The sequence below is a fragment of the Schistocerca gregaria genome, chromosome 4, assembly GCF_023897955.1.
Source record: "Schistocerca gregaria isolate iqSchGreg1 chromosome 4, iqSchGreg1.2, whole genome shotgun sequence".
Lineage (NCBI taxonomy): Eukaryota > Metazoa > Arthropoda > Insecta > Orthoptera > Acrididae > Schistocerca > Schistocerca gregaria.
The window spans coordinates 256698003-256770091 of record NC_064923.1 but is presented as its reverse complement, the minus strand read 5'-3'; positions in this window follow the sequence as shown (position 1 = coordinate 256770091).

Genomic DNA, 72089 nt, shown 5'->3' with positions numbered 1-72089 from the left:
ATGCGATTGGCATTGCAGAACATTTTAATTATCACATGGTGAGCTATTTCAACTTTTCGAGTGTTGAAGAGGATATACACTCCTGGAAATTGAAATAAGAACACCGTGAATTCATTGTCCAAGGAAGGGGAAACTTTATTGACACATTCCTGGGGTCAGATACATCACATGATCACACTGACAGAACCACAGGCACATAGACACAGGCAACAGAGCATGCACAATGTCGGCACTAGTACAGTGTGTATCCACCTTTCGCAGCAATGCAGGCTGCTATTCTCCCATGGAGACGATCGTAGAGATGCTGGATGTAGTCCTGTGGAACGGCTTGCCATGCCATTTCCACCTGGCGCCTCAGTTGGACCAGTGTTCGTGCTGGACGTGCAGACCGCGTGAGACGACGCTTCATCCAGTCCCAAACATGCTCAATGGGGGACGGATCCGGAGATCTTGCTGGCCAGGGTAGTTGACTTACACCTTCTAGAGCACGTTGGGTGGCACGGGATACATGCGGACGTGCATTGTCCTGTTGGAACAGCAAGTTCCCTTGCCGGTCTAGGAATGGTAGAACGATGGCTTCGATGACGGTTTCGATGTACCGTGCACTATTCAGTGTCCCCTCGACGATCACCAGAGGTGTACGGCCAGTGTAGGAGATCGCTCCCCACACCATGATGCCGGGTGTTGGCCCTGTGTGCCTCGGTCGTATGCAGTCCTGATTGTGGCGCTCACCTGCACGGCGCCAAACACGCATACGACCATCATTGGCACCAAGGCAGAAGCGACTCTCATCGCTGAAGACGACACGTCTCCATCCGTCCCTCCATTCACGCCTGTCGCGACACCACTGGAGGCGGGCTGCACGATGTTGGGGCGTGAGCGGAAGACGGCCTAACGGTGTGCGGGACCGTAGCCCAGCTTCATGGAGACGGTTGCGAATGGTCCTCGCCGATACCCCAGGAGCAACAGTGTCCCTAATTTTCTGGGAAGTGGCGGTGCGGTCCCCTACTGCACTGCGTAGGATCCTACGGTCTTGGCGTGCATCCGTGCGTCGCTGCGGTCCGGTCCCAGGTCGACGGGCATGTGCACCTTCCGCCGACCACTGGCGACAACATCGATGTACTGTGGAGACCTCACGCCCCACGTGTTGAGCAATTCGGCGGTACGTCCACGCGGCCTCCCGCATGCCCACTATACGCCCTCGCTCAAAGTCCGTCAACTGCACATACGGTTCACGTCCACGCTGTCGCGGCATGCTACCAGTGTTAAAGACTGCGCTGGAGCTTCGTATGCCACGGCAAACTGGCTGACACTGACGGCGGCGGTGCACAAATGCTGCGCAGCTAGCGCCATTCGACGGCCAACACCGCGGTTCCTGGTGTGTCCGCTGTGCCGTGCGTGTGATCATTGCTTGTACAGACCTCTCGCAGTGTCCGGAGCAAGTATGGTGGGTCTGACACACCGGTGTCAATGTGTTCTTTTTTCCATTTCCAGGAGTGTATTTTCGAGCTCTAAGTATCACATTACATACACTGAAGTGACAAAACTCATGGATTACCTCCAAATATCGCGTAGGACCTCCTTCTGCCCCCAACAAGTCAATTGAGCCACACTTCCTCTGTAGCTATTCATGATTACGAAAATGTTACCGGTGCAGGATTTTGTGTTCGAACTTACCACTCGATTATGTCCAATAAATGTTTGATGGGATACATGTCGGGCCATCTGGATGGCCAAATCATTCTCTCGAATCGTCCAGAATGATTGTTTGTGAATGGACAAAACGTTAATTACTACCATGCACAAAATGGGGGGATGGGATGGCCAGGTATACTACATTGCTCCATACAACAGCTATACGTATGTTGCTCTGGTAATGGAGGAGAGGAGTGTCTGGAGAATTGGCGACAGACTTTGAGCCCCTAGGTATTAGACTGATCCGTTTCCGCAGCTCGATAAGAGTTTGTACGAGGAAGCAACAGGGAAAAGAATGGAGGAATTATCTCCGAAAGATTCACATTCGCCTTGACTATAGGACTGAGCAAAATTGTCACGACGTTAAGGAAACTTCGTAATTTCCCGTGAGCAGCATCACAATCAAACAAATCTGTTACCTATGGATTGCTGAAATCAAAGTATTTCCCATATCGCCCGAAAACGTAATGGCAGAACAGGCCATACCTAAGGTTTCTTACAATTATAGACAATAGCTTATAGAAATGTATGAGAATTTCTGAAATTTGCAGTGAGTAAGAAGTCTGTATCGTATGTTACAGAGGCAGACAAATGCCCTATCTTGTACTCCTCCGCCCGCCCCTTTTCCATTCAGAGCACCTACGTGAGGGATCCTAATTACGAGGGCGCCCGTTTAATTCGGTTGAAGACACGGAGAAAATTCGCAAGCCTACATCCGAGCGTCGGTATGAGTTTTCTGGTTGCTACTTGTTGCGCAATAACAAACCGTCTGTCAGCTTGATCTGAACAATACGATAGGTTCGAAAGTTACATCAGTGTACCAGTAATAAGCGGTTGCATGATGCGTTCCGCGTAGATAGGAACGGAGAATGCTTCATCTACATATGCATGGTTACTCTGCAAATTACATTTAAGTGACTGACAGAGGGTTCATCGAACCAGCTTCACATTTCTCTATTATTCCAATCTCGTATAGCGCACGGAAAGAAAGAACACCTATATCTTTCCGTGCGAGCTCTGATTTCCCTTATTTTATCATGATGATCGTTTCTATCTGTGTAGGTCGGCGTCAACAAAATATTTTCGGATTCGGAGGAGAAAGTTGGTGATTGGAATTTTTTGAGAAGATTCCTCCGCAACGAGAAACGCCTTTGTTTTAATGATGTCAATCCAAAATCCTGCATCATTTCAGTGACATTCTCTCCCCAATTTCGTGACAGTACAAAACATGCTGCCCTTCTTTGAACTTTTTCGATTTACTCCATCAATTCTATCTCGTAAGGATCCCACACTGCGCAGCAGTATTCCAAAAGAGGACGGACAAGCGTAGCGTAGGCAGTCTCTAGTAGGTCTGTTACACTTTTTAAGTGTCCTGCCAGTAAAACGTAGTCTTTGGTTTGCCTTCCCCACAACATTTTCTATGTGTTGCTTCCAATTTAAGTTATTCGTAATTGTAATTACTAGGTATTTAGTTGAATTTACGGGCTTTAGATTTGACTGATATTTCGTGTAAGCGAAGGTTAACGGAGTCCTTTTAGCACTCATGTGGATGGCCTCACACTTTTTGTTATTTAGGATCAATTGCCAATTTTCGCACCATACAGACATCTTTTCTCAATCGCTTGGCAATCTTTTTTGATCTTCTGATGATTCTTCTAGTCGATAAACGACAGTGTCATCTGCAAACAACCTAAGACAGCTACTCAGATGTCTCCCAAATCGTTTGTATAAATAATGAACTGCAAAGGGCCTATAACTCTACCTTGGGCAACGTCAGAAACCACTTCTATTTCACTCGATGACTTTCTGTCAATTACTACGAACTGTGACCTCTCTGACAGGAAATCACGACTCCAGTCACATAAGCGAGACAATATTCCATAAGCACGCAATTTCACTACAAGCAGCATTTATGGTACAGTTTCAAAAGCCTCCCGGAAATCCAGAAATACGGAATCCATTTCAAATCCGTTGTCAATAGCACTCAACACTTCGTGTGCGCAAAGTGCTAGTTGTGTTTCACAAGAACGATGTTTTCTAAACCCGTGTTGACTGTGTGTCAATAGACCGTTTTCTTCGATGTAATTTATAATGTTCTAACACAATATGTGCTCCAAAATCCTGCTGCATATCGACGTTAGTGAGATGGGCCTGTAATTTAGTGGATTATTCCTACTATCTTTCTTGCTTTGCGGCTTCGCCGCGTGTCCTCTGCCTCTCGCGGGTGAACGAACATTTGGCCACGCTATCTGCTACTGATTTTCGCTAGAAATAAATATATGCTCGAATTACTAACTCTCTTACTTGTTAACATACTGCACGTCGGTTTTATTGTGTGCCACCCATAATAAATTCTACGGTAGGTAAGTATCATCACAATATTTTAATAAATATCATAATCGGCGCTCAATGTTCTACACACACCCCAAAGCCCACGATGTCAGACGCAGCAGAATGACTATTCATGCTACCCTTTTGTGCATACGCTCAATATCCCCTATTAGTTCTATATAGTATGGGGCCCACATTTTTGAGCTACGTTCTAGGATGAAATTCGAAAAGTATTTTCTAAACAATCTTCTCATAGACTGCTTAAATGTTCCCGGTAAGTCTGAAACTTGCCTTACCCACAAAGGAACCGATGTGATCATTCTGTTTCATACCCCTCCTCGTTCCTACAAGTTCACACCTACCCCGCCGTAAGTCGTTCTCCCTCACTCATTCAGCTCAACTCTTTGTCACTGCCTGTTTGTGTCTCTCTAACTCTCACAGCCACAGTTTCCTTCGTTCTATCCTACTACTTCTGTCTTCTCTCACTGTCACTGTCTCCCCCATACTCTCTTACTGCTACTATGAATATGTTCGGAAGCCAAAATTGTTGGAAAATTTTTAAAGGTGCTGAGGAAAGTAGAATGAAGCAGCTCCTAACCCCCTTTTTTGTGTTCCGATAGGAGCATTTTTCCTCTGGTTCCCTTCACGAGCCACAGCAGGGCAAATCACTCATATGAAAAGAACTTGTAAAATTTTGGTAGTTTACTTGCGTCAAATTGAACTATCGTAAAACAAAATTTTACACTTCATACCGTATTTTACATGCACAAAAATTTTTCATGTGCTTGAGTATTACAATGTGGGACTCTCAGAATCCTTCCATGAAAACTGAGCATTTTACAACATATTTTTTCGTGGTACATTACTTCATAACATAGCTTTTCGATTCACACCTCATTTTACGAGCTTATTTTACGTGTACGGGTTGGGTAACTTGGAACTTCTGTATCTCGGGAAAGGGTAAAGATCTCAAGAAAATTTTCCAGGTGCTTCGCGAACGAAATCTTAAAAGTATATCGTAAAAATTATACCCATTTGGTGTGCATAGCTGTCTTGGAATCAGCAGCTAGCTTTCCGTACCCAAAAACCGTGTTTCTGGGTGTATATCGATAACTGACAAAAACTTTTGAAAACGAGATGATGGAATTCAAGACACATTCCCAGAGACCATAATGGTACAATCTAAGCAATTCCATGTGGTTATTTATTATCTAGGTTTCTTCTCACACTGCATTTCACGTGCGTATTTTACGTGGACATTAAGGTAAATTTGAATTTTTATATCTCTGAAATGGGTAAAGAAATCAAGGAAATTTTCAAACCTATTCTATACCGGGATTTCAGGAACATATTGTAAAAATTTCAGCCATTTTATGTGCATAGGTATCTTGGAATCCGTGGCTCGGTTTCTAAGACGGTCCTAATGTTTTTTCCAAATGGTCCCCAGCCCAAGGGCTATCCAAACCACTGGACCCAGCCTTTTTGTCACCAACAGAACCCGAGATATGAGCCCCGAAAGAATTCCGTTTTCCTGCTTGACGTTTTGGAATCCGTACCGATGCTTTTGTTTCGATGACGAGTATTTTTAGAATCTAATCATTCTTTCGATACATACTCAATATCGAAAGAAAAGTACTTGTATCGAATCGATTTCACACGGGTACCCGAGTAGTGAGTGACCTACCATTCGCTTGCTCTATATCTACAGTTTCTCTTCCCCCGCTGCCCCTCGTCCGCAGGGCCTTGTTAATCCGTTCGTTGGGCACATTTTTTTGTTGTGATTAGCAATTGTGCATTTTGTGCTCCTTGTCAAAAGTTTCTCACCTTTTATTTTATAATGACGCTGCCGAAACCTAAATTATTGATATATTTTACTAAAATAAATGACACCATGGTAAAGGGCTAGGACTTTCTACTGAGACAGCTGAAGAGAAGGTAGCTACTCTATTGGATTCCAGATTTAAAAACCTGCATTTTAAAAATCCAATAGCATGCGGGTGAGCCATAAAACATTCGGAAGTGTGGTTTATGAGCAACAAAACTGCCCAAGGGTACTTCGTCTACAGTAACACAGGAACACCATATTGGAAACATTATAAACAGCTAGAATACGGCTGTAAAAAGAAAAAGCAAACACACCGAAATGAAGAGGTATCGCCGGCTGCTGTGGCCGAACGGTTATAGGCGCTTCTGTCCGGAACCGCACTGCTAATACGGTCGCAGCTTCGAATCCTGCCTCGGGCATGGATGTGTGTGTTGTCTTTAGGTTCGTTAGGTTTAAGTAGTTCTAAGTCTAGGGGACTGATGACCTCATGTGTTAAGTCCCATAGTGCTCAGAGCCATTTTGAAGAGGTATCTCTTTAATTGTCAGTTCCTGTAATACCTTTAAAAACAAACCCATATACAATTTTTCCGTGTGCTCACAAATAGGCACAAGAATATTTTATTTTTTTTATTTTCGAAAGCTGGTGCAGTTTATAGCAATCGCCCTTCTTGGGAAACCTTCTAAAATGTGACTCTTTTGTTTAATTACTATCCTTAATGAGGAAATAAAAGTATTTAATGTGGTTTATCAGACTACATAAAATAAACAACCACGTTAAATATCATATTTATTCAGCATCACTACATTTGCATAAAAAATTAAAGAAAACACCGATATGAGCAGGTATCGGCACTTTTGGAGTACCCTTATGAGTAGTACCGCAGGACGACTTGAATACTACTCATCTGAGTAGCTATCGATTCTTTGACGGTGTCGGGACATCCTTAGCTGTGCGAGCCAACGATGTTGAAAGGGCAAGTTCCACGTCACCACCTAGAGCCTATCCTTTGTTCGTCTTTATAATTAATTATTGTTAGCTGCTTTCTCCTGTTTCATTGGAATATTTTTATAAGGAAAAAAATAGAGTCTTTTGAATTGACGCCACGTCGGCGACTTGCGCGTCGATGGGGATGAAATGATTAGGATAAGAACAACACAACACCCAGTCCCTGAGCGGAGAAAATCTCCGACCCAGCTGGGAATCGTATCCGGGCCGTTAGGTATGACATTCCATCGCGCTGATCACTCAACTCGCAGCGCAGTAGAATTATAGAATTATGTATTATTAATATCTATCTTTGATTCTTTCTCTCTTTGGTGTAAAAAAGTGTTTCGTTGTTATGAAAGCAAGAGGAGCATCCTATTTATTTAAATTGGAGATACACCGAATATTATGGTGCCAAAAGCTCATTAATCCCAATGCTTCGGTTTCCCGAGGATTTGAGATCAACTTCTGTAGGTTCGAGAGCGACACTCGCCGAAATCCTCACTCTGCAATCTGTGTTGCTCCAGAGCACGATTCAGGTAGCCCAGACGCTTCTGAGATCACGTAACGACCGAATCTGCAGTTGATTTATAGACCAGCAGCTCACACCTTTTGGATCAAATCAGTACAGTCAGAAAGCTTCCTCCCAGAAATCTCAGCATTAATGGAGAATCTACCACTGCTCTATGGTTCAAAAATCAAAAATCTAAATCCATACTTACATTAAGGCCTACTGTGGCTAAAAGGTCGTCTGAAAAATTCAGAATTGACTACAGACGAGAATCATCCCTTCATCCTGGAAGGAAACAAAGAAATTGATCATGTATACGCATATTCGCTTATATTAGGTTGATGCATAAATTCGTAGTGTTGTTGTATTACATATTCGTATTCCAGTTGCTATGGGTTTATTTATCAACTGTCATTTTTTATTTGTAGTTCGTTGTTGCCATTTGAAATTACTTATTGGCGTTTTGTCATTTGGAGATACTGAGTGGAGTTGTGGAAGCTAGAAAATGGAGCGCCAAGTGGAGAAATCGCAACAAATGGTTCAAATGGCTCTAAGCACTATGGGACGTAACATCTGAGGTCATCAGTCCTCTAGACCTAGAACTACTTAAGCCTAACTAACCTAAGGACATCACACACATCCATGCCCGATGCAGGATTAGAACCTGCGACAGTAGCAGCCGCGTGGTTCCGGACTGTAGCGCCTAGAACCGGTCGACCACAGCTGCCGGAAAATCGCAAAACTTCCTACATATTCTACCGTTTGAGATAAATGAGGGGTAACAGCAGCGGAGGCAGCCGAAACATTTGCGCCGTGCGTGGGGATAATGCCACTTGACAGTACATGGTTTTACTCGTTCTCGTTTTAAGCAGGATCCTTTTGACGTTAATGACTCACCTCCTTCAGGAAGATCGTCCTGGTATGATGAAGATCGTTTAAACTTAATAATCCACAATGATCCATGTCAGTGTACTCGAGAACTGGCAAATATGATGAACTGTGATGATTTCACCATCGTGCGACATTTGCATGCAATAGGGAGGGTTCGAAGATCGGGTGTATGGGTACCGCATGCTCTAAGCCAAAATCATTCGTTATGAATTAGCTCGTGAATAACCCACTCCCTACAGATGCAGTAACGCCCACAACCCTTTTGAAGTCTCCGGAGTCGAGGACGTGGGGCATTTATTGACTACCGAGAGATATATCCACCATGAGCTCGTTACTGCTGCGACTGCAGATAAATTACTGTTGGTCATGCAAAGATTTGTTAGCGGAGAAGGCATCCGCATAGTATTTCCAGTAACAACCCTAAGACCTTTCAGACAGTTTACAGGAATCTCGTAACTTTTGACAGTCCGTACATCTGATCGAAGCAACTAGTGCATCCGGCAAAAAAGTATCACCTGGAAGTTAATCGCTCCACGTGCGGCTTGGTGGGAAAGCTGGAGGAAGAAAATAGTTTGTTCAGTAAAACAGTGCCTTCATATGGCACTCGGGCGTAGCAGCCTGGACGAGGAAAGATTTCAAACTGTTCTTGTAAGCATCGACGCCGCACTCACCTCGACACCTGTATCTCATAGTAATGACGAAGTGCACAGACCAACGCACTTCCTGGCAGATGGAATGCATAGCACTTTACTGAAAGGAGTCGAGATCTCAAAGTCAACTGACGTAGTAAAAGAATTCTAGTTCCTGTAGAAATGAACAGAAGACTTCTGGAATCGTTGGAGCAAAGGGTACTTACTGCTACTCAGTAGCTTTCAGAAAGTTCAGAATGTCGGTAGAAGCCAGAAGATTGGAATCGATGACATTGTCCTTCTTCAAGAAAATGTCTTGTCGCGACATATGTGGAAAAGGGCGAGGGTAAAGGACTGCCAAACTGCCAGGAAAGAGTTTGTCAAACTGTTATTCTCACAAATACAGAGCGAAGAGAGATTACAGAGCCAATCCAATTGGTTGTACCGTTGGAGATTGTCCGGTGTGGTGAGAATGTCGTGGCGCAGTATAATTATTTATTATAATACCTTTGTATGACTCTTTTTTCTTTTTGATATAAATAATTGTTGTTGCTGTTGTGAAAGAAAGAGACTTGTCTTACTTATTTAATTTGGAGCTTATATTTCTATTTTTAAAGAAAACCTGGACAGTATTTTATGATTGTGATGAAAAAGAAATTGTAACTCATTTTTTCCGAGTTACCTTCCTGCTCTAAAAAATTCTCTTTAAACCTGCTGATTGAAAAAAAAAAATTAGAGGGAGAACCATTATAGCTCCTCTGTTGTCGTCCGTGATTCTCGGTTGTCGCATCCCACTTCTCAGTTCTAGCATCTTGGTCCTCGTTTCTTGGTTCTTGGCTCCTGGTTTCGCATCTTGCTTTTGGCTTCTCGGTTCTCGTCTGTATAGTCGTTCCAGTTGACTAAAATAAACCAAAGTTTTCAGTTTTCAGATTTGTATTTCTACCACTTTGTGTCTGTTGTTTTTTATTACTGGGAAGTTCATGCATTCTTTCACTTGATAAACAAATTACAATAGTGAATTGAAATATCTATTAAAACATGCAACATATTTGCAACATAAAATAGTTACATGTACAAGACATCTCGTGGTCGACAGAACAGCTCGACTGCTTGTCACCATCCGCCCTTCTCCCCCCCCCCCCCCCCTCCAATTCCTAACGGTTCCAGTTACAGCCAGAGAAACGCTCACAGGCAACAGCTATTGTCAACCATAGCTCAAGGAAAGCTCGCAACTTCTTTGACACCGATTGTGAGCGCAGACACACACCCAGAGACTAACTACAGTGTTACTCTGAATCTACCGGCACCACTGTTAAAAATAGCTAAGAAGGATCCCAACTACTATTGCTATGTTGATACAAGGAGAAACACAGGATATAACATGCATTCGAATCCGCAAAATAAAAATTTCTCCGATGAGCTCAATCTGTTGCGTATTTATACTATGTGAGAGCTAATTCGGGACGTCGGTCCGTTAATAGCCGACATGTTTCAACCGAAAAGACCAGGAGAGGGACTTTCAGTGTGAGCTAGTATCTAGAAGGCGTCTCCCCTCACCATCACAAGGTCCTATGCCGAACATGAACAGAAACAGTCAGCATAAGCAGTGCCCGATGCGCGGTAACAATGCCATGGCTTCCCTTTACCGCAGACGACCTTTGGGCAGCAAAATGACGGCACAGCAGCTAACGACACAAATTGGCGAAGAGCCCACACAGTGTAACTAACTGAAATTACTCCAGGTAATGAATTAAGTCATGCTTCGCAGTCGGAAAATACCAGCCCGTCGTAGATAAGCCCCAGGCTATTGATCTCTCTGGGAGTGGGGGCAAAGCAAAACTACAATCATGTTTCATAAGATTTGACAAACAAAGATAACATCAATGATGATCTGTATCAGCACGAGTTAGATACAACAAATAATACCCAGGAAAAACAAGTACAAGTAATAATTAAGGTAAAAATGCCGTGTGGCTAGGGCCTCCCGGCGGGCAGACCGTTCGCCTGGTGCAAGTCCTTCGAATTGACGCCACGTCGGCGACTTGCGCGTCGATGGGGATGAAATGATTAGGATAAGAACAACACAACACCCAGTCCCTGAGCGGAGAAAATCTCCGACCCAGCTGGGAATCGTACCCGGGTCGTTAGGTATGACATTCCATCGCGCTGATCACTCAACTACCAGGGCGGACATAAAGGTGAAAGTATTTAATATTGACACACAGTTAAGTTTTGATGCAGATTCAACTACCATCCTAATCTCAAATGCATTTTTCTGTGAACTGAAAAAGAGAGGCAAATTCCCAACATTTCCTATCCAAAATTGCAAGGTGCAAACTGCTACAGGCAATAAGACTAAATTGGTTAAAAATCAGGCACTTATTCCATTACAAAATGAACATTTTACAGCGAAGTGCAATTATCTTATAATTGACAAACTTATAGTTAATTGTCTTATTGGAATGGACACGTTTAGAACATAGAAAACACAGATTGACATAGGTAATGGTAAATGCCACTTTTATATTAAGGATCAGATTTTTTCTATTCATTTAGTCAAAACACCTGATGAAAGTAACAAAAACAGACCAGAGTCAAATGTAATAGTAAAATATTCCTTTCCAACCGTATATTTCTCAAACAAATTTCATACTGAACAGGAAACAAACACTGAGGTTAGTTACGAATATGCAATGATGAGAACTTTCTAAGTTGTTATTTAAGTATGCAAATGTTTTCAGTAAGGAGCCAAGAGTAATCAAAGACTATGAATATAAATTTGAAGTCCTTTCACATGAAACATTTTGTGTAATATCATATCATATTCCATGGGCAAAACGAAAGGCAGAGGGAATTATACAACCTTCATTTCCACCCTATTGTAGTTATATTACCAGTAAGTAAACCAGATGGGTATGTAAGATTAGTTCTCGATGCTAGAGATATCAATAAGATTTTAGTACCATTACACTTAAGACCAGACAACTTGAACGAACAGCTTCCAAAGTTTTACAATACAAAATATTTCAATATACTCGATCTCAAGACATCTTACTGGTAAATAAAGCTTCACGAAGAAAGTCGAAAATACACAGCATTTTTTTGTGGTGGTAGAAGTTACAAATTCCGTGTTCCACCTTTTGGACTGAACATTAGTGCAGGCGTGTTTATATCTTAGCTGGACAAGATTTCAGGCTAATAGCCACACCCATTTGGTTAGAAAATATCACGCTGATTGAACAAATACTTCACTGATTTGCAGATTACGGAGTAACAGCCATTTTTAAAAAAGTCTAGTATTTTAGGGAGAAAGTCAAATTTTTAAGACATGTAGTGTCACAACAAGGTACATTACCTGATCCGAAAAAAAAAATTGATGCCCTACACAAATGTACAGCTCCAAGGAATAAAAAACAACTGAAAGCATATTTAGGACTACCATCCTTTTTTCGTAAAGTCGTATCACAGCAACAGATGAACAGTGATGCGTTACTCAACTTGTTACGAAAAAATAGCCCTTGGTTATGGGATGATAAGTGTCAGGAGGACTTTAATAACATTAAGCAGGCATTAGTCAATGAAAACATTCTTAGCCACCCTGACATGTCCAAGGATTTTTGTCTGTGCACAGATGTCTCATCTCAGGGGCTGGTGCCATGCTTGTTCCATATGTGAGAAGAAGAAGCTAAAGAAGAATCAAGGTTATCAGTTTTGCTAGTCGCACATTATCAGAATCGGAAAAATCTTACTCGGTGTCAGAATTGGAAAGTTTAGCTGTAATAAGGGCATTAAAAAAGTTTGAATATTTTTTGTGGGGTAAGAATACCAAAGTTTACTGTGACCATCAGTCACTGTCATTTCTTTTAACATGGAAACTATTGCACTGTATATTTGCTAGGTGCTGTCTATATTTACAGCAATTCAATTTCGACCTCATTTGTGTTAAAGGAAGTCAGAATGTTATTGCAGCTGCCTTGTCTAGGTTGCCACAGGGTTTAGAGGAATTTAGTGAATTAACAGAGCAAGATGCAGAAATTAAAACGTTATTAATGCAAGGTACAACGCAACAATCTGATTACCATAAGTTTTGCAAGCAAATGAAATTTATACAACAGCAAGATCGCAAATGGAGTAAAGTCATGCAAAACCTTAAGCAAGATGAAGGTGGTAAGGTAAGTAAATGGTATCAGGAGTACAAGGGTGTGTGGGAAACATGAAAAATCTGATGAATGGTGTGTGTGTATTCCTGAAGATTATATCGACGAGTTTCTAAGATACACACGTCAAGTATAATGGCTAGGCAAATATACTGAAAAAATTGCAACACTTTGTTATTTTCCAAATTTGAGGAGGAGAGTCCTACAGGTACTAAAGAAGTGTGCAATATGTCAAAAATCAAAACAGTCCAATGTGTCAAAATATACTGACCTACACCCAATACTCACAAAAACCCTCTAGATATAGTATCCCTGGACAGAGCTGGTCCATATAGAAGAAGTAAAGGAGGAGTAAGATACATAATACCACTATACGACATTTTCTCCAAACATATCAAAATGCATACCATTAAAAATGCAACAAACACAAATATCAGAAAAAGAATTGAGGGAAACTATTTGAGAAGAATAGGTAAACCATAGGTACTGCTAACTGATCTGCTTCATGTTTCGTTGAGAAAAAGTGGAAACAATTTATGACCTCACAGGGCATAAATCATATTTTAGTAAGCTGTTTTCATCCAGGAGTAAGGCCAGTATTACTAGTCTTTAAAGAAATTAACCGGTTCATTAGGACATACACTCCTCACAAATAGACCCGATGGGTAGAATACGTAACTCCTTTCATGAAAGTTGTCAATAATCTGCCACATTTTTCAATCGGTTTCACACCTAATGAATTGATGTTCCGGACAAAACAAACGAATGAGTGGGAGTCGCCCATACCAAAGGTAACCACTACAGAAATGACACTACAAGACAAAATCAAACAAGCCATTGTTATACTAGAAAACAAGGCCGTGTATAGAAAGAAAATTTATAAAAAGAAACTGAAATTGTTACACAGTTTTTTGAAAGGCAATGAGTCCACTTACAGACGCAACCAAAATCGACAAAACTTGGCAAACTGAATAAGAAGTGGCAATTACTCTATTCAGGACCATATATAATTCCCAAAATACCATACCCCGGGAAGTACAGATTAGCCCATGAGAAAACAGGGAGAGACCGGGGTCTCCACACTCACAAAGGTATAATAGCTTTTATAGAGTGATGAAGTTAGGTAGCATTTTTTCTTTCCATCATAAGGTAATTGTACATAGTGTACATAACTCTAAGTGTAACTTTTCTTCTGGAGTGTATTTTCAGATAAAGTAATGTGTATAGGCATAAGTAATACACCGCTTCATTCGAAGCGAAAGTACAGGGTGTTTCAAAAATGACCGGTATATTTGAAACTGCAATAAAAACTAAACGAGCAGCGATAGAAATACACCGTTTGTTGCAATATGCTTGGGACAACAGTACATTTTCAGGCGGACAAACTTTCGAAATTACAGTAGTTACAATTTTCAACAACAGATGGCGCTGCAAGTGATGTGAAAGATATAGAAGACAACGCAGTCTGTGGGTGCGCCATTCTGTACGTTGTCTTTCTGCTGTATGCGTGTGCTGTTCACAACGTGCAGGTGTGCTGTGGACAACATGGTTTATTCCTTAGATCAGAGGATTTTTCTGGTGTTGGAATTCCACCGCCTAGAACACAGCGTTGTTGCAACAAGACGAAGTTTTCAACGGAGGTTTAATGTAACCAAAGGACCGCAAAGCGATACAGTAAAGGATTTGTTTGAAAAATTTCAACGGACTGGGAACGTGACGGATGAACATGCTGGAAAGGTAGGGCGACCGCGTACGGCAACCACAGAGGGCAACGCACAGCTAGTGCAGCAGGTGATCCAACAGAGGCCTCGGGTTTCCGTTCGCCGTGTTGCAGCTGTGGTCCAAATGATGCCAACGTCCATACAAAATTCAAACGCGGCAACCCCTCAGCGCCGCTACCATTGCTGCACGAGAGACATTCGCTAACGATATAGTCCACAGGATTGATGACGGCGATATGCATGTGGGCAGCATTTGGTTTACTGACGAAGCTTATTTTCACCTGGACGGCTTCGTCAATAAACAGAACTGGCGCATATGGGGAACCGAAAAGCCCCATGTTACAGTCCCATCGTCCCTGCATCCTTAAAAAGTACTGGTCTGGGCCGCCATTTCTTCCAAAGGAATCATTGGCCCATTTTTCAGATCCGAAACGATTACTGCATCACGCTATCTGGACATTCTTCGTGAATTTGTGGCGGTACAAACTGCCTTAGACGACACTGCGAACACCTCGTGGTTTATGCAAGATGGTGCCCGGCCACATCGCACGGCCGACGTCTTTAATTTCCTGAATTAATATTTCGATGATCGTGTGATTGCTTTGGGCTATCCGAAACATACAGGAGGCGGCGTGGATTGGGCTCCCTATTCGCCAGACATGAACCCCTGTGACTTCTTTCTGTGGGGACACTTGAAAGACCAGGTGTACCGCCAGAATCCAGAAACAATTGAACAGCTGAAGCAGTACATCTCATCTGCATGTGAAGCCATTCCGCCAGACACGTTGTCAAAGGTTTCGGGTAATTTCATTCAGAGACTACGCCATATTATTGCTACGCATGGTGGATATGTGGAAAATATCGTACTATAGAGTTTCCCAGACCGCAGCGCCATCTGCTGTTGACAATTGTAACTACTGTAATTTCGAAAGTTTGTCTGCCTGAAAATGTACTGTTGTCCCAAGCATATTGCAACAAACGGTTTATTTCTATCGCTGCTCGTTTAGTTTGTATTGCCGTTTCAAATATACCGGTCATTTTTGAAACACCCTGTATGAACAAAATTAGCTTATGGCTCTGCTGTCCGCGCTTAACAATACGCGCTGACGTCAGTAGAGGAAGAGGAGGCATTAACCTGTGCACATGCGCGACAGACTGGCAGAATGCGGAACGAAACAGGAATATGACACACACATGTACCTAACTTAAATACAAAGTAAATGGAAATACCAAGCAATTGAGCAATTGCATCTACTGTCTAAGAACTAAGGAACCTATTGATATATGTACACAGTGATTAATTAGTATTTATTTAATTTTTAGTTAAAATACTAAGCTATATACAACATATTTACAAGCAAAAGGAAGCATTATGAAAAAAATATACCAGACTTGTAGAAATGTCAAATAATTTTCTTTGCAGGGTAAATGATCATCATGGGTAACAGAATAAACGAATGTCTATGAGTTTAAACAAAGTATGGAAATATCTGCGGACGGACGTAATGTCCGAATGTATCGGTGGCCACCGAGCTATATAATGCAATTAGTTTTAAGTTCTCGTCTTTCAGCTACCAGTGCGTCGTCACGGCGCAAAAGAAGAGAATTACATCGAGAGTAGCAGGCACAAAATAAAGAAATGGGCAGCCCCACGACCAAACAATTTAGTTACAAGGACGGAAATACAAGGGTCATAAGTCAAATGAAAAATGAAAATATGCATCGTCGCAGTATATCTCCGTGACATTTACCGGTACCTATTCGCTGCAGAGTACACATAAACATTTAAGCATGTGATTTTTTAAAAAAAAAAGAAAAAAAATTTTTGTCATGTCGCATGAAAGCTTAAATAATGACATTTCCAGAAATGACATTTCGAGAAAGACAAGTCTACGATGGTTGAAACTTCTTCATATTTCACCATAAGCTACACGTGAATTGAAGTAAACAGCACTAGGGCATGAAGAAACAACATGATACTACGTGAATGATTAGTCAGTACACATTATTTCCACGAAATGAAAGTTCCTTGACAATTAGTCCATCATTGTACGAGCAACATTTCCTCATAATTTCTTGAACCAGCAGATGAGTGTATCCTTTCTTCCCTCCCAAACAAAGGAGGCGGCGCCAAGCGTAGTTAGGCCAGCAATGTGTAATGTTTTAGTCCTATTCCGTATGTTTTTCGCCCTCCCTTACCTAAAGAAGAAATGGGCTCCCATAAATGATAAAAGCTTATTTATAAAATGAAATGTATCATATGCTTGTATTGTATCATGATAATGTGTATGTAATCAATATGTACATGTGATGTGAGCGAAGATAGGTTAAAACTAACAAACTGTAGCAATAGTACCCAGTTTGTGAAAAATTTATGACGTTTTAAAACATAAGAAATTTATGTCCGTAATATAAGCGATGGATGGAATGTCTACCATAGGTATAAGCTATCATGATATGTATATTGTTGTAACTCAATACTTGTATGAATTTTCATTGTAAACCAAACGCAATGTGAAGGAATGAACTTCAAGGACAATCAATTTATATAATGATTTGGTCGGCTGTACGTGTCTTTCAGCAAGTAGACGGCCAAGTGTGGTGACATTAACATACGTGTACAACGAAATAATATCTGAACTTCGTGGCTCACAATGCTTGATACATTAATAAGTGAAGTATAGTTGTTGGAGTCAGTACTCGCCTCGTCGACGGACGCTGTTGGACAGGGTTCTCTCCGTTACAAATGCGTGTACGACGGGTAATAATGACGCCCGGGCGGTAAAAATGAAGATCTTCTGCCACAGTGTCGGATTTTGAAACAATAGGCACACACTCACTGCGCCCAGAATGAAGACAAACGCCACGGACATTCTTCCGTGTGTAATACTCAAGTGAAAGTGTGACATTCAAACGTGAAGTCAACACTAAGAAAAAGAGTGAACGCACATGCGACGGTAGCATCTAGCATGGTGATCGCTAGCGGCGAGTGCTTAGCCGCCAAACCCGCTAGTCCGCAAGCGCGAAACCCGGCAGTGAGGCCGGAGCAAACTGAGCATTATTGTCACCGCGCTAAATTCAAATATCTAATAAATACCACGTTACGCATATAATCTTTCAGTTTCTTTTAGAACTTAAACATACATAGGATAAGCTGGCATATCCATTTCATTAAATAAAACAGAAGCCGATAAATAAAGCGCATCGACCACTATCGGCAAATGTAAATGTAAATATGTACTTGCAAAAACACTGTATGTCTCCATACCATTCAACGCACAGTGTAGGGGCAATGGTGTTGGTAAATGGTGAAAGATCCCCGGATATAGCAAGGTTGAAGTTTATTTTTAAAAAAATGAAATGAAACAGCGATTGATCCTAAGCGTCGGCAAAGACATTAATTATGAATACGCGGTAAGACGCAGACAAATGAAAAAACACTATCATTCATTTTTCTTTGTATATGATTTTGTTTCCACTCTAAACTCAGTTCTAAGCAAAGAAGGGAAAGCAGAAAGGTGGAGGGAGTATATAGAGGGTCTACACAAGGGCAATGTACCTGAGGACAATATTATGGAAATGGAAGAGGATGTAGATGAAGATGAAATGGGAGATATGATACGGCGTGAAGAGTTTGACAGAGCACTGAAAGACCTCAGTCGAATCAAGGCCCCGGGTGTAGACAACATTCCATTGGAACTACTGACGGCCTTGGGAGAGCCAGTCCTGACAAACCTCTAGCATCTGGTGAGCAAGATATATGAGACAGACGAAATACCCTCAGACTTCAAGAAGAATATAATAATTAAAATCCCAAAGAAAGCAGCTGTTGACAGATGTGAAAATTACCGAACTATCAGTTTAATAAGTCACGGCTGCAAAATACTAACGCGAGTTCTTCACAGACGAATGGAAAAACTAGTAGAAGCCTACCTCGGGGAACATCAGTTTGGATTCCTTAGAAATATTGGAACACGTGAGGCAATACTGACCTTACGACTTATATTAGAAGCTAGATTAAGGAAAGCATTTCTAGCATTTGTAGACTTAGAGATAGCTTTTGACAATGTTGACTGGAATACTCTCTTTCAAATTCTAAATGTGGCAGGGGTAAAATACAGGGAGCGAAAGGCTATTTACAATTTGTACAGAAACCAGATGGTAGTTATAAGAGTGGAGGGACATGACAGGGAAGCAGTGGTTGGGAAGGGAGTGAGACAGGGTTATAGCCTCTCCCCGATATTATTCAATCTGTATATTGAGCAAGCAGTGAAGGAAACAAAAGAAAAATTCGGGGTAGGTATTAAAATCCATGGAGAAGAAATAAAAACTTTGAGGTTTGCCGATGACATTGTAATTCTCTCAGAGACAGCAAAGGACTTGGAAGAGCAGTTGAACGGAATGCATGGTCTTGAAAGGAGGATAAAAGATGAACATCAACAAAAGCTAAACGAGGATAATTGAATGTAGTCGAATTAAGTCGGGTGATGCTGAAGGCATTAGATTAGGAAGTGATACGCTTAAAGTAGTAAAGGAGTTTTGCTATTTGGGGAGCAAAATAACTTATGATGGTCGAAGTAGAGAGGATATAAAATGTAGACTGGCAATGTCAGAAGAAGAGAAATTTGTTAACATCGAGTATAGATTTAAGTGTCAGGAAGTCGTTTCTGAAAGTATTTGCATGGAGTGTAGCCATGTATGGAAGTGAAACATGGACGATAAATAGTTTGGACAAGAAGAGAATAGAAAATTTTGAAATGTTGTGTTACAGAAGAATGCTGAAGATTAGATGGGTAGACCACATAATTAATGAGGACGTATTGGAATGGAATTGGGGAGAAGAGAAATTTGCGGCACAACTTGACTAGAAGAAGGAATCCGTTGGTAGGACATGGTCTGAGGCAACTATGGATCACCAATTTAGTATTGGAGGGCAGCGTGGAGGGTAAAAATCGTAAAGGGAGACCAAGAGATGAATACACTAAGCAGATTCAGAAGGATGTGGGTTGCAGTAGTTACTGGGAGATGAAGAAGCTTGCACAGGATAGAGTAGCATGGAGAGCTGCATCAAACCAGTCTCAGGACTGAAGACCACAACAATAACTATCTCGTATGTAGAAGAATGGTTAAGATGTATTTCTTAAAGTGTGAAGCATTATGAGTGTTATGCATTATACTTGTGTATAAATAAGAGAAGACATAACAACAGTATTGAGTATTTTTATCGAAGTGAAGTGGAGGCAAGTAAGGAGAATTATCTTCATTTTTTAACACGCGCCGGTGTCCTTGAAGTCGGCTGCCTGCATCTACAATTGAAATGTAAGAGAGGAAGTCTGAATAGCCTAAATTCGTTCAAGTAGAACATTTCTAATAAAACAATTGTATTATCCTATATATATATATATATATATATATATATATATATATATATATATATATCCCCATGAACCATGGACCTTGCCGTTGGTGGGGAGGCTTGCGTGCCTCAGCGATACAGATGGCCGTACCGTAGGTGCAACCACAACGGAGGGGTATCTGTTGAGAGGCTAGACAAACGTGTGGTTCCTGAAGAGGGGCAGCAGCCTTTTCAGTAGTTGCAGGGGCAACAGTCTGGATGATTGACTGATCTGGCCTTGCAACATTAACCAAACCGGCCTTGCTTTGCTGGTACTGCGAACGGCTGAAAGCAAGGGGAAACTACAGCCATAATTTTTCCCGAGGACATGCAGCTTTACTGTATCATTAAATGATGATGGTGTCCTCTTGGGTAAAATATTCCGGAGGTAAAATAGTCCCCCGTTCGGATCTCCGGGCGGGGACTACTCAAGAGGATGTCGTTATCAGGAGAAAGAAAACTGGCGTTCTACGGATCGGAGCGTGGAATGTCAGATCCCTTAATCGGGCAGGTAGGTTAGAAAATTTAAAAAGGGAAATGGATAGGTTAAAGTTAGATATAGTGGGAATTAGTGAAGTTCGGTGGCAGGTGACTACAGGGTTATAAACACAAAATCAAATAGGGGTAATGCAGGAGTAGGTTTAATAATGAATAGGAAAATAGGAATGCGGGTAAGCTACTACAAACAGCATAGTGAACGCATTATTGTGGCCAAGATAGATACGAAGCCGACACCTACTACAGTAGTACAAGTTTATATGCCAACAAGCTCTGCAGATGACGAAGAAATTGAAGAAATGTACGATGAAATAAAAGAAATTATTCAGATAGTGAAGGGAGACGAAAATTTAATAGTAATGGGTGACTGGAATTCGAGTGTAGGAAAAGGGAGAGAAGGAAACATAGTAGGTGAATGTGGATTGGGGCTAAGAAATGAAAGAGGAAGCAGCCTAGTAGAATTTTGCACAGAGCACAATCATAGCTAACACTTGGTTTCAGAATCATGAAAGAAGGTTGTATACATGGAAGAACCCTGGAGATACTAAAAGGTATCAGATAGATTATATAATGGTAAGACAGAGATTTAGGAACCAGGTTTTAAGTTGTAAGACATTTCCAGGGGCAGATGTGGAAACTGACCACAATCTATTGGTTATGACCTGTAGATTAAAACTGAAGAAACTGCAAAAATGTGGGAAATTAAGGAGATGGGACCTGGATAAACTGAAAGAACCAGAGGTTGTACAGAGTTTCAGGGAGAGCATAAGGGAACAATTGACAGGAATAGGGGAAAGAAATACAGTAGAAGAAGAATGGGTAGCTCTGAGGGATGAAGTAGTGAAGGCAGCAGAGGATAAAGTAGATAAAAAGACGAGGGCTAGTAGAAATCCTTGGGTAACAGAAGAAATATTCAATTTAATTTATGAAAGGAGAAAATATAAAAATGCAGTAAATGAAGCAGGCAAAAAGGAATACAAACGTCTCAAAAATGAGATCGACAGGAAGTGCAAAATGGCTAAGTAGGGATGGGTAGAGGACAAATGTAAGGATGTAGAAGCTTATCTCACTAGGGTAAGATAGATACTGCCTACAGGAAAATTAAAGAGACCTTTGGAGAGAAGAGAACCACGTGTATGAATATCAAGAGCTCAGATGGCAACTCAGTTCTAAGCAAAGGGAAGGCAGAAAGGTGGAAGGAGTATATAGAGGGTCTATACAAGGGCGATGTACTCAAGGACAGTATTATGGAAATGGAAGAGGATGTAGATGAAGACGAAATGGGAGATACGATACTGCGTGAAGAGTTTGACAGAGCACTGAAAGACCTGAGTCGAAACAAGGCCCCCGGAGTAGACAACATTCCATTAGAACTACTGACGGCCTTGGGAGAGCCAGCCCTGACAAAACTCTACCAGCTGGTGAGCAAGATGTATGAGACAGGCGAAATACCCTCAGACTTCAAGAAGAATATAATAATTCCAATCCCAAAGAAAGCAGGTGCTGACAGATGTGAAAATTATCGAACTATAAGTCACAGCTGCAAAATACTAACGCGAATTCTTTACAGACGAATGGAAAAACTGGTAGATGCAGACCTCGGGGAGGATCAGTTTGGATTCCGTAGAAATACTGGAACACGTGAGGCAATACTGACCTTACGACTTATCTTAGAAGCTAGATTAAGAAAAGACAAACCTACGTTTCTAGCATTTGTAGACTTAGAGAAAGCTTTTGACAATGTTGACTGGAATACTCTCTTTCAAATTCTAAAGGTGGCAGGGGTAAAATACAGGGAGCGAAAGGCTATTTACAATTTGTACAGAAACCAGATGGCAGTCATAAGAGTCGAGGGGCATGAAAGGGAAGCAGTGGTTGGGAAAGGAGTGAGACAGGGTTGTAGTCTCTCCTCGATGTTATTCAATCTGTATATTGAGCAAGCAGTAAAGGAAACTAAAAGAAAAATTTGGAGTAGGTATTAAAATTCATGGAGAAGAAGTAAAAACTTTGAGGTTCGCCGATGACATTGTAATTCTGTCAGAGACGGCAAAGGACTTGGAAGAGCAGTTGAACGGAATGGACAGGAGGATATAAGATGAACATCAACAAAAGCAAAACGAGGATAATGGAATGTAGTCAAATTAAATCGGGTGATGCTGAGGGAATTAGATTAGGAAATGAGACACTTAAAGTAGTAAAGGAATTTTGCTATTTGGGGACCAAAATAACTGATGATGGTTGAAGTAGAGAGGATATAAAATGTAGACTGGTAACGGCAAGGAAACAATTTCTGAAGAAGAGAAATTTGTTAACATAGAGTATAGATTTATGTATCAGGAAGTCGTTTCTGAAAGTATTTGTTTGGAGTGTAGCCATGTATGGAAGTGAAACGTGGACGATAACTAGTTTGGACAAGAAGAGAATAGAAGCTTTCGAAATGTGGTGCTACAGAAGAATACTGAAAATAAGGTGGGTAGATCACGTAACTAATGTGGAGGTATTGAATAGGATTGGGGAGAAGAGAAGTTTGTGGCACAACTTGACTAGAAGAAGGGATCGTTTGGTAGGACATGTTTTGAGGCATCAAGGGATCACAAATTTAGCATTGGAGGGCAGCGTGGAGGGTCAAAATCGTAGAGGGAGACCGAGAGATGAGTACACTAAGCAGATTCAGAAGGATGTAGGTTGCAGTAGGTACAGGGAGATGAAGAAACTTGCACAGGATAGAGTAGCATGGAGAGCTGCATCAAACCAGTCTCAGGACTGAAGACCACAACAATAACTATCTCGTATGTAGAAGAATGGTTAAGATGTATTGCTTAAAGTATATATATATATTAGCATCTTGCACATTGCTAGTAAACTCGGTGTCTTCCTGCAATTATCCCTTATTCCTCATCATTCTGATTGAAAGTTCCCATGCTTCATTATTACTGCCTACATAATTTCCTAAGAAATGTTCTTTAATTATCTAAGTATCAGCTAATGTTAATTCTAAGTGGTTCTGATCAAAATCAATCTGTGCCAATTAACATCTCAACACCTAAACCGAGAACGATTAAACAAGGATTATCTATCATTATGTCACCTACACCAATTGGTATCAAAGATTCATGATGTAGTGGTCTAGAAAATTCTCCAGTAGCACCTATTATTCTTAAACCACTTACTTTCATGACAGTTAATTCACTTTTTTTTAGGAAAAGTATCAGAAGTTGCTTGGAACTAAGCACTTTCTTTTATGCCACTATCAGGAAGTTAACGCACTGTTACTCCTGTGAAGTTAGTTTTTTCAATAGTATGAGCTATTCTAAAATGAAAAGGTTCTTCATAAAAGTGTTCTAATAAATCCTTTTCAATCTGTTTCCAGCTAAAGTAGTCTTGTTCAGTTGTAAGTACATTCGTACTTCGATTCACAGGGTCATCAATCTCTACGTTCTCAGCTGCCCTTTCCAGCCTGTCCGCCAATTTTAAATCAAAGTACTTGACGGTTACTGCACATTAACTAAACCACTCTCTACCTCTGAGCAACTGTGTCCCTATGCAGCATTGCTATCTATAACACTGTCGACGGCTTTTACAGTTTGTGGCAAGTCATCACAGCTAACAGGCTATTTCATCTCATCGTTATTGCTACCCCCTTCATCCATCAACTCCTATTCAAAACCTTGCCAAACTGACTCTACCTCCTCTATCGAAACTTTAGCCTTTAGACTGCCATTATTGTCAAAGACGTAAGCCTTTATTTGGTCTTCCTGGCCGGCCACGGTGGCCAAGAGGTTCTAGGCGCTTCAGTCCGGAACCAAGCGACTACTACGCTCACAGGTTCGAATCCTGCCTCGGGCATGGATGTGTGTGATGTCCTTAGGTTAGTTAGGTTTAAGTAGTTCTAAGTTCTAGAGGACTGATGACCTCCAATGTTAGGTCTCATCGTGCTCAGAGCCATTTGAACCATTTTTTTTTTTTATCTTCCTCCTATCTGATTCAAACCTGTTAATTTGTTCCTTTCTGTTATCTGCAGGATTTTCTTTCTCCTCCTGGACCCGTTTCTCTAATGCGTTCAAAATGCTGTCAGTTATATAATGCGAGTGGTTTAGCACATCACTGTACTGTCTATTTCTATTTCATCATCCCTGTTATCTGTTTGCGTGTGCTGACTGGCTGTGATTGGTGTTTTTGTTACTGGCTGTGTTACTGTTTCCGCCTTGGGAGCGCCAGTTTCCTCATAGACGGGACTTAGTTTCCCCACACGCGGCCTGTTGTGTTCATTAGATACAAAGTAAGATAGAGTAGCCTTCTCCTCTCCGTCTTGTTTCTATTTCCTTTTCCTCAATTTATGTTCATTTTATTCCAGAACCAACCCATTATTGTTACTCGTGTTCTATTTCTCAATTGTTAGAAATATGGAACAATGTTGTGTAACATGTAAAATTGTTAAATGTACGACCTGATTTTTAAAATAGGCAGCAGGTCTTTCAATAAGCAGTAAATGAAATGAAATGAAATCTCCGTCTTGTCTCAACGGTACGTTATTTACATTTCTGCCTTCGTCACTAAAATTACTGAAAAAGCACGGTGGCTGTCTACCACCTCTTCCTCTACCATGGCCTTGACCACGATAATTAGATCTTGTATTCTGAACCTCCGTACTTCTAACATTCACATTCCCACTGTCATTATTTCTGTTGTTTATTTGACTGTTAGAAGACCTATTATTATTTTGCACCTGCTCCTCAACATCAGCTACTCTTTCTACTCGCAACATTTTCATTTAACCTATCCACGTTATCCATAGATGCGGAAATGATTCTTTTCTGCCAATACCAAGGCTGTTTGCCTTCTAGTCCCATGATAATCACTTCCGGTTTAATCTTTTCTGTCACATGTGACAGCCGCGAAATCCGTGAAATCCGCTTGCTACAGAACTCTTTTACTGACCCACAACCTGGGGCAAACTTTTTACCACTCCAAAACTCTTTCAAAACATGTTTGTTGTGTGACCCGCACTCATTAAGAAATGCAGTTTTAAATTCAGGAAGTTTTGCATCTAATCATTACGTCAGCTGACCATCGCAAAGTACCTCCTCGCAAATGACTTCTTGTGAAAGAAAGTTTGTCTCATTCTGAGCATGCATTTGGCAAAACATCCTCAAAATCATTCCAGAACTCTAATGGGTGAATTTGTTTGCCTGGACCAAAACGTAAAAACTGACAACATCCGACGAAAGACGCGTCAACGAACTACGAGAACTAACAGCAGTTACCCTATTTTCTATGTTAGTAATACTAGTAGTTAGTTCTTCTGCTGCTTCCACTCTGTCAGAAAAATGTTTTATCAACATCCTCACACGATTTCACACAATCAGTTTTTACTTTCTTAATTTCTTTTTGAAAATCAATTATTTTAGAAGTTACTTCTTAGAGCAAAGTCTGGATTCGTTGCCTATTCTTTCTGACAACTTCCCTTCCATAAGTTTACATGCGTGTTAGAAAGTTTTACGAACGTCGCTAATTTCGATCTTGAAAATACTATACAGTTTTCTTAGCTGTTGCCCAATTTGACTTGCAGATCATGGTCGTTAGAATCAATTTTATAATTTAAGTCATTCCGTTATGAGGTGATTTCGTCCTATAGATTTTTACTAATAGATTCAATCTTACTGTTTAATTGTGTACTACTAGGGATTCCATCTTACTGTTCAGCTCTTTATTGCTGTCCTTAAGTTCCTAATTACGATCCTTTATATCTTTACTACTAGATTCAATCTTACTGTTCAGTTTTTTATTACTATCCCATGTTCTTTATAGTGCCATACAACTTTATCAAACTGTAACTGCATCCAGTTGCATCTAAATTGCCACTTAAAGGAGTTTCTAGCATTCCCTGACTTGGCTGAATTTCAGAAACATTAAAGTCACTTTCATTATCTGATAGTTCTATTAATTCTGCTCTCTCCTTTTTGACCTCAATTTCAATTACCTCATCATCAGAAAACTGTTCTAACATTGCAGTAACACTGAACATTACTTCCGATTCTGGATTTATTACTTTGCCAGAACCATCTTCATTAATTTCATATCCTAATTCTGAAGTTTCATCGTCAGAGACTAGTTCCATCTTAACTTTCACAGTATTTTTATCAATAGTTTCCATTATTAGTAGTCCGTTGGAAGCAATTAACAAAACTTTAGATGTTCTTGACTTATCTTAATTGCTTGACCTCGGAGAGTGATGCTGGCGCGGTGTACCAGCAAATGTGATGCGACGCATCTCTACGTAATGCAAACAGCATCAGCACCTGTGGCGGAGGGGAAGGGGGGGGGGGGGGAGGGAAGGGGCCGGGCACCGGTGAGAGCACACAGTGGCTTGCAAGTAGCTCACAGATCCACTGAGCTCCGTTCCAACCTCAGCGCCGGTGATACACGCGATCTAGTGTCGTCTTCTTCCCTCCTTCCGTCACGATCAAACGCACTGCGGCTAACATTCACAGTTTAGGTTCCACACTCATCATCATCATCATCATCATCATTTAAGACTGATTATGCCTTTCAGCGTTCAATCTGGAGCATAGCCCCCTTGTTAAATTCCTGCATGATCCCCTATTCAGTGCTAACATTCGTGCCTCTTCTGATGTTAAACCTATTACTTCAAAATCATTCTTAACCGAACCCAGGTACCTTCCTCCTTGGTCTGCCCCGACTCCTCCTGCCCTCTACAGCTGAACCCATGAGTCTCTTGGGTAACCTTGCTTCTCCCATGCGTGTAACATGACCCCACCATCTAAGCCTGTTCGCCCTGACTGCTACATCTATAGAGTTCATTCCCAGTTTTTCTTTGATTTCCTCATTGTGGACACCCTCCTGCCATTGTTCCCATCTACTAGTACCTGCAATCATCCTAGCTACTTTCATATCCGTGACCTCAACCTTGTTGACAAGGTAACCTGAATCCACCCAGCTTTCGCTCCCATACAACAAAGTTGGCCGAAAGATTGAACGGTGCGCAGATAACTTAGTCTTGGTACTGACTTCCTTCTTGCAGAAGAGAGTAGATCGTAACTGAGCGCTCACTGCATTAGCTTTGCTACACCTCGCTTCCAGTTCTTTCAGTTTGTTGCCATCCTGTGAGAATATGAATCCTAAGTACTTGAAACCGTCCACCTGTTCTAACTTTGTTCCTCCTATTTGGCACTCAATCCGTTTATATTTCTTTCCCACTGACATTACTTTCGTTTTGGAGATGCTAATCTTCATACCATAGTCCTTACATTTCTCATCTAGCTCTGAAATATTACTTTGCAAACTTTCAATCGAATCTGCCATCACAACTAAGTCATCCGCATATGCAAGACTGCTTATTTTGTGTTCACATATCGTAATCTCACCCAGCCAGTCTATTGTTTTCAACATATGATCCATAAATAATATGAACAACAGTGGAGAGAGGTTGCAGCCTTGTCTTACCTCCGAAACTACTCTGAACCATGAACTCAATTTACCGTCAACTCTAACTGCTGCCTGACTATCCATGTAAAGACCTTTATTTGCTTGCAAAAGTTTGCCTCCTATTCCATAATCTCGTAGAACAGACAATAACTTCCTCCTAGGAACCCGGTCATATGCCTTTTCTAGATCTATAAAGCATAGACACAATTCCCTGTTCCACTCATAACACTTCTCCATTATTTGTCGTAAGCTAAAGATCTGGTCCTGACAACCTCTAAGAGGCCTAAACCCACACTGATTTTCATCCAATTGGTCATCAGCTAATACTCGCACTTTTCTTTCAACAATACTCGAGAAGATTTTACCCACAACGCTGATTAAAGAGATACCTCTGTAGTTGTTACAATCTTTTCTGTTTCCATGTTTAAAGATTGGTGTGATTACTGCTTTTGTCCAGTCTGACGGAACATGTCCCGACTCCCAGGCCATTTCAATTATCCTGTGTAGCCATTTAAGACCTGACATTCCACTGTATTTGATGAATTCCGACTTAATTTCAACCACCCCAGCTGCTTTATTGCACTGCAATCTATTGACCATTTTCTCCACTTCTTCAAATGTGATCCTGTTTCCATCATCATTCCTATCCCATTTTACATCGAAATCTGAAACATTACTGATCGTATTTTCACCTACATTGAACAACTCTTCAGAATATTCTCTCCATCTGTCCAAGGCATCCACAGGATTCACCAGCAGTTTTCCTGACCTGTCCAAAATACTTGTCATTTCCTTCTTACCTCCCTTTCGAAGACTGATAATTACACTACAGAATGGTTTTCCAGCAGCATGACCCATAGTCTCCAACCAGTTTCCAAAGTCTTCCCAAGATTTCTTCTTGGATGCTGCAATTATCTGTTTGGCTTTGTTTCTTTCTTCAACATAACTTTCTCTGTCTATCTAAGTTCTAGTATGTAGCCATTTTTGATACGCCTTCTTTTTCCTTTTACAGGCTGCCTTGACTGTGTCATTCCACCAAGCTGTTTGCTTCATCCTAGTTTTACGCACTACTGTTCCAAGACATTCTTTAGCCACTTCTAGTACTGTGTACCTGTACCTTGTCCATTCCTTTTCCAATGACTGTAATTGACTATATTCAACTAAGTGGTACCTTTCTGAGATCGCTGTTATGTACTTGTGTCTGATTTCCTTATCCTGAAGTTTCTCCACTCATATCCTACTACATATGGACCTGACCTCCTGCACTTTCGGCCTCACAATCCCAATTTCACTGCAGATTAGATAATGATCAGTGTCATCAAAGAATCCCCTGAATACACGTGTGTCCCTCACAGCCTTCTTGAATTCCTGATCTGTTATTATATAGTCAATGACAGATCTAGTTCCCCTGACTTCCCAAGTATACCGGTGAATGTACTTATGTTCAAAAAAGGAGTTTGTAATTACTAAGCCCATACTGGCACAGAAATCCAAGAGTTGTTTCCCGTTCCTGTTGGCCTCCATATCCTCTCCAAATTTACCCATAACCTTTTCATACCCTTCTGTTCGATTTCCAATCCTGGCATTAAAATCACCCATGAGCAGAACACTGTCCTTGTCCTTTACTCTAACAGCTACATTACTGAGTGCCTCATAAAAACTATCCATCTTATCTTGATCTGTGCTTTCACAATGCGAATATACTGACACAATCCCAAATTTCTTGCTAGACACTGTCAAATCTATCCACATCAGTCGTTCGTTTACATGCCTTATTGCAACTCCGCTGGGTTCCATTTCTTTCCTGATGTAAAGCCCTACACCCCATTGTGCTATTCCTGCTTTGACTCCTGACAGGTAGACCTTGTATTCTCCCACTTCCTCTTCTTTCTCACCCCTTACCCGAATGTCACTAACAGCTAAAACTTCCAGCCCCATCTTACTTGCAGCCTCTGCCAGCTCTACCTTCTTCCCAGAGTAGCCTCCATTGATATTAATAGCTCCCCATCTCATTACCATTTGTTTGCCAAGTCGTATCTTAGGAGTCCCTGGTTTGTCAGAAAGAGGTGGGACTCCGTCACATCCAAAGGTCCGAGGCATTTTGCTCTGATTGTTGCCAGCATCATATTTAAAGTATCAAGGAAGCAGGTTGCTAGCCTTACTTGTCCCGAGTCTCATTGGGTTTTACCCCTACCGGTTGAGGGACTAACCGGTGGATTTGGTAGTCTTTGCCGTATGAGCACAAAGGTGACCACGCCTCAGAATATGTCCGAGATGCCCAGCCTTATTCCAAAGTAACTGGTATCCCAACTGTCAAGACCACTTTCTTGGTCACTCATACGTTGCCCGTGGTTCATGAAATAGGGCATTACTACGGGAACTCACACCATGAACCCCACTATCGAGAGCAAATCATAGTTCTCGCACTGGTTTTTCATATTTCACTTCGGTATCACTTTCACTGTTCAGTCTCCTCGCTGATTATAACCATATGTGGGGGGGTCGATAATAAGATACAGTTATATACACAGGCTTCTTTGCGTCTTTTTACAAGAGCCTGAAAATTATTTTTGTGGTCAGCCAGAAAGCGATGGAGAACGTATTGACCATAATTTCCAGTTTTCAAGTCCTATTTACTCAATGGGATCAGGAACTATGACTACAAATAAAAGTTTTGAGTTCTCACTGATTAATACGTATATTCAGTAACACCTCACACTTACAAACATAGTAATATTCCTGATAATAATAATAAAAATAATGCCCCTATCATAAGCAGCACTATGAGCAGTTCATAGGCGACTTCTATGGTAAGTTCCAATTAAAATGGTCTTTCGCCCTGACTTCTAATCATCAAAGTTATTTGCTGGCTACGTTGTTTTGTCAACACTACGGGCGGCACACAAACAATTACTTCTACGAAATCTAAGCGATCCATGATGGCCTACAGTGCTCGTAAGTTCACTTCCTCCAATTACCGAAAACGTGTTTGGCAACAACCTGGTTGTGACCTCATTCGAGATACAGCGTATGCGGCGTTTGACTGATGCGAACAGACTCATAGCTCCATGCGAGGTTTGCCTCTCTACTGCCTCTCTGGCCGTATTTATACATATTGGCGCAGCGGACCGCCGAACGGAACATTTGCTGGCAACCGTTCTATGCCCAGATTATAGTATCTAAAAGGCTGCTTTCTCGGACTAGTATTATTTATTATCTCCGTCGTGAATTAATTTTCAATCTTCGTAATTTTTATATGATTAAAGACAAGTTAACTCAAATTACAGAAAGAGTTTCAGCTCGACTGCATTTACACTTTGCCAGCTATAATATTTGGAACATGCCCTCTGAACTGCTTCTTTAATAATCCTTATATTGACTGTTACTTACATTAACGTCTTGAAACTTGGTATAGCTTTATTATTTCCTTAATATAATCAAGCGCTATAATTAGAACTCTCTATCCTTAATACAAATGATACTTCATCTAATATGAATAAGGACGTTTTTGCTCCAAATTTAGTTTATAGTATATTACTTGCAAACTATTAGAGGTAGCTTAATGTAGATACATAGTTAATGTTTTTATATCAAACTGAGACTACATACGAGTTTTCACTTTCTGTGCCTAATATTTAGAGCATTCAATTTTTCGTAACGCCGATTTTGACCAAAATATTGATCCGATCAAGCTGAAACTTGTAACAGTTGATTGAAATACATTTGCACATACTAAACTATTTTTAGAGTTCTATCTTCTCGTGGTCTCGCGGTAGCGTTCTCGCTTCCCGAGCACGGGGTCCCGGGTTCGATTCCCGGCGGGGTCATGGATTTTTCACCTGCCTCGTGATGACTGGGTGTTTGTGTCGTCTTCATCATCATCATCAATCATCCCCATTACGGTCGGAGGAAGGCAATGGCAAACCACCTCCACTAGGACCTTGCCTAGTATGGCGTCGCTCCCCTACGCTCGGTAAACGGAGTATGGGACTCATCATCATCATCATCATCATCTTTATTATTTAGCGCTACTTATTTTTTACAAAACAATGTATTTCGCGAAACATTTTGAGCTTTAACAATTATAACATTAATGTACCTAGGCATACACTGACAAAATTTGGAAAAGTTACTTTAATTCTTTTAGATTATCGCACAATACTTTGTATGCTTCGTACAGGCGTGTTATGACGACGTGGAGCTGGTAGCAGTGAACTAGGGCAGGTTCCGGCACACTCGTTCGCCTCTATCTCTCAAATGAGAAGAGTGCTTGTTTCCCCACAATGGATTACTATGTAAAACTTGATCTGCTAAGTCCCCTCTACAACCTCTAGCACTTTCAACACTGTCCTATTTACACCCGGCACTTGGATGTGAACTGGCATATTTAATGGATGTTTGAAATAAGATTGCAAAGAACATAAAAATGATAGGAATATGGTTCTTGCATTATTTAAAAGGAAAAAGTACGCACTTTACATGAATGTGAGTTTATTTTAAAATACAAAATACAAATGGGTGTTATAATTAAAAAAAGAAAACACAAAAATGTCGTGGACGAAAAAGTTTTACATGATCTCTCTCTCTTGAGTAATGCCATCATAATGTATCTAATTTTCTTAAAATATCACTGGAATGTCTAACTTCAGGTACCTGTAGAGTATTTTAATTGTTCAGATGTAGTTAGCCCTTGTGTGAAAATCCTGGAAACACTGTGGGATGCAAAGGCCAATGCCAGAGTTCTTGCACCACCATCTACTTTCCTTCCTGATGCCTTTACCCGTCTCATTCTTCCCCCTGTCTGAACATACTTTGCAATACCTTGTAATATTCACCTTGTCTGCAGTGGGTGGGACTTTCTCTGGAAAGTGCCTTGCAAATGACCTCTCAATTTGTGAGGATGAAGCGGCTTGTTGCTGAAAAATATTTCCGCCCTTCTCAGCCAAATTCTTCCCCACTTTGTGAATAAAGTCTACTAGGGACACATTCTTCCTAGTCTTCTCTTTATATAAAATAAAACTGTTGACAGTTGACATGATAAACAAATGGAAAAACAGCTTTTCCACCACTTCAAAGTTTTTCGGGCAAATTCATAATAGCTGTAGAACTGATCTGCTCTGTCAACCCCAGCTTTATTCTTATTTTAATCAATAATAACGTCTGGATTTACAATTTCTGCTTTTCCACCTTTGGCCCTTACTTGAATACTAGTGCCAGTAGACTTATGCTTTGTGAAAAGACAAAAAAAAACCATCTCCTTTTGACTTCCACTCCACTGCAAGAGATGGTGTTCCTCTGAAAAACCATCTGACCTTTTTTTAGTTTTAGTATTTTGAATATTTGTGGCAAACCTTTCCTGTTTTTCATTACAGTTCCCACTCCAACAGTTTTATTTTCCCACAACATGTCCAAAAGAGATGGACCGGTGTAGTACCTATCCATATAATACAATGTCCTTTGCCAAAGTACTGTGAACACAACCTTTTTACAAGGCCCTGGCTACTATTGTCAACATTCCCTGCAGAACCTGTATATGCAACACAGTTTAGCATATAACCAGTTGATGAATAGCAGAGAGCATACAGTTTTATTCCATATTTATTGGGTTTGTTTTTCATGTGTACTCTGAAGCCTATTCTATCACGAAAGGGACTCATTTCCTCATCTATTGTCTGATTCATGGATGAAAACTACTTCTGCTTTTATTCACAAAGAAATCGAAAAAAGGCCTCACTTTGTGAAGTGGGTCATACATTTCTTTGCCTCTGCTAATGAACGTAGCATTGTCATTCAAGTGTAACATCGACAATACAGCGCAAAATCGATCGCGACTCAACAATTTACTCGCAAATCCTGACGACGCACATATGCAAAATAATACTGAAAATCCAGTAAATCTCTTGCAGTTTTACTGCAGACCACTTATGCCACATAGAGTTTATTTTCAGGCTACCGTTGCGTTTCATTGCCGTAATAACGTTACCAGCGTAGCGATTCGTTTCACTTTTGATCTACATCTACATCTACATTTATACTCCGCAAGCCACCCAACGGTGTGTGGCGGAGGGCACTTTACGTGCCACTGTCGTTACCTATCTTTCCTGTTCCAGTCTCGTATGGTTCGCGGGAAGAACGACTGTCTGAGCGTCCGTGCGCTCTCGGATCTCTGTAATTTTACATTCGTGATCTCCTCGGGAGGTATAAGTAGGGGGAAGCAATATATTCGATACCTCATCCAGAAACGCACCCTCTCGAAACCTGGCGAGAAAGCTACACCGCGATGCAGAGCGCCTCTATTCCAGAGTTTGCCACTTGAGTTTGTTAAACATCTCCGTAACGCTATCATGGTTACCAAATAACCCTGTGACGAAACGCGCCGTTCTTCTTTGGATCTTCTCTATCTCCTCCGTCAACCCGATCTGGTACGGATCCCACACTGATGAGCAATACTCAAGTATAGGTCGAACGAGTGTTTTGTAAGCCACCTCCTTTGTTGATGGACTACATTTTCTAAGGACTCTCCCAATGAATCTCAACCTGGTACCCGCCTTACCAACAATTAATTTTATATGATCATTCCACTTCAAATCGTTCCGCACGCATACTCCCAGATATTTTACAGAAGTAACTGCTACCAGTGTTTGTTCCGCTATCATATAATCATACAATAAAGGATCCTTCTTTCTATGTATTCGCAATACATTACATTTGTCTGTGTTAAGGGTCAGTTGCCACTCCCTGCACCAAGTGCCTATCCGCTGCAGATCTTCCTGCATTTCGCTACAATTTTCTAATGCTGCAACTTCTTTGTATACTACAGCATCATCGGCGAAAAGCCGCATGGAACTTCCGACACTATCTACTAGGTCATTTATGTACACTCCTGGAAATTGAAATAAGAACACCGTGAATTCTTTGTCCCAGGAAGGGGAAACTTTATTGACACATTCCTGGGGTCAGATACATCACATGATCACACTGACAGAACCAAAGGCACATAGACACAGGCAACAGAGCATGCACAATGTCGGCACTAGTACAGTGTATATCCACCTTGTGCAGCAATACTGGCTGCCATTATCCCATGGAGACGAACGTAGAGATGCTGGATGTAGTCCTGTGGAACGGCTTGCCATGCCATTTCCACCTGGCGCCTCAGTTGGACCAGCGTTCGTGCTGGACGTGCAGACCGCGTGAGACGACGCTTCATCCAGTCCCAAACATGCTCAATGGGGGACAGATCCGGAGATCTTGTTGGCCAGGTTAGTAGACTTACTCCTTCTAGAGCACGTTGGGTGGCACGGGATACATGCGGACGTGCATTGTCCTGTTGGAACAGCAAGTTCCCTTGCCGGTCTAGGAATGGTAGAACGATGGCTTCGATGACGGTTTCGATGTACCGTGCACTATTCAGTGTCCCCTCGACGATCACCAGAGGTGTACGGCCAGTGTAGGAGATCGCTCCCCACACCATGATGCCGGGTGTTGGCCCTGTGTGCCTCGGTCGTATGCAGTCCTGATTGTGGCGCTCACCTGCACGGCGCCAAACACGCATACGACCATCATTGGCACCAAGGCAGAAGCGACTCTCATCGCTGAAGACGACACGTCTCCATTCGCCCCTCCATTCACGTCTGTCGCGACACCACTGGAGGCGGGCTGCACGATGTTGGGGCGTGAGCGGAAGACGGCCTAACGGTGTGCGGGACCGTAACCCAGCTTCATGGAGACGGTTGCGAATGGTCGTCGCCGATACCCAAGGAGCAACAGTGTCCCTAATTTGCTGGGAAGTGGCGGTGCGGCCCCCTGCAGCACTGCGTAGGATCCTACGGTCTTATCGTGCATCCGTGCGTCGCTGCGGTCCGGTCCCAGGTCGACGGGCACGTGCACTTTCCGCCGACCACTGGCGACAATATCGATATACTGTGGAAACCTCACGCCCCACGTGTTGAGCAATTCGGCGGTACGTCCATCCGGCCTCCCGCATGCCCACTATACGCCCTCGCTCAAAGTCCGTCAACTGCACATACGGTTCACGTCCACGCTGTCGCGGCATGCTACCAGTGTTAAAGACTGCGATAGAGCTCCGTATGCCACGGCAAACTGGCTGACACTGACGGTGGCGGTGCACAAATGCTGCGAAGCTAGCGCCATTCGACGGCCAACACCGTGGTTCCTGGTGTGTCCGCTGTGCCGTGCGTGTGATCATTGCTTGTACAGCCCTCTCGCAGTGTCCGGAGCAAGTATGGTGGGTCTGACACACCGGTGTCAATGTGTTCTTTTTTCCATTTCCAGGAGTGTATATTGTGAAAAGCAATGGTCCCATAACACTCCCCTGTGGCACACCAGAGGTTACTTTAACGTCTGTAGACGTCTCTCCATTGACAACAACATGCTGTGTTCTGTTTGCTAAAAACTCTTCAATCCAGCCACTCAGCTGGTCTGATATTCCGTAGGCTCTTACTTTGTTTATCAGGCGACAGTGCGGAACTGTATCGAACGCTTTCCGGAAGTCAAAAAAATAGCATCTACCTGGGAGCCTGTATCTAATATTTTCTGGGTCTCATGCACAAATAAAGCGAGTTGGGTCTCACACGATCGCTGTTTCCGGAATCCATGTTGATTCCTACAGAATAGATTCTGGGTTTCCAAAAACCACATGATACTCGAGCAAAAAACATGTTCTAAAATTCTACAACAGATCGACGTCAGAGATATAGGTCTATAGTTTTGCGCATCTGCTCGACGACCCTTCTTGAAGACTGGGACTACCTGTGCTCTTTTCCAATCATTTGCCACCTTCCATTCCTCTAGAGACTTGCGGAGCCGAATAGTGTCATCATCAAAGAAGTAACTAAAATATTGAAGCTTTTCTGTGGCATCTGAAACATGCGGTGCTACGCCGACTACTTCCTGACCGTCTGGTTCCGACCAACCTTGCTCTTTGAGCTCAGTGAGGCACACACGACCAGGAACCACAGATGGTGACTGATGGTCTGTACCAGTGTCTGCATAAAAAAATAATGCTAAGATTGGTACTAAGAGGTAATAAATTCAAGTGGAGTAATAAACACTGCTCACAATACACATGCGGTAATGAACTCTTCACTTTATAAACAATTGAGACACTTACATACCTGAACCATCACTTGTACTTTCGTCTGGAGAGGACGAATCCTCTTTGTCAGAATCATCCATGTCAGATCCTACGTCTCCATAAAGAATATCTAAGATCTCTGCCTTCGTCAACTCGCTGCGCGCCATTTTCCCGCTCGTAAACACCTGTGAATGAACTGCAGGTAACTTCGTCTTTGCAGTGCTCACAACAGCTCCCAGGATGAGATAGCCGATAAATGCTGGCCTCTTGCGGAAGAACAACGAACTGCCTCCACGTTAGTTGACGAAACTGCTTCGGAGACCCGCTAAACGCGCTTACGGAGCCAAATAAAGGCTCGCCCTTTACGGTATACGGCGCCGTCGCCAACGTCAGGGCGGCCGCGCCCGTATGGCGTACGGGCACAGTGCTGTACTTGTTAGAGAAGTGTGTAATATGAATTGTGAAACACCCTGTATAAATAATTCCTAAAATGTGTATTATTTGAACATTTCCAGTGCAGTCTAGGAGGAACATGCAATACCAGCATTATGGCTTTCCAGTGTACGGTACTGTTACAGCTTGTCTTCACCGATTGTTGCCAAATCGTTGGCTTGGACGAAGGAGACTTGCGCCACAGTTGCCTCGTTCACTAGATATGACCGCCTTTAATTTTATTTCTTTGGGGATACTAAAAGACACTGTTTACAACAACAGATACGAAACGTATTATTATTACCTGTGCTGGTTTTCAGATGTAGGCCTAATACTAGAACGTTTGCATCTTCACGTGGCAGACTGGGAACTCGTATTTAATCTGGTGGATGGGATTTTCAACCCAATTGGAGGCCAATTCTCTTTCATCTTCAGAATGCAAAGTACGTGTTTGTTCAATTTTTAACATAAGTTACTGCTTAAATCTTGGAGTAGACAGCTGCTCATATTTGCTGTTTCCAAACTGCGTTTCCTCGTGGACTATCAACCCTAAAAAAACCATCATTTTCAATCTAATTTACTCTTGTTCAATTCTGATAATGCCAGCGGGCATTGTTCTTTTAAAAATATGACTTATTAAAATAAATACATAATCTAATGTTCATTAATATCTGTGTCGGCTTCACTTGTGAGCCTTGTTATGATTCATTTCTGTGAAAGCAGTACATTAGTAGCTCATTCCATTCCAGAAATATAGGGAGGAGGAAAGTTTTAGATGATTTACCCTGTATGATGTCTTAGAATCATCCGATAACAAATTAAAGAGTTGAAGTCGATAATAATACCTTCTGTGTGACTTAAGGCTGAAATATATAATTACAAAATTTCACACACAAGTTTTGTTCACATGTGATAAACCATGTCCTAAAATGTAAGCTTTTGGAGTCCTTCAGTGGAGGTAGAAGAATTTTACAATCTGTTAACTCACCCCGGGCCATTTTTTTCTGTTTGTTATACCTTCATAAAGTGTGCTGAACGTCTAAGTGTCTGTGTTCTTGTCTATAGTGCGGTATATGATGACCTTCTGTGTAATTTGCGGTTCCGTTATCACATAATAAAAGCGTGCGTGAATGCGCGCAATTTTAAAGCGTGTCCTACCGACTGTACATTAGCCGAGGAAAGTAGCGTGCCCATTCCGTTAACTTACTGTTGTTCCAGCGTAGGGTTAACTGCGCTCAGCGAACTATAACTACAAAGCACCTTTGGATTTTATCGGCGAACTCTCAACACAGTCACACCACTAGTATAGGGCTGCACTTGATTGTAAATGCTGCAAACCCGTAAAACACAATTTTCGATAATCTTTATGAGAAAAAATTCGGTAGTTACAGGTTTACAGCTAAGATTTAAGATGCAGATTTATGAACGTGTAGCGAGGTTAGCTCTAAACCTCACTGAACATTCATAAATCTAGTGCTTGAATCTACAGCTGATCAACAGTCATGGATAAATCATCGAGAGAAAATACAGCTTCAGTCAAAAATGACAGAGTGGCACAAGTAGGGAAACTCAAGGGGAAACGAAAGACTTTGTGTTTAACAGTTTTTGAAAATTAGTGGAGGGGAAAAGACTTCTTAAAGGGATAACAAAATCACCTTATAGTATAACCTAACGTACCTTACTTGGAAATCACTTACAAATTTATGCTATGTATTTTTTCACATTTTTTTTCAAATAATTGCTTGCATATTTCTCGTTCTGCCTCAACCACTATGCAAAATAGTATAAGGAAATTTTTTGTGAAATTACTGCATAGACGTTGAAATTATTAGGAATATCGTCTTAAAACTAAGACAAGAAGTTGTTTAATGAACACTTTAGACTACGTAATATGGAATCTTCAGCAAATCGTTAACAATAAGTAAATATTTTAATATCATTTTCAAAAATGAACTATTACTTTTAACGCTTAATGCCAAGTTAGTTTACTGACATCCAAAGCTCGTGCAGCAGATGTATTTTCTAGTTTCCAAATAAACAACATAGGATGCCTAGCAATAAATCCTATAACCCAGTCCTGCCAAACTAGACGAGTTTCTTTGTCAAACCTCTGCCAGCCGATAGGCTAATGATCTGACAATGAGATTTTTCATCGTTGAACTAAAAAGCCTTCTCTTCACTGACTTCAGATGTGCTACCAGCTCGTCTTTTTGTCCTGTAGTGGACACATTTTAAAATTTCCCATCTGATTTGTCAGCCGGCCAGTGTGGCCGAGCGGTTCTCGGTGCTCCAATCTGGAACCGCGTGACCGCTACGGTCGAGGGTTCGAATCCTACCGCCGGCATAGATGTGTGTGATGTCCTTAGGTTAGTTAGGTTTAAGTAGTTCTAAGTTCTAGGGGACTAATGACCTTAGAAGTTGAGCCCCATAGTGCTCAGAGCGATTTTTTTTATTTGTCACCTCTGTAGTAGGGATTGTTTTTAACCTGGTGAAAGTATCTTTTTAACTTTGATTTGGATACTTTAAACTCCTCATATGCTTCTAAAGCACCGAGTTAGTATCCAACTGCTGTCTGTCAGTTTTTCTAACGTAAGTTCACACTGTCTGGAAAGACAAGGAAAAAAATATGCGGTTTCTACTTGCAACAGAAAATGACGGGGCACAACAGGACACGATCCCATAACTGACACATTTAAACGTATTATGTAAGTAACGTATAACGAATGGCATGCACTGTGATATTGCATTTTATTTAAAGGCGAACGATTAAGAATTAATGCCATATCATGCTCTTAAGTTCACCAAGATTTATAAACACACAACTGGAACGTGAAGGACAACTGTCCATTTACAAGTCGCATTCCAAACTAAGTCAAAATAGCTGTCACGTCTTCCCTTCCACTCAGTGTAGCCCCACGTCACTACAACAGGCTGCAGCACTCACCAGTCTAGAAAACAGCGCAGTGCCACTGTGCCCCGCTATCCCGTTCTGCCCTGAGTTGCCCCACACAATTAAAGTTTTAAGTAATATGAAGCGAATCACTGGGTCATCACTACAGTGAACTGTTCCATGAGCTCCTACACATTGACACAGACTAAATAAGGCCTTTGACATGTTTTCAGGATGACTACTTCGATACCAGTTCACAGTCATTTCTTACATTCTGTTGAGAGACACTTATGAAGCGGCTGGTGAATAATTTTAAGCCATTCGTGCTCACTAGGTGACATTTCTGTCGAACATGTCGATCAATGAATTAATATTTCAGAAGAAGACTTGAATAAAACTTTACTGTTACTCGCCATATATCAAACATGGTTCTGTACATTTCGTGAGCAACACACTCCTGACTGAGCTCTCCAAATCCGCCTGACGGTCAGACAAGAACAAGAGTGTGGCAGAGTGAATGATTCTTCCTGCGGGACTTGAATACCTATGAAACGTGTGGGTGCAAGTCGTCTTTCACGAAAACTGTATTGACCGAGAGATGAAGTGAGCTTCTGGCTCTGTTAGCACATCTTCCCACTTTTGTTGGTAACCCAATCTCTTAGCAGTCATAATCATTGATGGTAACTCTGTAGGACATATTAGCATTGTTCTCCATACGGCTCAGTTAACCATGGTCTGGAAGAGAGGTTGCAAGGTCGCATGAATATAAGTGGGAAAACATGCATTGTCAGGAAAATTTCGCTTAACTTCGGTTGTACTGACGCCAACATACGCATTTATTAATTGCTACATTTGTGCGCACCGTTTGATGGGGAATATGCAAAATGGCAGTCATTATAACACGGTTTCCTGTGAATCCATGTTATTCAATTGACAAACAGGAGATAAATCATTTGTTTCATAGACTGAAATACTTTTATTTGTTGCAGTAGCAATATTTAATTTTAAGATGCGTTTCGCCGTTTATATTAAAGGAGTCTTCAGTAGGTTTTTGACGCAACATAGAGTTTTGTTTCACAAATGTTACCTACAGATTTGAAAAAGCTAATTTACATGAATAGAATGGTACTTTCAGAAACTTTCAGGCCATCCTGATAATTTCTGCGTTTTCTCTAACACGGTCTTTCATTACGAGCCGCATTTTCACTTAGGAAAATATTTGAGTAGAAATTTTCGTTTTTTTCTCACACTCTGTTTTGCATTTTCTGTATTATGTGATACACTTGACACTAATTATCGGGCAAATGCGTCAGACTATTACACGAAAACTGTGACACACACACATACGCGCACGCACACGCACAGAGAGAGAGAGACAGAGAGAGAGAGAGAGAGAGAGAGAGAGAGAGAGAGAGAGGAAAAGGGAGAGAAGAGTTTAGCGAACTGTCGACAGTGTGGTCATTAGAGAAGGAGCACAAGCTCAGATTACGAAAGGATGGGGAAAGAAATTGGTTGTGCCCTTACGAAAGGAACCATTCCGGCATTCGCCTGGAGAGATTTTTGCGAAATCATGGAAAACGTAAATCTAGATGGCTGGACGGGGATTTGAAAGAGAGAGAGGGAAAAGGAACAAATGATAAGCTGGTAACACTTCTGTACACACACAAGCCTCAGACATCAAGTTAAATACCTCCAGCAAGGTTGTTACAGTCCCCGAGTTACTGGTCTGAAGTAATTGCCGGAACACCATTGTAGAATTCCACATCAAACAATAACCGAAAATCAAAGTGTAAAAACCATGAAAATCGACGATTTCCACACAAATAAGTGTCCAAGGGGTCTTAAGTGAAGTGCAAGTGCGTCTCTTAATCAATGACGACACAGAAAAATAGCAGAATAGGCAAAAAGTACAAGTAGCATTTATGTAACTATAATGGCGAAAACTGCTTCAAATCTATAAGAAACATGTAAAATAAAAACTGTAGATCATATATGAATAAGTCTCCAGGATTTCGTGACCATTGTCTTTAACTACAAAATACAAGTCGTCAGGCCTCGCTATAGATCTCTTCAGACTTCTTTACTGATCGACATTTCGATCCATCTGTTGGGATAGTCCTTTGCTGCCCCTTGATGGCTAAAATGTAAATTATAATTAAAAAGTCCAGTGATGATGTTTCTAACAGAAAAGGGGAAACGCGTCTGAGTAGGAAAAGAAGTTCAATTTATAACACGAATATAAATGTGTTTGTTGCCCGAAATGTTTACACCTACGGTGAAACGTCCCCTTTAAAAAAATTATACAAGACTGTGCTTAAACTGACACACAGTATTATTAGCGTAACGCAATCTGACTTTCAATAATCCCCACGAAAGAATGCCCTGACTAACATGAACCTAACCTTTCACAAATCACTTACCTCAAAAAAATCTTCGTTACTCAAGCTACTGCAATACAGCGAGCGCCACTACTGCCAGCTAAATAAAAGATTCGAACTACTGAAGGCACTAACTACTGATAGGCATAGTTATCAAATGAAAGATTTTGATAGAGAACAAACAATGTATTTACCTTACTAGTGTTCAAAAGTCATAATGTATATAGCAGTTCATGACATCCAGTCTTACAAATTTCAAAACTCCGCCATCTCTCTCCCCACATCCACCACTGCTGGCGGCTCACCTCCAACTGCGAAACGCTATGCGCCGCTAACAGCCAACTGCCCAACAGTACAATGGCGAGTATTACAACAATGCCAACCAGCCACAGACTGCACACAGCACAGCCAGTGATTTTCATACAGAGCGCTACGTGGCGTTACCAATATAAAAAACCTAAACAGCCTACTTACAACGGACTTGGATGTATAATCGAGTAGATCGCGTCTTAAGCTAGTGTTAGACGCCGACCGAACCCGTGGAGAATCGGCTGGAGTGCAGGTGAATTTAACAGCTGGCGTATAAACTGCTCATTAGCTACACAGGGTCTTAAAAGCATCTACTTGCCATCTGGCTTGTCTGTACTATCAGTTGCCTCTTGATCAATCATTCACATCTCCCAGTGATGAACAACGAAGGCTTTAGGAAACTTATTCTTGATTTTCAATATGAAAGTAAACAGTCGCGACCGCAATAAAAAAAATTAAAAAAAATAAAAAAAACTTTATTTCTGCCGTTGACGGCTTGGGACAGTTTTTAACCATCTTCAGACCTCGTACTGTGATGGGAGGTGGTGGTGCTGAATGACCCCACGAACGTCAATTGTTCTTGGGGTCCAGACTGTTTATGTTCATTTTAAAGTACTAAAAACGACTGTTCTCTACGAGAAATTTTCTAAAAAATTCTTGATTTTTGTCAATTTATGCATTCGGTCTAGTGTTCTGCTGTACTGCCGTCGATTCTTCACCCATTTCACCGTCGTATAGCTCATGTTTGAGAAACTATTGGCAAATCCGGCTGCTGATCAAGACAGCAATTTCCCTGCATTAGAAGTTGTAGCTATACATCCCCTCCGTTCCCTTGCCCGTATCAGCATATTCTTGCCATTCTTCCAGCAAACTACAAGAGCACGTCTCCTATTTCACTTCACTGGATTCACCGTTTCTTCCTTGGCTTGCTTGTGGACTAATTTTTATGCTCTTAGTTTTGAGTCTTTAGTCTGTACTTCACTCAAGTAACTGCTGTTTCCACAGTTAGTTTGGCAATGTACGTTTATTGTAGCCCCAGCACAGAAAAGTAAAGTTCTGCTAGATAGTAGTAACAGAAATGTTCATCCTTATTCATAGGAAGACATAAAATCAAACTTAAAAAAAAACGCCTTTTTTTAGTTTATGTGCACCACGACTCCTGGAACACGATCTTTGGCTTGGAAGGGGTGTGGCATGTTGGCTGCGAGTGGCGTTGAGACTGTTTTGCCGGGAGAGGCAGTGAGTGAGGCAGCACGGACAGCGCAGGTCTGCGGAAAAAAAAGGCTCGCTATTAGTTTTACCGTCCGTGTTACTTCAAAGTTTGTCTCGTCGAGCATCTTCCGGACACGAAGGACGTGCACCGGAAACGGGAGTGGATACATCATCCCTTTGACCAACCAGATTTGGAGGCGGCTGTTGGGTGTCGTCAGCCACGCATTTCCTGGCGATTCTAAACTGAAATTCTTTACAATCAGCTGTGAGTGGGGTGGTTGCCTTGGCTAGTTACCTTACCATCTTTTGGCGACTTATAACAAATGTTTTGTCTACGCTATCGGCTTGTAATCTGATGACTTAAGTTCTATTTGCTTTACTTAAAAGTTCCTTTTCTGCTCATCAGGCTATCATATTGTGATTTGAGATGCGTACCAACTGGTTGCTTATAAAAGGAGGAATGTGGTGAGCAACGTATCGGCACTCTCCTGTGTAATTTCGGGGCCGTTCGTCCGTACCGCATTGCCAAATCAAGCATCTTTTAGGTAAACCTGAAATTTGTTCTATTTTAGTCACATTCTAAAGTAGTTTATTGCCTGTTTTGAAGACTGTTTTCCTATCATGTTATACTTGTTGTATAACATTGTTATTTGTGGCATTCTTGAGTTTTGTACTTAAAGAGATTGTTTTATCGATTATCAGTAACTGTTCTTAAAATGTTTTATTTATTTGCATGATTTTTGTCTTAAAACCTAGATGTCCTGCTGACGTAATTGGTAAAGCTACTTTTCCCAAGGAGTGTTAATAAAAATCTTGATACGAAGATGTTCAATCCTTATTTTGCACCCTCCTTCCACTCACAGACAACCTTACGCCAATGGTGCGTACCGCATATGGAAGCAGAAATGTAAACACACACCATCAACACGACGCAACAACAAGCGGCTGTCTTTACCTGCCCTAGAGAAGTCATTTACACACTGGCGCCGCGGCTTGGAGATGCTGTGGGCTCCAGAGAAGAACAGTTCCGGACGACAATGGTCTCGAGCTGGAACGAAAGATGCATGTTATAAAATCTGTTATTCACTTACTTTTCCTTGTCTCGATATGTCACTCCAAAAGATGTCATGAGCTATGTTGCGGTTGTAAATAAGAGTTGTGTTTAATTGATGTTATAACAGTGTACGAGAAACGGTAAATTACAGAAGAGGGATTGACAACGTGTTTATTTGATTTCATAGCCAGTCGATTGAGGACACGAACTCAACTACAGCCCTAGAACTGCTGTAGTTGGAGCGAAGTCCGATAGCATAGCATAGCATGACCACAAAAAATGGTTCAAATGGCTCTGAACACTATGGGACTCAACATCTTAGGTCATAAGTCCCCTAGAACTTAGAACTACTTAAACCTAACTAACCTAAGGACATCACACACATCCATGCCCGAGGCAGGATTCGAACCTGCGACCGTAGCAGCCCCGCGGTTCCGGACTGCAGCGCCAGAACCGCACGGCCACCGCGGCCGGCCAGGACCACAACATCAAGATTCGACGTAAAGGTGGCCTTAAGATCTCACGGCCATTGTTACAAGGTGAAACATGCAGTATTACAACACATTCATAAAGGAAGGAAGATGAGCCTTCTCGAGATACTGGAAGTTAATAAACATATACCAATCAGCCCAAGCTTAGTACTGAATGACCAGGCACAGTTCCATTACTCACCACTTCTAACTGCAGGTAGCACTCACAGTCCCATCCAGGCCATGTTATAAATTACGCCTCTTACTCACACACTCCATTTTCCTTTCTTTCAGTTACTACAATTTCTGTCGTGTTAAAAAATTTTACTTTCTGTAATCACAGCTGCTTCACTCCCCTGCTTAATATCAGTGTTATATCCTATCTGTTTGTAATTTAGGAACTGTTAAAGTTCGGATTATTTTGTTCAGCCAGATCTTTGGAATATGTCACCAAAGTTAACTGTTCAATATATTATCTTTTATAAGCAACTGCTGTAATTTGTTGGTGGTTCATTAGTTGATATGTCACATATTTTATCTTACTTAAACAATCTTACATAGCTTTTACAATGAAATAATCCCTTTTGTTTTATTCCTAAATTTAACATTAATATTTTTTATGTCTGGAAATAGGGATATTCTGTAGATGTACTAGTTTAAAATTTATGATCCAATAAAATTTCACTGCACCACATTTTTGTACCTGATGATGGCGTAACAGCCGAAAACCGGTTTGCATTCGGGACGACGAAGGTTCAATCCTGCGTCCGGACATCCTGATTGAGGTTTCCCGTGATTTTCCTAAATCGCTTCAGGCAAATGACGGGATGGTTTCTTTGAAAGAGCAGAGCCGATTTCCTTCCTCAGCCTTCCCTATTCCGAGATTGTACTCCGTCTCTAGTTACCCATTTGTCGACGGGACGTCAAACACTAATCTCCTCTTCATTCTAAAATCAGTTTTTGAAATCAATAACACTTATTTTAGAATATTACACCCGAGTTGCATGTGTTTTTATTCACAATATATTCAACGCAATTGACATTTCTAATAGCGTCAAGGTGACAGATCGTTTCATGGAGTAAGTACTCTCATTAATGCTAACTACACTCCGAACGAGACGGTACCATTCCAGCGCCATGACTCAAGTATACCGCGGCGGAAGAATATCCGCTGGCTATTTGACGACCACGTGACCCACGGAAGCAAGCGATTCCCCGATAGCAGCGCCGCCTTTGTTACTGCCTATGAACGATGGCAGCAGTCCGTGATGACGCATGCTAGAGTTAACCTTATTAACAAGATGTTCACAATCAGTACCGAACCCAAACAGGCGAGACGCGTAAACTCTCCGGATGAGAAGCGCCTGCGAGCAATGTGCGGCAACCCGCAGAGCGCAGACGTCGTACCAGAAACAGGAGTGGGCGGGGATGCGAGGCACAGCACTGTACACCAGCCTAACCTATCATCACCTGAAAACGTATAACGTAAAATCCCTTTAAAAATGACCTATCAGTGACCAGCAAAAATCACTACCCATGAACTAAAGATTTAAATTGAGAGTGCGCGCGTACGTGTACTGCAGAAATACGTAAAAAACCTCTTGCGTCTTGTAAGAAGAAAGATGTAACTGTAGCAGAGGGTCTCACCACGAAAGCCATTAAGATAGCAAAATAGTAACTTTTGCATAACATAGTAATAAATCATTGCGTCTCCATTCGTCACGTGCCGTTACATGTAAACGATACTGCAATTTTTGCAGGTTTGTATAGCCACTAATTCGAAGCAGAATATTGTGAACCATTTCAAAGTGACTGCATCGAAAATGTGTCACTAATAATATGTTTTAAGTATATAGTGAGACAAATGCTGATATGTGTTATGTCGATGACTATGCTGAGGGCTTGTGCAGTGTAGTGCTGTGCTTGATGTGTTATGGATCATCATGGAACTAATAGGAAAGCAGGGGGTGAAACTGGATAAACCAGATCCTTCAGTACCATCCGCTGAGTTTGATCAATGGCGTCATAACAAATTCCAAAATGTGGTATAGAAATAAAACAATCGTCGTCGTCGTCAAGGGTTGACTGCCGTATTACAAGGTCGTGTTGTATTTGTACGTAGTCACAGGCAGTGTGCTCCCTGCCGCCGTTGGATAAGCAGCTGCCAGCAGAAAGTCGTATACTCCTAGCTCACTCATTTGTTACATAGTTTAATTCTTAATTTCTTTGCGTGTTTTTGGGTACTTGCATTGTTTAATTCATAAATTTCGGTCGTATTATAGTATTTGAGAATAGTAGCATCGCGCTTTAGTGTTTACTTCGTAGAATCTTACTTAAATTGCGTGTGAGGTTCGTATAGCAGGTGCAATTTCGAGTTTTAGTTACTGTAATCGTAAATTCAACCAGATTGCAGCGCAGTCGTTAGGCATTTGTACAGGTTAGTTCATACATTATTTGCGTGTTTCCCTTGCGTTATCTAGGCACGGACTCGTCTTTCAGTAACATCGATTAGAATGGACAGGGACTGTGGTTGCTGTGTTCGGATGAGGGCTGAGTTGGCATCTCTTCGCTCACAGCTGCAATCGGCGCTGACTTCGGTCGCGCAGCATGAGGCTGTTGCCAATGGGCACCACTGTGGGGAGCCGGACTTGGGCATCACGGGGATGTCAACCTCGTGCCGTCTGTCCCCAGACCGGTCTGCCGCTGTGATTGCCCCGGTTGCTGCCCGCAGTGGGGCTGAGGCCTCGCCTGTGGCTTGGGAGGTCGTTCCAAGGCGTGGCAGGCAGCGAAAGACGTCCCCGGAGGCTGATCAGAAAGCCTCCCCGGTGCGTCTGACAAACCGGTTTCAGGCACTGTCTCTGGCTGAGCCAGATGCAGCTGCCTGCCCTGTTTCAGAGGATGATTCTCAACCTTCAAGGTCCGGGCAATAGCAGAGGGTGGGCTTATTGGTAGTCGGGAGCTCGAATATTAGGCGCGTAATGGGGCCCCTTGGGGATATGGCGGCTAAGGAGGGGAAGAAATCCAGTGTGCACTCCGTGTGCATTCCGGGTGGAGTCATTCCTGATGTGGAAAGGGTCCTTCCGGATGCCATGAAGAGCACAGGGTGCAGCCAGCTGCAGGTGGTGGCACATGTCGCCACTAATGATGTGTGTCGCTTTGGATTTGAGGAAATTATCTCTGGATTCCAGTGGCTATCTGATTTGGTGAAGGCTACCGGTCTTGCTTACGAGATGAAGGCAGAGCTCACCATCTGCAGCATCGTTGACAGAACCGACTGCGAACCTTTGGTGCAGAGCCGGGTGGAGGGTCTGAATCAGAGGCTCAGACGGTTTTGCGATCGTGTTGGCTGCAGATTCCTTGACTTGCGCCATAGGGTGGTGGGGTTTTGGGTTCCACTGAATAGTTCAGAAGTTCACTACACTCGGCTGGCGTCTAAACGGGTAGCGGAGGCTGTGTGGCGTGGACTGGGCGGTTTTTTAGGTTAGAAGGCCTCGGGAAAGTACGGGGTGGGCTGCAATCTCAAAGGGTGCATGGCAAATACAGGACGTGCTTGGATCAAGGAACAGTCGGAATTGTAGTTGTAAATTGTTGTAGTGGTGCTGGGAAAGCCCCTGAGCTTCAAGCGCTAATAGAAAGCACAGAAGCTGAAATCTTTATAGGTACACAAAGCTGGCTAAAACCTGAAATCTGCAGAAATTTTTACGAAGTCTCAGACGGTGTTCGGGAAAGATAGATTAGGCAGAATTGGTGGTGGAGTGTTTGTGTCTGTCAGTAGTGGTTTATCTTGTAGTGAAGTCGAAGTAGATACTCCGTGCGAATTGGTATGGGTGGAGGTTATACTTAACAGCCGAACTAAGTAAATAATTGGCTCCTTCTACCGACCCCCAGACTCCGATGATATAGTTGCTGAACAGTTCAGAGAAAATTTGAGTCTCGTAACAAATAAATACCCCACTCATACGGTTATAATTGGTGGGGACTTCAACCTTCCCTCGATATATTGGCAAAAATACTTGTTCAAAACCGGTGGTAGGCAGAAAACATCTTCCGAGTTTGTCCTAAATGCTTTCTCCGAAAATTATTTCGAGCAGTTAGTCCACGAACCCACGCGAATTGTAAATGGTCGCGAAAACACACTTGACCTCTTAGCCACAAACAATCCAGAGCTAATAGAGAGCATCATGACTGATACAGGGATTAGTGATCACAGGGTCGTTGTAGCTAGGCTCAATACCGTTTCTTCCAAATCCACCAAAAACAAACGAAAAATAATTTTAATTAAAAAAGCGGATAAAGTGTTACTAGGAGCCTTCCTAAGTGAAAATCTCCATTCCTTCCGAACTGACTATGCAAATGAATACGAGATATGGCTCAAATTCAAAGATATAGTAGCAACAGCAATTGAGAGATTCATACCTCATAAATTGGTAAGAGATGGAACTGATCCCCCATGGTACACAAATCAGGTCCGAACGCTGTTGCAGAGGCAACGGAAAAAGCATGCGAAGTTCAGGGGAACGCGAAATCCCGAAGATTGGCTAAAATTTACAGGCGCGCGAAATTTGGCACGGACTTCAATGCGAGATGCCTTTAATAGGTCCCACAACGAAACATTGTCTCGAAATTTGGTAGAAAATCCGAAGAAATTCTGGTCGTATGTAAAGTACACAAGCGGCAAGACGCAGTCAATACCTTCGCTGCGCAGTGCCGATGGTACTGTTACCGACGACTGTGCCGCTAAAGCGGAGTTCTTGAGCGCAGTTTTCCGAAATTCCTTCACCAGGGAACACGAATGGAATATTCCAGAATTTGAAACACGAACAGCTGCTAGCAAGAGTTTCTTAGAAGTAGATACCTTAGGGGTTGCGAAGCAACTCAAATCGCTTGATACGGGCAGGTCTTCAGGCCCAGATTGTATACTGATTAGGTTCCTTTCAGATTACGCTGATACAATAGCTCCCTACTTAGCAGTTATATACAACCGCTCGCTCACCGATAGGTCTGTACCTACAGATTGGAAAATTGCGCAGGTCGCACCAGTGTTTAAGAAGGGTAGTAGGAGTAATCCATCGAACTAGAGACCTATATCATTGAAGTCGGTTTGAAGTAGGGTTTTGGAGCATATACTGTAGTCAAACATTATGAATCATCTCGAAGGGAACGATCTATTGATACGTAATCAGCATGGTTTCAGAAAACATTGTTCTTGTGCAACGCAGCTAGCTCTTTATTCGCACGAAGTAATGGCCGCTATCGACAGGAATCTCAGGCTAATTCCCTATTTCTGGATTTCCGGAAAGCTTTTGACACCGTTCCTCACAAGCGACTTCTAATCCAGCTGCGGGCCTATGGGGTATCGTCTCAGTTGTGCAACTGGATTCGTGATTTCCTGTCAGGAAGGTCGCAGTTCGTAGTAATAGACAGCAAATCATCTAGTAAAACTGAAGAGATATCAGGTGTTCCAAAGGGAAGCGTCCTGGGACCTCTGCTGTTCCTGATCTATATAAATGACCTGGGTGACAATCTGAGCAGTTCTCTTAGGTTGTTCGCAGATGATGCTGTAATTTACCGTCTAGTAAGGTCAACCGAAGACCAATATCAGTTGCAAAGCGATTTAGAAAAGATTGCTGTATGGTGTGTCAGGTGGCAGTTGACGCTAAATAACGAAAAGTGTGAGATGATCCACATGAGTTCCAAAAGAAATCCGTTGGAATTCGATTACTCGATAAATAGTACAATTCTCAAGGCTGTCAATTCAACTAAGTACCTGGGTGTTAAAATTACGAACAACTTCAGTTGAAAAGACCACATAGTTAACATTGTGGGGAAGGCGAGCCAAAGGTTGCGTTTCATTGGCAGGACACTTAGAAGATGCAACAAGTCCATTAAAGAGACAGCTTACACTACACTCGTTCGTCCTCTGTTAGAATATTGCTGCGCGTCGTGGGATCCTTACCAGGTGGCATTGACGGAGGACATCGAAAGGGTGCAAAAAAGGGCAGCTCGTTTTGTATTATCACGTAATACGGGAGAGAGTGTGGCAGATATGATACGCGAGTTGGGATGGAAGTCATTAAAGCAAAGACGTTTTTCTTCGCGACGAGATCTATTTACGAAATTTCATTCACCAACTTTCTCTTCCGAATGCGAAAATATTTTGTTGAGCCCAACCTACATAGGTAGGAATGATCATCAAAATAAAATAAGAGAAATCAGAGCTCGAACAGAAATGTTTTGGTGTTCGTTTTTCCCGCGCGCTGTTCGGGATTGGAATGGTAGAGAGATAGTATGATTGTGGTTCGATGAACTCTCTGCCAAGCACTTAAATGTGAATTGCAGAGTAATCATGTAAATGTAGATGTAGATGTAGTTGGCCGGAGGGTAGTGCTCATTTCACAACAGTTCCCGCAAATGTGACGTCATTTTGACGTCACGCATAATATCGACAACTGCATAATCGACAATCGACTTCATTTGGCGTTCGATACAGGCTTCTAATAAGGCTTAATGCACGCGTATCGGAGATTTACAAAAAACACGTTATTCTTGGAATGATTTACCGTAATTACTGTTATGATAAAATGTTACACAATGATTTATCGACTGTTAATGCCTTCACAGAAGAGTGGTCTTTTACGAGTGAGCTATTGTCTCATACGAGTGAGCTATTAGCGTCAATAATTTACAGATTAAGCATGAAAAACACTTGTTTTACAATTTGCGTTATGCCGTTTCAAGGTAACGGAGCACTGAAAATTTATCACAAACAAGTCACCATTAACATTAAATGTCATTTAATAACGCATCAACGAAATAAGCCTTCAAGAGAGGAAACTGTAACCTAGAAAGGAGACAAACATAACATGATTAAGTGCTAGTGTAGGTTCGCATCCCTTTACAAGCAAATATTTTTTTTCATGTTAGCTCTGTTAATACATTCTGACACTGTCTCATGAATATAATAGAAGTTTGTTCCGCAGTAGTCGATGTTATTTACGTTGAGCCTGATTTGAGAACGAAGGATGAAATAAATATTTAGCGATTTCCGAGTGCGTGGTTAGGCAGGAAACTAAGAGGACAACTTAAATTACTGCAAGTGGAGCGAACAGCAACAAGATATTTGTTATTCCTTGTCACAAATATTTCGCTGTTTATTTACTAATACGTGGCGATTTCTGAGTGTGTTGTTAGGCGGGAACCTATGCCTACAGCGTTAACTGCTGCGACTAGAACGAGCTGCAATAAAATTCGTATTCTGCCTTTACACAAATATTTGGTTCTATATTTACGAACATGTGGCGATTTCCGAGTGTGTGGTCAGGCAGGAGGCTAATAGGATAGCTTAAATTGCTGCGAGTGCACCGCGTCCGCGTGCGTGTGTTTACAAACACTGCACTGTCAAACATTTCGCGCCAGGCACCAGAAGCGCTGTGTTTTATATATGTCTTTCGGTATAGTTTATTCCTTGATTTTTGTTTTTTTTTATATTTTCTACCTCCTGTGCCTAGTTACTGGTGCATAGTTACAGGGTAACTCGAATGTTGGATTGACCTTAAGTTGTCAATTGTATTTTAGAACTGTTATATATCTTCGAAGTTTCTCATGTCGCCACATTCAATAAAATTTGTCTATGGTTCCACGAGTAAGCTTTTCGTGTAGTCCTGTTTCACCGTGTTAAGATATACATAGGATTAAATTGTCGAACGACAGCCTATCCGACTGGTAACCGACAAAGACGATGTGCAACACACTCTTGTCTTTCCTAAATTCTTAGAGCTTCCACATGAGAAGGTCCTGTTTATTTTGTTAGATTAGTTTTACTGTGAAATAACGATGAAATGCTTAAAGTGCGTTATGTTCTAGTTAGTATAGGAGTAAGTAAAACCCTACTCCACTAATATAAACTATTTTATATATTATTCAGTATGTTTAATCGGTTGAAAGTGGCCGCTTTGCAGCGCTGGTGTTCCATTAGCACGTAATCATATCCAAATTACTACGTACAACATTCGAACCTGCAGTCTATATATTTTTAACGAAGTCCGAGTATCATTGCTTTTTTTCATTCAGTTCTAACTTTTTGCGTCAACGGGTAACGGTTACAAGTTACACAGTCAGGCTAACTGTTTTCCGTCTAAAACATTTGGCAAAAAAAATCAACATTCCGAGGAGAAAAGGAATTTTTTTGCTTCATCAGTCTTCTGACTGATTTGATGCAGCCCACCACGAATACCAACCTTTTCATCTCAAAGAAGCATTAGCAAACTACGTCCTCAATTATTTGCTGAATGTATTCCAATCACTATCTTCCTCTACAGTTTTTACCCTCTACAGCTCCCTCTAAAACGATGTAAGTTACTTGAGGCATTAAGGGGGGGGGGGGGGGGTTGGGTTGCTTGGGGGAAGAGACCAAACAGCGAGGTCATCGGACTCGGCAAGGGTGGGAAGGAAGTCGGCCGTGCCCTTTCAAAGGAACCATCCCGGCATTTGCCTGGAGCGATTTAGGGAACTCACGGAAAACCTAAATCAGGATGCGAGTCCATCGTGCTAACCACTGCGCCACCTCGCTCGGTATGGAAGTTACTCCGTGATGTTTCAACAGATATCTTACCATCCTGTCCCTTCTTCTTGTCAGTGTTTTCCATATATTCCTTTCCTCTCCGATTCTCTGGAGAACATCCTCATTCCTTAATTCATCATTTCACCTAATTCTCAGTATTCTTCTGTAGCACTGCGTTTCGAAGTATTCGATTCTCATCTTTTCCGGTTTTCCGCAGTCCATGTTTTACTACCATACACTACTGTACTCCAGAACTTACATTCTACGAAATTTTTACTCAAATTAAGGCGTATGTTTGATATTAGTAGACTTTTCTTGGTCTTCTCTTGGGCAAGAATGCCTTTTTTGCCAGTCCTAATCTGTTTTTTATGTCCTTGCTCCGTCCATCATGAGTTATTTTGCTGCCTAGGTAGCAGAATTCCTTAACTTCATCTACCACGTGATCACCAATCCTGATGTTAAGTTTCTCGCTGTTCTCATTTCGGCTGCTTCTCGTTACATTCGTCTTTCTTCGATTTGCTCTAAATTCATATTCTGTACTCATTATACTGTTCATTCTGTTTAACGGACTCGGTAATTCTTCTTTACTTTCACTGAGGATAGCAATTTCATCAGCGAATGTTATCACTGAAAGCCTTGCACCTCGAATTTTAATTCCACTTTTCAACCTTTCTTTTATTTCCGTCATTGCTTTTTCGATGTCTATATTGAACAGTAGGGACGAAAGACTAGGCCCCTGTCTTCACTCTTTTTGTTCCGATCACTTCTTTCTTTGTCTTCAACTCTTACCGTTCCCCCTTGGTTGTTGTACATACCGTGTATTACCTGTATTTCCCCCATTTCCTGAGAATATTGAACATTTTGCTCCATTTGACATCGAGGTAAGCTTTTTCCAGATCGACAAATCCCCTGAATGTCTCTTGATTACGTTTTAGTTTTGCTTCCACTATCAACCGCAACGTCAGAATCACGTCTTTGGTGCCTTTACCTTTTCTAAAGCCAAACTGGCCGATATCTAACAAATCCTCAGTTTTATTTTCTATTCTTCTGTATACTATCCTTGGCAACTACTTGGATGCATGAGCTATTAAGATGACTGTGGGACAAGTCTCTTCTATATAGACTCCTGTTCCTTCTACCATGTCATCAGACAAGTCTTCCCCCACATATAGGCATTCAATGTAGTCTTTCCACCTATCCCCTCTCTCCTCTGCATTTAACAGTGGAATTCCCATGCACTCTTAATGTTACCACCCTTGCCTTTAATTTCACCGAAGGTAGTTTTGACTTTTATACATCCTGAGTCAGCCCTTCCATTGTTTCTCTTTCGATTTCTTCACAATTTTCATGCAGATATTTAACTTTTGCTTCCCCGAACTTCCTGTTAATTTCAGTCCTAAGTGGCTTATATATATTTGTTCCTGAATTTCAATGAAAATTTTGTATTTTGTTCTTTCATTGATCAACTGAAGGATTTCTTCTGTTACCCATTGTTTCTTCGCAGATATCTTCTTTGTACCTATGTTTTTCTCTTCAGCTTCAGTGATTGCCCTTTTTAGAGCCGGCCATTCCCCTTCAGCTGAACTTCCTACTGAGCTATTCCTTATCGCAGTATCTATAATCTCAGAGAGCTTCAAGCGTATCCCTTCATTTATTAGTGCATCTATGCCTCACTTCTTTGCGCATTGATTCCTCCTGACTCGTCTCTTAAACTTCAGCCTACTCTTCATCACTATTAAACTGAGAGCTGAGTCCATATATGCTCTTTGGTATGCCTTACACTCCAGTATCTGATTTCGGAATCTCTGCCTGATCATGACGTAATCTAACAGAAATCTTCCCTTATCTCTTGGCCTTTCCTAGTATACCTGTTTATCTTGTGATTCTTGAACTGAATTTTCGCTGTTACTAGTTGAAATTTATTGCAGAACTCAATTCGGCTTTCTCCTCTCTCATTTTCAGTACCAAACAATACTCTCCCTCAACCCTTTCTTCTACTCCTTCCCTTCAACCGCATTCCAGTCCCGTATGACTATAAGATTCTCATCTCCCTCTATATACTGAACTACCGTTTCAATATCTTCAAACACTTTCTTTATCTTTTCATATTCGTCTTACGACGTCGGCATGTATACCCGAATTATTGTTGTCGGTGTTGGTTTGCTGTCAGTGGTACAAGAATCAGTGTCCAGACACCTGTGGACCAGCCAGGAACCGAAGTAAAAAATAGCAAAAAAATCCTGTTTTAAAACGTTCCTTCACAAAGCAAAATCAAGGAATGTTGACATGATTCAAAAAACTTTACTGCAGCTAAGATGAGTGACATAGTAATCAGTACCAATGGTGTTCAAATGCAACTTAAATCATTAAAACGCAGTAACACCGAGGCATCGATGAAGTCCCTGTCAAGTTCCACTGCACAGGGACAAGAGAATGAGTTTCTTTCCCGCAGTTCCCTTGAGCAGACACTGCGACCAGTCGATCTGTTCCAAATCGATTGCTTCAAATGAAAACCGCCTTCTCCGTCATAACCTAAATTCTGCAGAAAGTGATCAATAAGCTCCGTTTTCATAAAATTTGAGAGCCACTTGTGTCTTAACTAGTTGCCAGTGACTCGTTTATGTCAATTTTTTTTTCTCATTTCAGTTGTTTCATTGCAACATCAGCCACATAACCTCTGGTAGGGTGCACGTGTGTTTATTTTTTTTTTTCCTTTTATGCAGTCAGTTTTCCTCCTCACCTCCCCTTTGTGTGTGTGTGTGTGTGTGTGTGTGTGTGTGTGTGTGTGTGAGAGAGAGAGAGAGAGAGAGAGAGAGAGAGAAGAGAGGCGGCAGGGAGGGAGGGAGAGAAAGAGAGAGAGAGAGAGAGAGAGAGACAGTGAGCGTGTGTAACTGGAAGGATACAAGTAGTTAAAAGTACACTCCAACATATTCAGCACACTGAACAGAATGTTTTATCCATAATACCAGAGCAAAACTAGCAAAGCACATCTACAGTTTCTCGGACCTAAGCGAATAGTACTGAGCCCTTTGTTCCGGATTGTGCCTCTAACACAGGCGAGTGTAAGGACGGAAGGGGCCAGTTTCCAAACTCTGCGGCTGCATTCAGCGGAACGGTCTATCTGCTCCGTGTGACTGACCAGTGTCTCTGGTCCTACCGCAAGCAGTCGAAAGTTAATTTTTGTCTGCAGTTAGATTAGAGCAGTTTCTCAGTGTTATAATGAATAGCTCTTACGAATTTTTGTTATTCTGAATTTTTTGCTGATAGATTTACTTGTTTTATGGAGATTCTTGGGCCTTGAATGCAAAGACGAAGGATATAGCTTGCAAAGTGTTTTCATGTTCTTACTATCGGCGAATAGCATTCTATCTATGAGTTTTACACCAATTTTTAACGATATTTCTATTACGTAATCAGATTGATTTCGGCCATCAGCCCACCACATATCTGTTGCTCCCAAGTTTTCTCCTTGTAATCATGTTTTACCCGTAGGTCAAAGAGTACTCGTATATCCCTGATATTATGAATTATTTTGAGGCTTCTGGATGTACTTAAACACTGACTTTTTGGCGACCTGCCTATCATATGACCATCAGTTCAGAGCTTCCTTCTTCTCGTCCTGTTTAATGGATATATCTCTTTCCCTCGAGTTCAAAGAATACATGAATGCAAGTCTAATTATACATTACTTCTCGTAGTCTGAATTTAGGGAAGCTGATTGATTTTGGGCCACTAATCAGTATTAGGATATCAGTACGTATTCTATTGGAATGCTACCCAGTCAGCAACTCGAACTCATTCTTAAGTAAATGGGACGGTTACTTATGTTTGTGGAAAATTTCTGCCACTTAACGATTTTTCCATTCTTGCCCCTCTTGTACTGTACGTGTCGTCGATTGATTCCATCAGTCTAACCCTCTGGTGCTCTCTAGGTTCTACCAAGCTCTTTGCCTGTTAGCTTCACCTTTGCATGAACCCTTGTGTATGACTCGTTCGTACGTCATGCGCTGGTAGCTATTTTGGTCGTCAGATACTCGTAAAGTGGGCCGTACTTAATTAAGTCTCAGTAGTTAAGGGATCAGTCTTTTTTTTATTAAAGATCGAATCACTTTTTAATTTTGTTGCATGAGATTGCATGCGCAAAGGGTTTCGCTTACAATGTTAAGTAATAAATCTTCCTTTTAACCAACTGATTTAATGTGAATAATCACACCCAGCATCTGATCTCTGTCTTCCTTTCCCAATCATTCTGCCCCGAAAGGGAATACTATGAACATAAGCGCTAAGTATATTGTCTTAAAAGAAAGCCTAGCCTTCTTAGAGTACAAATCGCCGATTGCACTTCTCACAACGTTATTTTCCCCTTCTACTGGGTACTCAACTGATTCCTGTTCTCGTTTCCTGTAGCCCATCAGAAATAGATCTCTTGACAATCAATTTATTGGGATGTCTACGCCATATATCTTATGTAAAGTCTTCCGATTGGCATACAAGGTCGCAAAGATCACGCACGTGAGCGAGACCTAGCTATGAGGGCAGGGTGTAGTAGTGCGAAATGCCGTGTGCGAGAGTGTCGGATCTCCATCGACTGGACCTAATGAGGGATAGATCGCTCTTCTAAATCCAAATGCCTAACAAAGTTACGCAACGGAAATAAATTTAACGCAGTTTGATAGTAAAGTGGCCCTAGATTTGATTTCAAAGAACCGACAAGTCCATTCTTATTATAGCCTATTGAATATTTTGAGAAGGGTCTACAAATTACAAAATTAAATACATGTCCCAGGTATATATCCAATTTATTGGGAGTTAGTTTGTATGCACAGATTTATAGATTTTACTTAACCACTTCAAGAACATTTAACTCATAGATAAAATCGATTACGAGAGAACATTAAGGATCTGGGAACACTATCTGATGAGGATATCTGCGACAGTAATAAACCATTTTCTAACAGATTCATTAAACGTAATGGAAGTAATTGAATACACTGTTTGCACGATAGAGATAAAAAAATTAGAATTATACGTGCATTTAGTCATGGTGAGTCTGCGTGAATTTACTTGAGTCTAGCAAAACCCTAACTTTATTGCGACGTAATTTGCCGAAGTCGCTATACAATCTAACCATAGTTGTAAGCAGCGGTGATTAACATAGAATTGTAGGTGGAGAGCACCAGAATTCAGAACGTTACCGCTCTAATTACAGATATCACCTTTGCCTCTCCCCACCTCTTAGTCGAACACTGTCCTTCGCATGAAGTGAAGTGAACACCGCACTTCCTGCATCTCAAGTTGAGTGTACACCTCGCTCCCAGCGTCTGCTCTGTATGGGATTTCGCGCTAAATGACTCCGTCAGCCAGTGACAAGATTGTTCCTAGCTTCCGCCAATAGTATTTTTGTTAGTTTGCTGTTCTACTCCACCACGGATTGCACAAAACACAGCTTCCAATGTGATATCTGTCAGCCCGCATTGTTCCAAGAATTCTGGACCTTGAGCCTTTGTTATGGGTGCGAGTGTTTGGAAGGGCCAATGACCGGTCGTTTCGCACGGAAAAATACTGCAAAATGGGTCTTTGTTTTCAAGGGTTCTCAGGGCGCTACTTTCTGTCTGAGGGTAGCGAAATCTTCCCATTCACTGCCGTGGCACTAGACAGTCGGCGCTGCACCTGGTGATGAAAACGACATACGGGAAGCCCGCAATAGGGGTGGGGGGGGGGGTGTTGGTCCATCAGGATAATGCTCGCTCACACACTGCCCGTGAAACTCACTGTGCTCTGCGAGACGTGTCGCAACATTCTTGGCCAGCACCATCTCCAGACTTGTCTCCAATCGATCACGTGTGGAATATGATGAGACGACAAGTGACTCTTATCGCACTGAGGGGGGTACGTAAACATGTCTCACTCTGTGGTAACTCCCATTCACTGCCATTCGTTCAGTACAAGTGACTCGTGTCAGCCAACAACTCTTGCAGAGGTACGTGAACAGGTCGAGCAGGCGAGGCATAACGTACCCCTGAACAGCGTTGCCATAAGTACGATCGACTGAATGCCTGAGTCAGCGGCCACCCGTGGAAGCTACGCCACGTACTGATATGGGTGTTTCAGCATGGGCCGATACCTGGTACCTCAGAACCGCTTCTGCTGTCGATCTGTAAATGTACTCCATAGTCTATAGCACTGTTGCAACAATAAATTATGTAAGAATCGGAAATCTTTAAAAGGATGTACTAATTTCTAAAGCAACTTATCAGTCGGATTTGCTTATTTAAAAATAATGAGGAGAAACAGTCCTTCTCAGAAGGTGAAAAAAATCAAAGATGAATGAGGTTAGTTTCTGTTGAGCGATCCAGTAGAACTAGATTCAGCGGAAGGCGTCTTTCCTGTGGTCGACCCTGCTCAGGATACCCTTTTTTGCGAACTTCCATGAAACAGGCAAATAGTAGGAAGCTGTTTACTACTTCGTGTATCTAATTTTCAGGAGTCGCACACTTTACCATGTGTCTTCAGTCAGTATTGATTATTAGCATTGACTTATTGTTTAGGTAAGTACTGTCTTTGATACATTTTTGTATTTTTTCTGTTGGAGAGTTTATTGTGTTTACTGCCAAAGCATTGAACATGCGTTTGAGGTGAGTTAAAAATTTTCAATATTTGAAAAATATAGTTGCAGTTTAGGGCGTTGTTTTGGACCAGTAAGGTTTGATTACCTATCTGAGCCGCGCAGGGTAGCCGCGTGGTCTGAGACGCCTTGTCACGGCTCCTTCGGCTCCCCCCGTCGGAGCTGCGAGTGTGTGTTGTTAGAGTAACTAGTCTGTAAGTCAAGAGACCGATGACCTCAGCAGTTTGGTCCCATAGGAACTTACCACAAACTTCCAAAATTTACTTATCTGAGGGCTAAACAAATGTTTGCTTGGAATGAATTACCACACCGTCCAAATCAAGAATACTATTAACCAGAAGTGAAACCAGGGATGAGGCTACTGACTTTGAAATGCAGGATAGCCAGGTCACTGTGTTCGAGACATATGAGAGTATTCAATAAAATTCTTCTGGGTTAGTAGCAGTACAGCCTGAGAAAGGCGTCTTGCAATAGTCTCCGAAACGTCAGAATTTTATAATTGGCGATGTGGTCTCAAACCCAAAAGAATCTTGTTGACTGTTGCAGCGGCCGTGGAAGCCTACGTTTAAATATGAGAATAGTTTGCTGCAAGTCCTGACGGACGATCAGACAAATATTGCAGGTGATAATGTAATTAATAAGGAGACACACGAATCGATCTTGTCTCCAAGTCCAGGACAGAAGGGAACTGACTATAGAACTGGACCAGCACGTTTTGGAGAAGACAGTTTCATCCATGGCAAAGGATGTTTCACAGAAACCAGTCTCCTCGACGCTAGATGCAAATGTTCTTGAAGAACTGTTCAGAAGACGTAGGAACAGGACCAAAAGCAGGCTGAGGATTTAAAAAAATTAAGTAAAGCATTCCAGGAACAGGTCGAAAGACAGAGTAAGGAACAAGACAGCAAGTGGAGTGAGGAACTTCGAGAACAAGATAGTCAGGTGATTTTCATACAGAGCGCTAGGTAACGTTACCAACATAAAAACCTAAACAGCCTACTTACAAGGTATATATACAATAGTTGAGTGATGAACATGGACGACTGAGTTCTTTCAATTTCTTTTACATCTGAAATGTGTGTGTGCTAATATGTGTGATTCCCTTTAAGCTAATAAGTTACTTGATATCTTATGTCCTCCTTGGTATCATATATGCTTTTATTGGAACAAATATTCTTGATCTTAAGAGACGTAGCCCTGGTTTCTGTGATGTTGAGGAAAGGTTCGAATTATGTGTGGAAGAGATCTGACAAAATTAAGTACAGAGAGTTGGGTTTGGGTGCTGAACGCTAGAAACTACTAGATGAGATGAATGTCTAATATGTAGCAACGTAACATACCAAGTGTTTCAGATTCTTGAGGAAATATTAATGGCGATATTGATTAATTAAGTGGCAATCTGAAGGTGACAAGGCTGTTGTGTGATGAAGATTCCAGCTGCCGAAGGAGTGCTGAGGCTGTTTGTGGATAGTGAGAGTTGTTGAGGATTTTTTGTGACCAGTTGCTGGATATGTGCCAAGCCTATCACAGACAATGTAGTCTAGGGACGTAATATGACTATGGGTATACGGTGGAAAGTAAGTCGAGATAAAAGTAACACTCAGAATTTGTCACTTATCTTATTTTGTGATTTAATAATTTGGAATGATTTTCTTTTAGTGAATTTTTCCACAGAACCATAAGGCTAAGAGAACTGACGGTGAGTATTATGATGACGTATAAACTGACCAAGTGTGGTTCCATCAAGTTTAAACAAGAACAGTTTAAAGATAGATTTAATGTAAGGAGAATGTAGGAAGATGTACACCGCCAAAAAAGATAGCAAGTTAGCCTGACGAAGTGTCCATTGTTACAATCTGAGTTATGTAAGGTATGATTACTTTGAAATGAATAGTTCTGGTATAAAAGTCTCAACATGTCCATATTAAAAATTTTGTAATATGTACCTTGTGTTTAGCACTTATGTTGCTGATATCTGAGTTAAGTTTCAGTACAGATGACCTACGACATAAAGATTCCTTGACTGAACGGAGAGAACAATATATTGAAAGGTAATCAGATATCTCTACGAGAAAGTAGTCAAAGAGATGAAAAGACAACAATAGAAGCAGCAATGAAGTAGCGATAGAAAGTGTTGGTGAAACTTGTATTTAATAATATTATTTTCCCCTCTTTCCTTTTCTTATATATATAAGCTATATGTAAACTTAATGAGCTATGAATCAAAGACACCGCCAAAAGTAAATTAACTAGTTGTCTTGTGGCAAGGACAATGTTTTGTTACATCGTTAAATATCTGTATAAAACAAAGTAAGAAATACGATCTTCAATTTATTAATTCATGTGTCTTCACCCTTTTGTTTCAGGAAGTGTTAGCATACATATGTATGCTTAGATCCGCTGGCCTCTGTGGCCGAGCAGTTCTAGGCGCTTCAGGCCGGAACCACGCTGGTGCTATGGCCGCAGGTTCTAATCCTGCCTCGAGCATGGACGTGCGTGATGTCCTTAGGTCAGTTAGGGGACTGACGACCTCAGATGTTAAGTCCCATAGTGCTTGGCGCCATTTTTTTTTGCTTCCTTATTTCATAATTTTCTCATCTGTTCTTCCCAATCAAGTTTTTCCAATTATTCAATTAATTATTAATCCATTTCCACATCTTTATACAAGTTGTAGATAAAAGTGGTCCTGCTAATCATGTGTAGTTTGTGAAATTGTAATCTTTGAAAAGGTCAACAATCTGATAAGATGTGAAATGTAAAAAACTGAGATGTATAATGGACAGTCAAATGAAAATGAGAGAGATGTAAAAAGGAGTAAATAAACTGTTTATTATTACAAAAGTAATGACAATACCTGTGAGACAAGATGATCAATGCCTTCATGGAAAAATGTTTTCAGGTGCCTATGGAACCATGACTGTATGCAGGCATACACGTCTTCATGTGAAACAAATTGACAACCACAGATGAATTTCTGCATGGCCCCAAAAATATGGAAATAGCATAGGGAGATTTTGGGGCTGTATGGAGGATGTGTAAGGACTTCCAGGCGAAACTTTTATAGCGTACTCGAAGTAACCTTGGAAACATATGGGCTAAAGTAAGATGAATGAGCGACGGATCAGACTTGCATGCCAAGTCACTGGGGCCAGCAGCCTGTAGAAGCAGCTTGACAACACTCCGAAGGTGCTAAGGGGACGCAGCCTTTGGCAGACCCTAGCAGGCAGTAACTGGACTTTGTCATTCAAGGTCAACGTCTAGTGCTGGGAGTGCTGTCCTCCCTCTACTACCTGAGCAATGCGTGCTGGCATCATGTGGAGTCGAGAGAGTGGATATCGCTGTCACAGCAGAAGAGAAACTATTACAACTGTGGTGACGTTAGAAGCCAACTTGTAAACACTCCGAGTGGCACGACTAGCGTCTAGCAGCATGTCCTTACTGAGCTGACCTGAGGTGTGCACCCTGCACATACATTCGTGGTTCTTACCACACAGCACAGCACACACACATGGACATGACGACCCACTATAAGAAGAGAGGTTGTCCAGCTGAACGAACCAGCTCCACGCCCATTCCGAGCATACTGATGCTACATTATGATGCTTTCATACTGGATCCCGAGTCAAGACATGGACCACCAGAAGACTGACGAGGGACATTTGCCACACCTGAAGCGAGAAGTGACAGAAGCTACACAAGACAGGGGACTGGACTATCATCCTAAAGACATTTGTTGTGGAAGTGGATAGTTGTTGAGCAACACAAAAAGCACGTTGCGTCGGAGCAGTGAGACGTGGATGTGCATTGTCCTGCTGAAAAAGCACATCAGCTTTCTAATGAAGAAATGGCAGTTTACCTGCTAAAACTGTTAATCTACTACACGCCAATAATCAGTAAGTGAGGTGAAATTAAGCAGAATCATCATCAAAAACCAGCTACAAGTTACATACCTTTTAAATCAGACGCTATTGGAACTAACACAAATTTCAAGACTGGTAAAACTATTAATACGTTAATGAAACTCAATGCATTTGCAAATATCGCGTGTTCTACGGTAAAAGATGTTCTGTTTCAAGATACAATATGATGCACAATTGACAAAGTATGGATTAACAGTCCACAGGTTACTAACTAATTTTAAAGATATGCAGAATTTTGCTCATGATGAAACTCTCTAAGTGAAGAGTTGACAATATCCTCCAAACAGTTTAAATATATTATACAGTACTTAAATATGTAGAACTCATTTATAAACGCTGCACAAAAGACAACCTCATGTCCAACACCAACGGAATCAGTAGAAAGTCCCGGAAACTGCTTATTGCGATTTCTAGTGAGTATTCCTTCATGTGATTCTAAAATTAGTCACTAGATTGAAACAACGACCAGGAAACGTCATGCGTTCCTATATATACTATCCTCTTGGTACGACACACTCCCCTACTGTTCTCAAGGTAAGTCGTCACAAGGAGATGAAAATCTAAACGACGCCATTTTATAAGCTTGTATGAGGAAACGTCAAAGGATAGTAATTAGAATCTGCCTTCAAAAAGCCTCGAATTTCTTAGACACTTTAAAGATTTTTCTTGTTCATTGAGTTCCCACTAAACAAAGGATTTCGGAGAGAATATGAAAGTCTCCACAATAATTTATTCACTAAATAAAAGTGAATCAATCTGAACAGAACACTGTGTCTGACAGTCATGTATCACTGTTATTAGAGTTTGTAAGTCGTCCAAAGACAACGAGCTTTAAATATATGTTTGTGAGGTATTCTAACACCTACATGTTTTGTAGTGTCGCTATGTTCATTTCGACTTTTCCTCCGTAGTCTTCATCTCATGAAAATAATTAGTCTCAGCAGTACAGCAAATAAGCTGATGCTGTGCAATTGCCCTCAAAATTAATTTGTGATAAAAGAAAAGGTATAAAGTACTGAATAAGATAAAGTTAAAAATCTGAACGGATGCATGGAAAAACTACGATTCAGATCTGCTGTGTATCATTACAGCTGATAGTCCGCTGCAATTACGGCAGTAGATGATTAAAAAGCTAAACTGCAGTCCCTAGCGGCATTGCGTGTATATCTGGATAATTCCGCGATACCGTAATTATCATGCGATACGGTAAACTATGCATTTGTAGCTCGGGAAAAGTTACTAACCTACTCTACGAGCCTGCACAGAGCTGACACGCTACCCTACAATGGCGACAAGGTTCAAAAACTTCGGGTGTAGTGTGTCAAATAACGACAGTCTGAGCAAATAATATCCTTTATTCTTCGGCTGTAAAAATATCTGTGCATGAGCGTCCATTTCTGTGAAAAGTAATCCATGATTTCTATAGTCCGCTCTAATATCTGCCATTCCCCCGATATCTTTGCTGTTAAAAGTAATACTATGTCGATATGCAGCCTAACAACTTTGAAAATAGTCCAGTAAACCCATAGAGATAATGTCGTCGCAGAGGCAGCTAATTATCGCCTGTCAGAAGCTGCGAACAACAATATATTGTGTTCATATACGTTACGGACACAGCAATATCGCGGAGGCAGGCTCCAATTGTCACGCACAAAAGCATCCGGAGTCCTATCAGTGCACTCTGCTGGAGGCACTTTCAGTGACGTGTCTAAATGCCTGTGGAGGAATGGTAGTCGATCCTTCCTCAAGGGCGGAAACCAAAGAACGTTTTGATTTGTTTTATTTCAAATGGTTCAAATGGCTCTGAGCACTATGGGACTTAGCAGCTGAGGTCCTCAGTCTCCTAGAACTTAGAACTACTTAAACCTAACTAACCTAAGGACATAATAGGATTCGAACCGGCGGCCGTAGCGGTCGCGCGGTTCCAGACTGAAGCGCCTAGAAACGCTCGGCCACTCCAGCGGGCTTGTTTTATTTATTTGCTCCTTTCTTTTAATCTGTTATCCATATAAAAGAACAGACCAAATGTTAACATGAATTGATGTGAATAAAGCACGCAATATTTAACATAATTTCAAATGAGTCAGTAATAACTAAGCATTATGCCATTTACGGGAAGGGGGGGGGGGGAGCGCAATCTATATATAATAACTAAATTGAAACAAAAAATGATAACAATAGCTAAGAAAAGTCTACATGCTACAATTTGGTCACCTGGCGCACAGATATCTCTTCATCTGGAATCCAGAAAGCACACACGACTGGTCTATTACATTATGCCGCATTAGTAAATCACAAATGTTGTAATTTGTAAATCTGGACTAACATTACACTACACTACACGTCACTACATTACACAACAGTACACTACACTGCTGTAATCGGTATTAGATTCAAGCTGGATCTCTCATTTGTCTGGGTGGTGAGTCCCTCGCGTTCTGAGGTGCAACTCAGGCAGGATTGACAGGACCTGTATTGCTGTGCCACCCAAGGTGTAGATAGGGAAATGACTTTCAGGCTCTCACGAAGTCCTTCCTGGTCCTATCCGAGGCTCGTCTTCTCACTCTTTCCAGAAGGTTGTTGTAGGTCGGTGTTCTGCCGTGGCATGTCTCGTTATCATGCTGTTTGGCCTCTTCTCAGCCATGTAAGCTTGCAGTTCATAAGCTGATAACTGTGAGTGAGTTCACCTTATGCCACATTTCCTTACAGCTTAAAATATTATAGACCAGGGCCTCCCAACCTGTGGTCCGCAGACCCCTTAGGGGTCCGCCAGTTCTTTCTAGGGGGTCCGCGGCCACCTTTCACCGTATCGTGTAAAATAATGAGTAAAATTGTTGAATAAAAATGTGAGAATCAAATTCATCCCTTTTTTTCGTGTGAAAAGCATGTGTACTTTCACTTCAGGTCGTATCCCCAAGCAGCCTTTGCCGTTCCTAAGTGAGAACGTACTTGACGAGAAGAAGGGACCGGTTGGTAGGACATGTTCCGAGGCATCAAGGGATCACAAATTTAGCACTGGAGGGCAGCGTGGAGGGTAAAAATCGTAGACGGAGACCAAGAGATGAATACACTAAGCAGATTCAGAAGGATGTAGGTTGCAGTAGGTACTGGAAGATGAAGAAACTTGCACAGGATAGGGTAGCATGGAGAGCTGCATCAAAGCAGTCTCAGGACTGAAGACCACAACAACAAACAACAAGTGAGAACGTATACACAGTTTAGTGCCGGAGAATGCGGCTTCTCTGATAGACTGTTTAGCAACAATGCGGGGATCGTTTGTGCGCCGGTTCACGACGCTAGATGCGCTGAAACCTTTTTAGCATGCGCGGTGCGAGCTTTGTCGACCAATCACAGCGCTCGCTGGGACGTATGCGGCCCCAGGCATAATTAAATGTTAAACTTGCCTTGTCAGTGCACTACCGTTTCATAAATCGATTTTTAACGACTTTATTGCTTCTAACATGGATCGGTGGCTGAAGTCAGGATCATTGAAGAAGGGTGCAGTTTCTCCATCGCCTTCACAACAAGGGAAGTTTCCAGTTGAAATGAATGAGGAGGGAGGACGACCAAAGGAAGACTTTACATACATTTGAACATTTTTCTTCGGATTTCACGAAAACCACACACACACACACTCACACACACACACACACACACACACACACACACACACACACACACACTCACACAAACACGACTGTAACGAAATATGCATGCTTCACAACAAGGGAAGTTTCCAGTTGAAATGAATGAGGAGGGAGGACGACCAAAGGAAGACTTTACATACATTTGAACATTTTTCTTCGGATTTCACGAAAACCACACACACACACACACACACACACTCACTCACACACACACACACACACACACACACACACACACTCACACAAACACGACTGTAACGAAATATGCATGCTTCACAACAAGGGAAGTTTCCAGTTGAAATGAATGAGGAGGGAGGACGACCAAAGGAAGACTTTACATACATTTGAACATTTTTCTTCGGATTTCACGAAAACCACACACACACACACACACACACACTCACTCACACACACACACACACACACACACACACACACACTCACACAAACACGACTGTAACGAAATATGCATGCTCCTTACACAACAGTATCCAAATAGTGGAATTGAACAGACCATAAGCGACAGCTTGTCAACAGCGGACAGTTTGGACGTGACGTTGATTGCTCTTGGAGGAAGGAAGCTCCATCGTGTGTAATTTCAATTACCAAGTAATTTTAATCAGGCTATAGTGTGTTGAACAAAGGGAATAAATCCACTAGTAAGTGTCTGGATACAGTGGGAATTCAAATGGGATCATTAATTTCAAGTTGTTTTCATTCATCTATAAACCAAAGACTATTGATACTGGAAGGGGTTATTGGGAAGATGGCAGCTGCATTAAGAAGCTTTCAGTTCCCATGGGTTTTGCTCTGAAATTTGAAGTCACTATGCTCTTGACTGACTAGGGGTCCGCCATGGATTTTCGACTGAAGAAGGGGTCCTCCAGCTGAAAAGGTTGGGAAGCCCTGTTATAGAACGTTGCATTTCCAAAAAAATAGCTCTGAGCACTATGGGACTTAACTTCTAAGGTAATCAGTCCCCTAGAACTTAGAACTACTTAAACCTAACTAACCTAAGGACATCACACACATCCATGCGCGAGGCAGGATTCGAACCTGCGACGGTAGCGGTCGCGCGGTTCCAGGCTGTAGCGCCTAGAACCGCTCGGCCACTTACGTTTCCAAATGCGTTCCTGTAGTAGTCTGTAACGTCTTGTCTAATGACACACTGCCAGACGATGTGATCCGGGGTACCGATTGCTCCAGATTCACAAGTGCCTGTGGTGCACTGTCGTATATTTATCAAATAGCTAGCACACTTTTAAATTTAAATAGGACTTTGCTTCCTACATACATTGTCATGTTATACCTCAGATCACTTTTTCACCTTTTTAAAACCTTACTTTCCGGTAATACTTTACGTAGTTTCAGAAGAAGACTGCAGCTCACATAAAGTGAATTCTATCATTTCAAAACGGGATAAGAAAATATTTTCGACTGCTCTTACACTGCTGTCTGCCTACGTTGCTCTGGCGCCAGCGTGCCTGGCTGCTATTCGGAGCAGGGGGTAAGTTCCTATCGGACCAAAATGCTGAAGTCATCGGTCCCTAGGCTTACACACTGCTTAATCTAACTTAAACTAACTTACGCTTATGACAACGCACACACCCATGCCCGAGGGAGGACTCGAACCTCTTACGGAAGAAGCCGCTCGAACCGTGACAAGGCGCCGTAGACAACGCGGTTACCCCGCGCGGCTGCTATTCGGAGGATCCAAATTCGATTCCCGGTACTGCCATGGATTGTTCCTTTGCAGGAAGACTGGAAAAGAATGCACTTAGCCTCGTGATGCCCATTGAGGAGCTACTTGAGTGAGAAGTAGAATTTATAGAGCCGTGACTCGGAAAAGTGTTCAAAGATACAATACTCAAATTCAAATGGCTCTAAGCACTACGGGACTTAACATCTGAGGTCGTCAGTCCCCTAGACTTAGAACTACTTAAACCTAACTAACCTAATGACATCACCCACGTCCATGCCCGAGGCAGGATTCGAACCTGTGACCGTAGCAGCAGCGCGGTTCCGGACTGATACAACTTTCTCCCTCCCATAGGAAAATACGTGAGATAAAATGAAAATAAAATACAAAATACAGCAGCAAGGAAACTGACTTTCAGTAGAATGAACAATTCCGCACAGAACACAAAATTTTCGAGATAAATGTTAAGCAGAGGAGCGAGTATTTTGGCGTATCATTACTATTCGCAATGTTTTTTATCTACCCACAGTCTGAAGCAACTGTCTTCTGAATAGAAGCTTCATTCCATGGCAGACGAGAGCCTGAAGGCGAGTATTATGAGGAGAAGCTTGTTTTGCTCAAAGAGGATAAACTGTGATAAATGAGAACGCCGGCAGTGACAAATTAGCGCTTTTTCTGTGCGTTTTCCTGTGTTTTGTAGCGAAACAGACTGTAATGTTAAATATCCCTTACTATTAAAATGTTCGTAGATATACAGAAAGTAAATATGCCACGTTGAACTAACTATTCTAGTGAAACTTCCTGGCAGATTAATCTGCCAGGAAGTTTCATATCAGCGCACACTCCGCTGCAGAGTGAAAATCTCATTCTGGAAACATCCTCCAGGCTGTGGCTAAGCCATGTCTCCACTATATCCTTTCTTTCAGGAGTGCTAGTTAAGCAAGGTTCGCAGAAGAGCTTCTGTAAAGTTTGGAAGGTAGGAGACGAGATACTGGCAGAAGTGAAGCTGTGGGTACCGGGTAAATAATCTGCCAGGAAGTTTCATATCAGCGCACACTCCGCCGCAGAGTGAAAATCTCATTCTGGTAACTATTCTAGTGTTGCAAAGTTTACATAATTCCGTAAGGGCAGAAATATGATGTTAGCAGATAAATGCTACTTATCTTGCTGGGGTTGTCTCATGGTCTAGTGTCGGTTCCTGTTTATGCTTTCCAATTAATAGGTCCAAGTCTTTTGTATGAGTAAATATTGTTGCATTTTGACATCATGAGTATTTATTGATAAATTCTTGATAGTTTCTACAACACCACTTGTTAAGTAAATGCATTCTGCAACATTTCAGCATAGCACAAAGAACGGGATAGTTACATTGACCAGTTTCAACGACAACTGAAACTATTATAGCGCGTTTGCTGCCTAAAAATTCTGTAAGTATTACAAACATAGTTTCCAGATCCCTCTATAACAAGATGTAATTCAAATGAATTTTATTACGACCGTCCTAACTTCCTAACTGAAATTACTTTTCAGGTATAGTTTACATAATGCCCTCTGGAAACAACTATTTATGTAAAGATGTAAGCGCCTAAACGTTAATAATGAAGGTTGCAAAATTCTGACAAAACGAAAACTATCAGCTTCCTGTCTTTGTATAATAGTCGATTGAATTATCGATAAAATTAGAAAATTTAAAAATGAAGACAGAAATTTTG